At 37.4% G+C, this 72,089-nt stretch overlaps 2 protein-coding genes and 1 long non-coding RNA gene across 12 annotated transcripts; 2 read left to right on the forward strand and 1 right to left on the reverse strand.

Moving 5' to 3' along the window:
• The first annotated feature begins 3,467 nt into the window (after positions 1 to 3,467).
• On the forward strand, positions 3,468 to 4,979 carry LOC306641866. Its single transcript, XR_013758326.1, has 2 exons — positions 3,468 to 3,598; positions 3,723 to 4,979. It is a non-coding gene; the product is annotated as an uncharacterized lncRNA (long non-coding RNA).
• A 3,653-nt stretch (positions 4,980 to 8,632) lies between these two features.
• On the reverse strand, positions 8,633 to 27,929 carry TATDN3 (TatD DNase domain containing 3). 10 transcript variants are annotated; one of them, XM_079107138.1, is made up of 10 exons: positions 27,776 to 27,896; positions 24,666 to 24,698; positions 23,047 to 23,120; positions 22,754 to 22,838; positions 19,956 to 20,018; positions 18,965 to 19,074; positions 18,744 to 18,799; positions 16,812 to 16,924; positions 15,576 to 15,653; positions 8,633 to 9,615 (listed from the first exon to the last, which is right to left on the reverse strand). In XM_079107138.1, the coding sequence occupies exons 1-10, from the start codon at positions 27,839 to 27,841 to the stop codon at positions 9,472 to 9,474; spliced, it is 822 nt and encodes a 273-aa protein (XP_078963264.1). In that variant the 5' UTR covers positions 27,842 to 27,896; the 3' UTR covers positions 8,633 to 9,471. The 10 variants fall into 10 exon arrangements, with proteins under 10 accessions (XP_078963264.1, XP_078963263.1, XP_078963260.1 ...); XM_079107137.1 differs by having other exon boundaries at positions 15,576 to 15,656; positions 27,776 to 27,895; XM_079107134.1 differs by lacking the exon at positions 8,633 to 9,615 and adding an exon at positions 11,536 to 15,101 and having other exon boundaries at positions 27,776 to 27,929.
• On the forward strand, positions 27,929 to 52,616 carry NSL1 (NSL1 component of MIS12 kinetochore complex). The gene is made up of 6 exons (XM_079107181.1): positions 27,929 to 28,238; positions 30,973 to 31,051; positions 35,362 to 35,492; positions 37,130 to 37,184; positions 49,555 to 49,622; positions 51,033 to 52,616. Exons 1-6 carry the CDS (start codon positions 28,005 to 28,007, stop codon positions 51,306 to 51,308), a joined length of 843 nt encoding a protein of 280 aa, XP_078963307.1. The 5' UTR covers positions 27,929 to 28,004; the 3' UTR covers positions 51,309 to 52,616.
• The last annotated feature ends 19,473 nt before the right edge of the window (positions 52,617 to 72,089 follow it).

Consider the following 72,089-nt stretch of genomic DNA (forward strand, 5'->3'; position numbering starts at 1 on the left):
TAAAATCCATACTTTTGTAGCTTAAGGAAGATACAATAATCAAATATATATGATATGAATAACAAAAAATTCATTGATTGGCTTTTAAAAGGCATTTTGCTGGTTAATGGATGGAGCTGGAGAATATCATGCTAAGCGAAATAAGTCAATCTCCCCAAACCAAAGACCGAATGTTTTCTCTGATATGCAGATGCTAATTCACAATAAGGTGGGAGGGGGAAGAATAGAGGTACTTTAGGCAGAGGGGAGTGAAAGGGGGAAGAGGCATGGGGGTAGGAAGAATAACAGAATGAATCAGATATTATTATTACCCTATGTGCATACATGACAACATGACCAGTGTGATTCTACATCACGTATAACCAGAAGAATGAGAAATTATACTCCATTTATGTGTGATGTATCAAAATGCATTCTACTGTCATGTATAACTAATTAGAACAATTTTTTTGAAAAGGTTGATTCTTTGTTTTGGAGGTCACTGAGAACATTATTCTGTGAAGGTTTTTTTTAAAGGTTAGGGTAGGTATTTTCCTTTTGATAGAATAATTTTGGTTTTCTTCTTCCAGAGGTATTGGGATATACTGAGTGGACTTTAAATAGCCCACCACATTTGTAACCCAAAAATGTCTCTACTGAGTAACTTGGGCATAGCTATAAAACATTCCTCCATCTTCTACCTGTCTTTAATTTTATTTTTAACTTCCAATTCTATTCCTTTCCCCCTGTTTCTGGAAGTCCTAATTATGTACCCCTTGTAGAATCAGCAGAGGTTGTGAAGGGCCAGCATTATGTTAGGGCAGCAGTGATTTCTACACCTTCCTGGTCAGTATCAAATAAAACACAATGAAGAATTCTTCTATGTAGTAACTGTATTAGAGTTCTTCAGAGAAATAGAACCAATGGTGTATGTGTGTGTGTGTAGTTATTTTAAGGAGTGACTCACATAATTATAGAGCCTGCAAGCCCCAAATCTGCAGGGTATAGGTGGGCCAATAGGCTAGAGATCCAGAGACAAGAATTGCAGTTTCAGAGCAATGGTAGTCTGATGGAAGAATTCCTTCTTGCTTAGGTCAGTCTTTTTTCTGTTAAGGTTGAAGTTGAAGAATTAATTAGGTGAAGCCCACTTACCATGGGAAGTAATCTGCTTTATTCAGAGTCCACTGATTTAAATGTTAATCTAATTTAAAACATTTCTTCACCATACACATCTAGAATAATGTTTAAATATCTGGTTACTGTAGCCTAGCCAAGTTGACACATAAAATTAACTACCACAGATGCTGTCTTCTAAAGTAACCCTGCATCTTACCAGGATTCTCTGGCATTTGGACGACCCTGGCCTGTGTGCATGATTCCATTCCTCAGACACCAAATTCCACTAGAGTGGACATGGTGAACTGTAGCCACATGCCTTCAAGAACCAGGGAGGAGAATAGGGGACCTGGTATGAAACCCATTGTCCCTTGCTGTGATTTGGGAAATCCATAGGGAAGCATTGGTAGACTCCTAGAGATATTTAGTAAAGAGCAAGGCTGACTGGTGCTCTGGAGGAATTGGAAGAAATTTGCTATCTATTTTCATTAAGAATTTTAGATATTTCAATGATAGCTTTTAGACTTCTAAACTTATATTAATAATAAATGCTTCCAATGGGCCCAATATTAGAGTTAGCAGATTCAAGTGGTATTTGTGTAAGAATCCTTCTATAGAAAGCTGTTGATTTCAGAACTCTCTTAAAATGGATTTTACCTGACCATATGTGCTCACCAGTCTAGTAAATGTCTGTTTGGTGACAGTATTGTATTGACAAATTTTGTTGTGTTGTTGAGGGCAGCCATGTGAGGCACTCCAAGTCTGGAGAGGAATCTTGGCAAAGCAGGTGAATGGAAAGCTCCTAAGAATTTTGGGGATCAGGGAGTATTTCCCTTAGGACTCATTTTGTATGAGTTTTGGGGATACAATTTTATAGGCTTGATCCTTTGTCTGATTCCAACGTGTCTGTTCTTTCCGGCCAAATTAACTCCTGACTTTTCTTCTGAGTCCCCAACAAGAATTCTTTTAAATAAAAGGACTATTATACAGACAATGAATTGTGACTACTAATGAATTGTAAGGCATAACCACCCCTCAGGGCTAATGGCTCAAGACTATTTCTGGGTAGTGGCTAAACAATTCCTGGCAAATTCAATGTGCTTATTCTACATCCTGACATTTCAAAATCAGAGTATTACTCTCCAAAATACTCAAGTGGCAAAAATGGAAAGAAGTCACAAAATAAACACAAAAACTAGGAATGATAAGAGAAGATGATAAGTTCTGAACTGGGAGATGGTATTGTCTTGTGAAACCATTATTTGCCTATTATAGAAGGCAGAGTTCTTAGTTTCAAAAAACAGAAATAGACTGATTTCAGCAGAAAGGAATTTACTATATATCTTGGGTAGCTCGCAATCTCCAAGAAGCCTAGAAAACCAACTTTGTAGACTATAGAGCTAGAAACAGTAAATGATTCCTGAAGACTCACTGCCTTGGGACACTGGATACTGCTATTAGGATCAATTCTACCACTGCATCTGATGAGTGCTACCCCTACTTCCCACACTGGCCAAAGCCCACACAGTTTATTTCTTTACATTTATGACTTCTGATTTGAAACCTGGGATGGTCGCACTGACTGGTGTGACTTCAGTCATGTATTTGTCATAGTTATAAGAAAAGCTGGGAAATCAAGCGTTTGGCATTTTCAGTCTCATATAGTGGTAGATAGGCTCTTCCTCATAATGTGAGGGCATCCTCAAATATAGGAAAAGTGGAACAAAAAATGAAAAATGTTTATTGCATTGTACCCTCTGGGCTTCCCCTCAAGTCAATATACATCCTTCTAGCCATAAGAATGTCTTTAAACAAGGCACGGTGGCACATACATGTAATCCTAGTGACTCAGGAGGCCAAGGCAGGATGATTGCAAATTAGAGGACAGCCTGGACAACTTAGTTAGACCTGCCTCAGAATTAAAAAAAAAAAAAAAAAAAAAAAAAAAGGAAGGTTTTTCAAGATAGTTGAATAGAGGAGGTCACTTTCCTGGCTGCTCTGTGGACTGAAACCAAGTAAGTAGACAGGCAGCTTCTCAGCAAGGTGGATGAACAATAAAAGTGGAGGGACTTTATTGGAATTTAAAACTGGACAATCAAAGCAGATCAGGAACTCGGGGTTGGATTTAATAAAATAAGGAAGAAATCCCCAGGGGCACAGCCACTACCTTGGCCTGGTCAGAAGCACCAGCCAGAGCACACTTTCCATGAACATAGTGGAGGGATAAGGGAATAAAGGAGCCTGCAATTTTGGGAGACCTGAGGCATGTCTGGGTATGAAGCTTTTAGAGAGCAAGGACATGGCAAACCTGAAAGATGCACTGCATAATATCTGTATGTAGGGAAAGAAGCCCCCATCTCTCCAGGTGGCATGTGGAGGACAGAGGAAGGAACCAGTTTGTAGCTGCTATGTTGGGACCAGCAGCTGAGGGAGATGATTCCTGGCAAACCTGAGTTTGGCCTGAAATACAGACCCAGTAGACACACATTGCATGACACAGAGTGTGCTTAAGTGACCAGGAGAATATCAAATGTGGAGAAAGGCTTACACAGGGGACAACTGGTGATGGAAACCCACCCAGCTCAATTCCTCCTGCTCCAACCTGACTGCTTGCAGGACTGGCTGAGAGAGATGCATCTGGCCAGGGACTCAGAAGGGGTGGGGACAGGAGAGACTGGAAACTGAAACTGAGACCAGGAAACGGGTCTACAAGTGACATAGGGGACTAAGAATTGGCTTCTCCACCACACGAGTGGGACCCAGGGAGATCCCTGGGGTACAGTCTTCCAGTCTGGGCCAGCAAGTCTTGGGCACTGAGAGTGTGCTGATTTAAAATCTCTAAGCCAATGGGCATTCACCGAAGAGCCCAGAGCCCACCTAAGCCTAAACCCTGCCTTTATTTAGGTGTTCTACCTATGGGATTACCTCTCACTCCAGCATGCAGAAGGTGGAGCATCACAGTCCAGATGACCCACCTAAAACTGCTGAGAAGAGAATCTTTTGAACTCCAATGGAAAGAATTCTTTAATTTCATCAGGATTTTTTTTCATTCTTTTTCTCTGTTTAATTGTGACTGTAATGGTAGATGGACATTTTTACATATTCATATTTATTTTTTCTCATTTCTAGCATTTTTGAAGTCAGTTATTTTTCATGGATAAGTTCTTTGTGACCTAGGATGTTTGATTAGTATATTTTAGTTTTGTTTTATATTCTTTTATTTTTATTTTTAATTAAAAAATTTTGTTATACATATATTTTTTACTATTTCCCTTGAGTCGCTCTTTTCTTCTGCTAACAGCCAATCTCTAGTTTTCTCTTTCACTCTTCCTTTTATTTTTTACTTCTTCTCTCCTCTTCCCTCATAATCACCATATCCTATAACATTTCTATTCTCTCCCTGTCCACCATTTGAAATTATAAACCTTTTTGCAAACTTGCTGTTTTTATTATAGGCTATAACTGATCATATCATTTCTGTTTATTGTGATAATTAACATTGTAGAAATCATAGTAGGAACTATTTGGTTTAATGCTGTATATTGTTTGCAATGGTTGTTGTTATTATTTGTCTCCCCCTAAACAGTGAGGTACTGATAACCTTCAGAGACACCGTAAGTCACAGTATAGAAACTATACTGCCTCATATCCATACTGTTAGATGGGTAGACACACAAACAACATGAAAAGCAAGGGAACAAATCACCCCAAACAAACCAAGATATTTCAATAACAGAATCCACTGACACCACAGTGGAAGAAATGTCAGAGAAAGAGTTTAGAACATGCATAGTTAAAATGACCTCTGAAGAAAAGGACAGTATAAGAAATGAAATCAGAGAGAAAATACAGGAAGTGAAAGATCACTTCAATAAAAAGGCAGAGCTTCTGGGAAAAAAAAAAAAAAGGGATACACTTTCTTCTCAGCATCACAAATTCCTTCTCTAATATAGACCATGTAATATAAGCTACCACATATGTTGGCATGCAATTGTAATATTACCTTAATGTATTTTTAACATGAGGGTTATTTTGATAGCTCCCTTTCCTTTGACATTAATTTTTGTATTCTTGCTTTTTTTTGATTAAATCTTTTTAAAATAAAATTTCAGCTGTATTTTTTCTCTATTTCATGTATTTCTGCTCCTACTCTTACTTTTTCTATCCTATTACATAATTTGAAAACAATTTGTTATCCTGGCTTCTTTCCAATACAAGTACTTTAAGTTATAAATGTTCAACTGAGTACTGTTTCATCAAAGAGATCCTGATATTTTGAGCTTTTATTATTGCTTACTTCAAAGCATTTTTACTTTTCCTGTACTTTCTTCCTCGACCTCTGAGATATTTATAAGTGTGCCATTTAATTTTGAAAGAAGTGACTTACAGGTGTGGGGTTCTATATATCTTAAGGCAATTGATTTCTAATGTAAAAAATCATGCAGTAATCATAGTCTAAGATTTCATATGTAAAAAAAGTAATGGAAATGCTTTTTATATTGATTGTGTTGGTTACATACATGTCAAAACTGATCAAATTTCATACTTCAAGTATGTGCATTTTATTGTACTTCAATTTTACCTCAAAAAAGCTATGGAAAAAAAATTTATTAAATAAAAAGGGCCAGGGATGTAGATTGGTGGAAAAGTGCCCTGGGGTTTCATTTCTCAATACCAAAGAAAAGAGTCTTTTAAAAAGATTTTCCTAAGTTTGATTATAATGTTATGGACTTCCAGTGTCTTTCATTCTTTAAATTAATTGGTATTCTGATGACTTGGGGACTTATTCAGACTGTATAACCAGTCCTAAATCTTCTCTTTCATCCTTTATTCCTTCGCCTCCCTGAGGATCTCTTGATGACAACTGTCAGGGTACCAATCTTCTCATTAAACAGGGTTCTTTTTTTTTTTTTTTTGGTACTGGGGATTGAAACCAGGGGCACTTTACCACTGAGCCACTTCCCAAGCTATTTTGCTTTTTATTTTGAGACAGGGTCTCACTAAGTTGCTTTGGTTCTTGCTAAATTGCTGAGACTGGCCTTGAACTTGTGGTCCTTCTTTCTCAGCCTCCTTAGCTGCTGGGATAACAAGCATGCACCATGGTGCCCAACTTCAATCAGGATTCTTAAAGATGTAAACAACAGAAACTAAATTTTGACTGTTTTAAGCAGAAAAGGAATTTACTGAAGGATATTGGATTGCTCTTAAAATCTGCAGGAGGGGTGAAAATACAAACTCATGCCACTAAGCTAGAACCATAAAGAATTCACTGCCACATTCGCTAAGCCTAGACCAGGCAGCTAACACTGCCAGCCTTTCCCAGATGAACTTTACCATACTGCACACCCTCATTAGTATGGAATAATCACTAAGAAGTGAATTCATATGTGGGATGTCCTGGAAAAGACTATTTAACTTCTACTTTTTCCCCTCAGTTACTTCTTGTCCACTCACAAACCAGCTCTCCACCCTGCCAGCATCCACAGTTCTTGATATGTAATACTTTTAGGATGATTTTTGAAGGATATCCCTTAAGCCAATGGAGATATGGGGCTGGGAAGCATGCAAGATTTGGAAAAGAGTGCTGAGATGGAACTAATACACATCATGTATTAGTTGTGAGAATTGTATTATACAATTTATTTAAATTACTTGAGCCTCAGATGTAATCCATGGAAAAGTCCTGTATGCATGACTTTTAGGCTCAACGCTCCCTGCTCTTAGGGCCATAACCAGCTTTCAATATTCACTACAGCAAACTATTGAACTGGGAAACAAGTTATTTGTACCGTTTTTAAGACATAAGGTATAACTACTATTCAGACTGTTCACAAATTACAGGGATGCTTACAAAGGAAGTCATTTTTTTTTTTTTTTTTTAAGAGATCTGCTTCCTTTAGAAACAGGCAGAGAGAAAGGGGTTAGGAGTGCCCCTAGGATACTTTTGCTTGGAGCCCCATGTTTAAACTTGTAGCAAGATAATTCCTGAATTATTTCATTTCTTTGTTTTATCCTTTGACTTTCTAATCACTAGCATAGACTTTGTCACAATTTAAAAAGAACTTTAAAATTTGCTTATGCTTGAAAAGCTAGGTTCTAACAAGCATAGAACTGTCTCCAGAAATTACTAAGATCCTGTAAATGAGATGTCAATTCTACATTTGCTGCTTTGAAATATTCAGTCAAAAGACAAAAGGGAAAGAAAAGGCAAAGGCACCTCTTAAGTACGAATGAAGCTCAACCATAGAAGAAAGGAAGTGTTCTTTATGTCTAGTTCAGAAGGCAGGATCTGGGAGAGGGGAAGGAAACATGTGACAGAAAAGTAAGGATTATGATAGGAGAGGAGTGAGCAAGAGAAAGCAAGTAGCAAAGTGCATGATAATGAAAGAGCTGATATTAATTTCTTCTTATAAGAATGATATTTCATCTGATTATTACTAAAAAAAAAAAAAAAAAGATAAGAGCTAAAGAATATGGAAGACAACCCCCCAAAGATGTCTGACTTGGAAGAAGAGGGAGGAGGAAGGCAATCACTAATTTTCTCCCAGTAAATCCTTTTCCAGTAACAATGGGCCCCAAAGCAAAGAAAGCAAACTTTCATACTTTCCCAGGTTCATCGCCAGCATCTCCACCAAAATCAAACATTCATCCCTTCCCAACCACAATGGGTCCTGAAGATAGGCGGATACTGAAACTCTGGGCCCAGGATTTTTATCCTTTCCCATTGCTGATGAGTCCAAGAAGAAGAAAAGCAAATAGTGAAGCTCTGGGAAACAATCCCAGAGAAAGAAGACAAGCAGTGAACGCTGAGTTCTGAGCTTTTCCCAGAGACAATGAATTCTGGGCTTTTGACAACTTTCCTGTCTGTCCAAACTAGCACATTCTGCTTCAATCTCCAAAAATTAAATCACCCTTATTGTAAGCTGTAAAACTCAAAACTCCTTCTGTAACCAGTGGCCATTTTTCTACCCAGAATATGAGCCCTTCCAGTGCCTGACTGACTGACTTCACTGCAGAATAAAGGAAAGTTTGCTGATCTGTGCTGGTCTGCTTCCATCCGGTTACTTGTATTTTCACTATGGTTCCTCTTGGAGACTCAAAGATCTGAAAATTTGCTATGAAGAAGATGGAGACTCCAGATATGTGCATTGATATCAGGCTCAACAAAGATGTCTGAGCCAAAGGAATAGGGAATGTTCCATACCATATCCATATGCAGTTATCCAGAAAAGGTAATGAGATGAAGATTCACCACTCAAGCTCTATATACTCTGGTAACCTATGTCCCTATTAACACTTTCAAAAATCTGGAGATAATCAATGTCGGTGAGAACTAACCACTGATCAGCAAATAAATTTATAAAACTACCCCAAAATAAAATGGGTACATTCACTGTTATGTTACCAACATTACCACCGATTTACAGGACTGTTTTTACAGTTAAGATTTTTAAAATGTAATATTATTGCATACCTAAAAGGTCAGATACCTTTTTAATAAAGCCATTACATTTTAAATATGTCAAAATTCAGATTGAAACTTAAAATCAGTTTATTAACTCAACTTTTGTGCCAAAGGGTATAACTTTTAGGCTTGCTATTTAATAGTGACTGCAGAACATGGGCCTTGGAAGTCAAAATCTAATATCAGCATGAAACCTTGTACATTTTGCTCTTAAAGAGAAATAAGTCAAAGTACTAAGTACTACAAACTCAGAAAAGAGGTTTCTGATGGTATAAAAAATCAGACTCTCCCTTCACTCTTTAATTCTACTGAAGAAAAACAAGTAGTGAAGGATCAACCCCACTCCCTTCTCATTGCCTTGGTGCTGATGTCTTACCTGTAGGAGAACCCCTTCCTAGAAGTGATGGTTTTGGTTCAGATGGTGGTTCTATTTAGTGGGGCAAGGTAAGAAGAAGCAAGTAAGATTTCCCCAATTTTCTGCTAGGACTTGGCTAACTGAAAAGCAGCACAAGGCTAGAATCAGAACCAGGGTTTCAGGATCCAAGTCCAGTTATCCTTTTAAAGGAAATATTTCTCTAGAATATACATCTATAATCCTATGAAATGGTCTCTTCAGTTATTTTTTGTGTGTGCTGGGGATTGAACCAGGGGCACTTAGCCACTGACCACATCCCCAGCCATTTTTGATATTTTATTTTGAGACAGGCTGTTGCTAAATTGCATAGGGCCTTGCTAAGTTGCTGAGACTGGCTTTGAACTTGTAATCCTCCTGTCTCAGCCTCCTGAGCTGCTGGGATTACAGGTGTGTACCACTGCGCCTAGCCTCAGTTCAGATTCTTAATCTGTACATTTCTTTTTCAAAAATGTTGTCCCCGGCAGTTGATTTGATTACACAATGAATGGCTTTGAAGCTATTTCTGGAGCAGGTGTTGAAGCTTGGGAAAGAGTTTTAATGCATTCTGTGTTGTCACTTCTATCACTTCTTCCACTGAGATCCCTTTCACCTGGGCAATATATTCTGCTGAAATAGAAATGTTGCAGGGCTCATTCCGTATCTGAAACAGAACAAAACAGGCACTAATTCAAACATGACATTCAAGGGAAGCAGATCCTTGGAGACTGTAGATAAAACAGACGAAAATGAGTTGGTAAAAAAACAACTGATAAGCCCTTCAACAGATGAATGGATAAAGAAAATGTGGAATATATACACAATGGAATATTACCCAGCCATTTGCCAGTAAATGGATGGATCTGGAGACTATCATGCTAAGTAAAATAAGTCAATCCCCCCAAATCAAAGGCCAAATGTTCTCCCTGATATGCGGATGCTAACACACAATCAGGGGTTGGGAAAGGAAGAACAGAAGTTCAGTGGATTAGACTAAGGGGAACGAAGGGAGGGAGGGGGGATAGGAATTGGAAAGACAGTAGAATGAATCAGAAATAACTTTCCTATGTTTATATATGAATATGACCAGTGTAACCCCACATCATGTACAACCACAAGAATGGGACCCTAATTAGAATAAGTTATACTCCATGTATGCATAATGTCAAAATACACTCTACTGTTACATATATCTAAAAAGAACAAAAAAAACTGATAATATTTTTTTATCTGATGAGGTCATCTTGATTTTTCTTTTAAATCAATTTACTTTTTAAAATTAGTCTTTTTTTTTTTTTTTTTTTTTTTAGTAAGTAGATCAAGGCAGGAGAGGAAGGTATGTCTGCAATGTTGATTCTAAGTCTATGACACTCTTGCCTTGGGGTATTAACAATTGAAGTCCCAAGTTCCTAGCATATGAAGCAATATGTAAATAGTGAACACTTGGAGACTAGCTTGCTGATGGATTAACTGTTCTTCAGTTTGTTGCATAAGTGTGCTTGGCCCCTTACCTCACGGGTTATATGATAGTTTGACTAAAAGAAAAATACCAGGTGCATTGGAAAGACCAGATTGACCATGTACTGGAATTTCACTGATTCCAAGATGCATTCCTCCCCACCCCATCTTAACATCTCTGAAGTGGATATATATTCTCCTGACACTCAGTAGCATGTCTTAGAACAACAGGCAGTGTTTTTTCTTTCTTAAGATATTGTATCTGTAATCAGTAGCATCTAGATTTGATGAAATAAATAATTACTGTTGATTAATAAGCATCTACTCATGGTGGTAATATTCAGAAGCATAAAATTGTCAAGGTTAAAAAAACCCTTAGTAACTAATGTAGCCTAACAAAATGATACAAATTTTGCACAAATATTTATGTTCAAGTATGCTCACATTGTTTATAATACAATCTAAATGACCAATATTTAATTTTAACCCTGGAATATTATATAACTTAAATATGCTGAGGAAAGTATATTTATTAATATAGGCAGAGGTTCATCACATAAAAGGAAGTTATGAAATAATATGTTCAGGCTAATCCTATTTTTATGAAATATATGTGTATGTGCATACATGGACATAAAAAGTCTGGAAGGAAAGAGAACTTACATTTATTTAGTGCTTTTTTTATAGATGAGTCTCTGTTCTAAACTTTTCATGGAGTATTTCATTTAATCCTCAAAATAACTCCATGCAATAGGTACTATTACTAGTAGTGTATCTTTTATAGGTAAAAGGACTTCCTAAACAGCTAGCAAGAAGAACCCAAGCAATCTGACATTAGAGTTTATGCTTGTAACTATTGTACTATAGGGGTAACTTCTGTGTGGCAGATAGTTTTATTTTCTTGTTCACCCTCTTCTGTGTTTTTTAACTTTCTGGAACAAACATTTAGTGCTGGGGATACAGTTCAGTAGTAGAGCCCTGGCTAGAGAGACTGTGGGTTTGATATCCAGCAACACCAAAAAAATAGAAAAAAAATTTATACATGTGTGTGTGTATACACACACACACACACACACACATCTATATACACACACATACATACACAAATAACACATACGCACACAAATAGCATTTAGCTTAACAAAAAGCATATTTTAAAAATCTAGAAATTTTATTTATTGAAAAATATTTATTGAATATACAAGGCACTATATCACAAACTCAGTTTTTGTTAAATCACCTAAATACAAATAAAAAACTGAGTTATAATAGCATTCAAAATTTATTCTTGTTTAGGAGAAAAATGCTAGATCCTTTTCTTTCATTGAACACAAGTCAGGAGAGTAATTCTATACCATTCTGACCTATACCCAAATAGAAAAAAGAAATTATGGTCTTCTACTTTCTAATTCCTGGCTTTTATATTCTGATAAAAGATGACTTATAAAAATGTAGTTAACTGGACATTAATTAGCATAATTCACATTGCAATTACAAATAACTGTCATTTGTTAATAATTACATAATGATCTCTGCTGCTTCCAGACCTCCAAATTTTAAGGGTCAGTTCTCTGAATTTGGGAGATGTGGAGACACAGATCTGATGGGCATCACAAGCACTTATCAGATTGTACATTATGAGCTAACTCTAACAGACACTGTCTAAAGCAAATAAAGCAGATGCTGTGACTTCCTTTCAGAAAATAATTTAAAACAGTAGCAATATGAATGTATGAAATTTAAAAGATAATTGTGGCCTACAATAACAAAATGAGATACTAAAGCAAAGATCAGATACATACATCTATGAGTCTATCAATACTTGTAATGAAAGAAATACATTATAACATGTTAATTAAAAGGAGAAAAATGAATATTTATTCATCACCTACAATACACTAGCTGCTGTTAGGTGCTTTCACATACCTTCGTGTAGTCCTCACTATAATCCTTGAAGTATTTTATTATTTCACCCACATTTTATAAATGAAAAAGGTTTCAGAGAGATTAAAAAGTTTGCCCAAAGTCATCTAGTCAGTGACAGAGACAAAATTTGAATCAAATCTTGCTGACTCTAGACACTGAGTTGTTTTTTTTTTTTTGAGAGCAGTGGCAGAATTTATTAGAGCAACAGAAGTCAGGCAAGCGGTGTTCCTCACGTGGAGGGATCCCCAGAGGGGTCCCAGAGTGGCTGCTGTCCAGGGGTGTGCATGGACCCACAGGGTTACGAGAGCTGGCCCCTGCCCCATCCTGGGTATGGCACCCAGTGTCCTCCAGCTCTTCATGTGCTCTGTGCACACCCGCTTCTCATGGTGGGGTCTGGGTACCAGGCAGTGGATCTCTCGCTACCAGTTACTTTCTTCCCTCTGGTTGCGCAGGATTCGGCCTGGCCTGTGCCCAGATCCTCAGCCCTGTGGCAGAGACCTGACCCCGAAGGAGTCCAAGTTTCCTGTCTGCCCCTCTGAACACCTTTTCCTGCCTCACTGTGACAGATGGATTCCAGGAAATGGGAAGCTCAGGGTTTTCCTCCTGCCCATCTAGTGAGAAATGATGCCGAGGGAGGCAGGGAGGGGTGGAGGCCGAGAGCAGATTTCTTCCTCCTCCTTTCCCAACCTCTGTGCTTAAAGGGGCGATCTCTCGCCTGGGTTTCTAAGTTTGTTTTGTTCACTTAACAGAAAAGCTCCAGATGACATGTGTGAGCCTGGCGATCTCTGACATGACCATCTCCTACATTCTCCACAGTGAAAGTGTCCAAGTTTTAGAGGAATGGGCAGCACTGGCCGTTACTCACTGGTCATGAAGGGTTTTGTCACATTCTGATTATTGTTGTATATTCAGTATTTGCAAGAGTTTGTTACAAAAAATTGCCCTTAATAAATGTGTGCTGAGCGGCGGGTGTGGTGTGCACCCCTGTAATCTCAACAGCTCAGCAGGCTGAGGCAGGAGGATCAAGTTCAAGGCCAGCCTCAGCAACTTAGGCCCTGAGCAACCCACAGAGACCTCATCTCAAAATAAAATAGGGCCGGGAGTGTGGCTCAGTGGTTAAGTGCCCCTGGGTTAAATCCCCAGTACTAAATAAAATAAAACAAATAAACAAAAAACAACTAACAAGCAAAATCCACTGAATGCATAAGCCAGATGTGTTTCCAAGGAGAGGCAGATGTCCTCACTGCTCCCGCGGTGGCCTTCGGGCTGCGGGCCATCTGGGGCGAGCTTCCGGGTGCGGCCCCGGTGCCCTGCCTACCAGTGTGCTCACTGTGCCCCGGGCTCCGCCCCGGGCTGTGCCCTGGGGTGAACCCGCCTCTGGTGCTTCACGAGGTAGGAGGCGTCGGCGAAGGCCTTCCCGCACTGGGCGCACACGTGGGGCTTGCGCCTGGAGTGCGTCTTCCGGTGCAGGCGGAGGCCCAGCTTGCGGCTGAAGGCCTTCCCGCACTCTGCGCAGCGGAAGGCCTTCTCGCCGCTGTGGGTCTTCCTGTGCGTGAGGAGGTTGAACTTCTGCAGGAAGGCCTTCCCGCACCTGTCGCACTGGTGGGGCTTCTGCCCGGTGTGGATCCCCCGGTGCTGCAGGAGGTTCTTCTTCTGGTTGAAGGTGCTGCCACACTCCTTGCACGCGAAGGCCCGCGCTCCGGCGTGGATCCTCTCGTGGTCGACCACGTTGGACTTCTGGGCAAAGGCCCTGCCGCACACGCGGCACCGGTAGGGCTTCTCCCCGGTGTGCATCCGGCGGTGTCTCAGCAGGTCCGACCTGAACATGAAGGCCTTGGAGCAGTCCGTGCAGCTGTGGGGCCTCTGCCCCGTGTGGACCTTCTGGTGCTGGGCGAGGGCCGACTTGAGCTTGAAGGACTTGCCGCACTGGCCGCAGCCGTAGGCATTCTCGTCGCTGTGGATCTTCTCGTGATTGGTGCGGGCGGATTTCCAGGAGAAGGCCTTGCCACAGACCCTGCAGGCGTAGGGCTTCTCCTGGGCGTGCGTCCACTGGTGCTGGGCCAGGTTCGGCTTCTGCTTGTAGGCCTTGCCGCACTCGGAGCACTGGTGCGGCTTCTCCGGGGCGTGCATCTTCCCGTGCGTGCGCAGCCGGCGTCGCTCCCCGAACACTCTGCCACACTGGCTGCGCGCCAGGGACCCCTCCGCACCAGGCACCCCCAGGCGACCCTGAAGGCCCGACTTTGCGCTCAACGACTCTCTGCAGGCATTGCATTCAAAATGCTTCTCCACACCTTTGAAGGGTTTGTGGCCAATTGATTTCCCACATCTATTACATTTATGTGAACTATTCTCGTCTTTCCTATCTGAACAATGTTTTAAGTGCGTTCCACACGGGTCTCGGTCTCGGAGCCTGTATCGCGAGGGAACCTCCTCTAGGCTCAGTGCAACCATCTCCTGGTGTGGGGTGCCTCTCCGCCTGCTCCTGGTCAGCACTTGTGTGTCCACCGACGCAGCTTCTCTCTGGGGATTTCTCACCACGGCCCGTGGCCTCCAAACCTGCCCCTCAACGTTCCAGGCTTTTTCTGCGCTGGAGCTCTGCACCCCGGCCTCCGCCGGCCACGGCTCCTGGCCTCGCTCCAGCCTCAGGATCACGTCCGGTGGGGTCGTTTCTTCTCGGCCTGCCAGGAAGACCAGGTTGCTGTAGTTCTCCAGGGTCACCTCCTGGTACAGACGTCTCTGTTTGGGATTCAGACACTGCCACTCCTCCTGGGTGAAGGTCACAGCGACGTCCTCGAAGGTTAGCCCTCCCCGCGGCTGATTCCCCATCTGCATAAAGACGCCCGCGGGGTCCCGAGGCCTGGAAAGGCCAAGCGGAGACCACAGGGCCGCAGATGTGCGCCAGCCCAGCCTCCAGGCTGAGTCTGTAGGATGGCGGAGGCTCCAAGAGGGACGTGTCCTTCAGGGAGCCGCAGTCACCAGCCAGGGGATGCAACGCGGGCGCCTTTCCTGCCGACACTGAGTTTTAATACACCATTATAATTGCATAAAATAGGGCATTCTCCCTATCAAATAATATTCTTCGGAGTACAACAGTTTTATGTAGAAAAGAACTCAATACAAACCCTCAACCTATCATTAGGATTCCATTGTATTTACATTATACTGAGGATCACAGCTAAACTGAAGCAGCTAAAATGAAATATACAACCTAAATAATATAAAAATTGAAAAATCATTTACCTGTTTTTCGGGTCCTAGCACAGGTGAATCTGTTTCTAAGCAGATAGACGTTAAAGGCAACTGTTTCACAAGTTTCTGCTTCTTAGAGAAAAGAGAAAACCAATACAATTAAAACATGAGAAACACAGATAAAATAAGGAGCATTAAATCCACATGCCAATGCATCATTCTAGAAGAAACTAAAAGTCAGGCTTCAGTACTAAACTAATAAATACTACATGGATGCCTACTATGTTCGTATCATTCCATTATTAACAGTATTAAAATTATAAACATTGCAAACTTATCCCAAGCTTCTAATAATAACCATAGCAAAAATGAGGTATAGCCATCAAGAAATTCAAACATCTGATGCCTTCTGAAAGACCCAAAGAAGAGACTTCTGTCATTGATCCACTGTTGCCAGATTCAGTATTTCTTTCTATCTACCTTTAATTTTTTGAGAAACTACCAAACTGAGTGGGTGTGAAGTGGCACCTCACTGTGCCTTTGATTTGGATTAACACAATGGAGAAAAATGTTGAGCATTTTTATGCACGTATGGTCATTTGTATGTTTTCTTTAGAGAAGTATCTTTGTAAATCCTTTGCCAGTTTTTAAAATCAGGTTCTTTTAAAATTGTTGAGGTGTATTGGTATGTTACATATTCTAGATACTAGAACTTTATCAGATACATGACTTGCAAACATTTTTTTTCTTTATGTGGGTTGTCTTTCCACTTAATTGACAGTATGCTTTGAAGTATAAAAGTCTCTTTTTTTTAATTTCAGAAGTTTTGAATTTTGATAATGTCTAACATCTGTTTTTTTCTTTGGTTGCTTATGCTTTGTTGTAGCTAGGAAACCATTGCAAAATCCAGGTCAAAATATTTAGACCTGTTTTCTTCTGAGAGTTTTAAAAATTTTAGCTCTTATATTTAGGTATATAATCTAGTTATTTTAAAAAATATTTTTTTAGTTGTAGGTGGACACCTTTATTTTTATTTATTTATTTTTATGTGGTGCCCAGAATCAAACCTGGTGCCTCACAAACACTAGGTGAGCACTCTACCACTGAGCCATTACCCCAGCTCCTATAATCTAATTTTAAATTAATTTATATATATATGAGAGATAGAGACCTGAGATTAATTTTTGAAATGTGACTAGAATAGTATCATAAGTATGTTGTCAAAGCCTATATTTTAAAGTACCTTTCACAAAGTGTCAGATGATAAGTTTTAATGAAAGAACTTACCTGTCCACTTCTTATGATAGAAGGTGGAATGGAGAAGTACCACCCAGCTCTTACTCCTTCCATGGCTACAGATGGCCGACCATCAAATGCATGCAGCAGTACCTTGTCAGCACCTCCGAAAATTAAAGATAAATCAGAGTTCCATTTTGTTTCCTTAACAAGAGTTTTTCTCATTAATCAAACTGAACAACAGAAATTTGAAATTTTAAGTAAATCTTGGTCACTATGATATAAAGGCAAAATTCTATGACTTCAGAATAGATAAATATAATGTTCAATGAATAGATCCAAAAATATTCTTTAGCTGGGTGTGGTGGCACACACCTATAATCCTAGTGGCTTGGGAGGCTGAGACAGGAGGATTGCAAGTTCAAAGCTAGCCTCAGCAATGGTGAGGTGCTAAGCAACTCGGTGAGACCCTGTCCCTAAATAAAATACAAAATAGGGCTGGGGATGTGGCTCAGTGGTAAAGTGCCCCTGAGTTCAATCCCTAGTACCCCCCCAAAAAAAAAATTCTTTAAAATAAAATTAAAACATAATTTTAAAAACAATTATTTTAACTTCCTATACCATCAGATAGTTTTCCAGAAGTCTTCGTACTATCAAATTATTGTCCCTAATAGAAGATTTTTAGGCAAATTTATTTTCCTAAAAAAAATGCTAATGGAAGAAGAAATGGAGAGTTAGATGATTCACAAATTAAACAGTTGGAATGGCTTCATAAAATCGACTCTAGTTGTTAAAGGACAGTTGCTCAGCCAGCATAAAAATCATGTTTTCAGTGATTTCAGAAGGGTTCAGTATTCATCACTCAGAAATACAATGCTTTCTACTTGCAGGCAATTATATAGACTTCATTATTTGATGGTGTTTTCTCAAATGCTAAGTATGACTATTTATGGGTTATGACAATAAATGGGCTATGAAATCAATTTAGTAGGTGATAACAGACAAGCATGGGCTTGCATACACTTAAATATATTTACATACAAACACACGTATATGTGCTGCTTCTTAAACATATTAGTTTTTTAATGTGCATATGAGTTTCAAAATAAAGAAAATTTCTTACTGTGGATGACATTTTTTTGAAAAATAATGCTGTAAGATTTGTTTTTACTTTAGGGACAACTGTGAAGATGACAGTGCATTTTTTGTACGATGGCCACGATCTGTATAGTACAATTTTGTGAAGCAACAGCCAGAAAACATACAAAACACTGACCCAAGGTGATTGTTGTGTGATTGCCCTGCCTTGCCTTGTTTTCTTCTTTCATGTTACTCAAGGTGATTTAGAAATTGGAGCTGTTGACAGGTGTGGTGGTGCACACTGTAATCCCAGCAGCTTGGGAAGCTGAGGCAGGAGGACTGCAAGTTCAAATTCACCCTCAGCAACTTATCGAGGACCTAAGCAACTCAGTGGGACCCTGTCTCTAAATAAAATATACAAAAAGGGCTGGGGTTGTGGCTGGGTGGTTAAGCCCCACTGGATTCAATCCCTGGTATAAAAAAAAAAAAAGAATAAGAAATTGGAGCTGTTAATTTTTAAAAAATATATTTTTTCAGTTGTTGATGGGCCTTTATTTTTATGCGGTCCCGAGAATTGAACCCAGTGCCTCACACATGCCAGGCAAGCATTCTACCACTGAGCTACAACCCCAGCCTGGAGCTGCTAATTTTTAAAGTAAGGAATATAAATTACTTGATTCAAATTTTCATTTGCTCTATTCTGTCCTGATAAATATAATTGTGTGAAATGCTTGTAAAAAGCAGCCTGACTTGCAAAATCACCCTAGTTAATTTCTACCTTTGCTCTTGCCTCATTCCCTTCCCTTTAAGAAGTCAAATTAAAACATGGCTTGCTCTATGAGATTATAAACTAGAAATATCACACTTGAAGATTAGGTACATTTCTCTCAGGAACCTACATACCTTGTTCCTGTAAGAGGCTGATGGTTGGTCTTCCAGCTGAGCGTGAGTGAACGTTTCTGTTTAATAACGACAAAATTCTTTTTAATACTTGGAAATCTGAAAGTATTGTTTTTGTTCAATGATTCAGAAAAAAGAGTTGTAGAACTCCATTTAAGGAGGATTCTTTGGTCATTATTTAATTTGCTCTCTAGCTATTAATATAGAAAGAAAAGTAAACGTACAGAGGCAAATTTAGTCTTTTGGCTAATTGGACCTGTCTGATTAGGACTTGTCTTTGCTCTTCCTTCTGTTTATCAGTGTTAGCAAATCTGGGAGAGAAATCTAGTCCAACCTGTAACAGAAAAATAAAGATAATTACTTATTTATAGTTTAACAAATCTCCAAAGAGATTCTGTGAATCAGTGCTATGTAGCAGAAATACAACATGAGCCACATTTGGAATTCATATTTTATAGTAGTCACATTAAAAACATTAACAAAAAAAGTGAAATTAATTTTAATAATAAACTATTTAACCCAATAGATTCAAATATCATTTTAACATGTAAGAAAACCTGAGTTTTTTATATTCTTTTTTTGGGAGAGGGTACTAAAACTTTTAGATTCACTATGTGTTTTACACTTAGTGCACACCTCAATTTGGAGGAGTCAAATTGTTCAACAGCTACATGTGGTTATCACACTGGACAGCACAGATTATAGATGACTGTTTCTTTGGATACTATTTTGGCATGCATTCTATATTCTAAATTTGAGTGTTATTCTTATCTTCTACCTTTAATAAGAAATGAACTTTATTAATAGGTTTACCATTAAAATTTAAATAAAATAACTTAAATAAAAATGTTCTTCAATTATAAACTATAACCTATTTAAAGTTTGCTTTTAAATTACTTGTGAAGGGATACACACACACATTTTAACTGACCAAAGGAATGACCCACATTTAAGCAAAAGAGAAAAAAAAAAAAGCAAAGTGCTCCTCGTATAGTTTTTCTCATTAATATAAGCCTATGGTTTTCTATTCTTTCATCCCCATGCTCTCATACTTTCATTGAGGAACTATCAACAAACTCAGCAGAATGAAGTGAACATAATTATTCAAGTCAGTTATAATCACCAATATGAAACTAAGGATTATTGTCACATACTGTATGTATATCATTTGGAGGTGTACATTAGAAGTTGTCTGATCAGCCAATGGGTCTTTACCTCTCCAATTGCCAACAACCGATCCTTATAATTCTCAATGATAGGCAAAGCTAAATCCAAATCCTGGAAGAACAAAAAGCAAATTTGTTAAAATGGAAGAAAGGTACTAATATTTCATGAGCACCTACTGTGCGCTAGGATCTATGCTATGATGATACTTTACATATATTTAATGCACTTAATCAGTTAATGAACTAAGAATAGTAACCCTTCTATATTTTTGAGTACTTCTACCTATAAATCTGAGTAGAAACATGTCCCATACCTACTCAGGTTATACGAATATGTCTTTTCAATGAAGAGTCCCACTTAAACATTGCCTTCTGTTTACAGACATTTCCTGGCAGTTAGTTAGGAAGTCTAATTTTGTAAAATTTTGGATTTTCATAGCCAAATGGATCTTTTAAAAACATAAATCACATCTTGTCACTCCACACTTTACATCCTCTACTGCATGTAAACTAAAATTGAAAAAGGTCTTTATGAGATGTCTGTCCAATTCTTCTGATTGTATCATTATCACTTTCTCCCTCCCTCTAGCCATATCAGCCTTCTATTTCTTCAATTCCCAGTATTTCAAAAAACAAAAACAAACTAAACAAAACAACAGCAGCAAAACACCATCCACAATTCCTATCAAATAATCATTATTTTTTTTTTTTTCAAAGCACTTAGTGCTATCTAAAGTTTTCTGGTTTCTCTAATTGTTGATTGTATGACACATCTAAAATCTAGCTTCCATGAGGGGGATTTTATTCACTGTCAGGTCTCTAGGGCTCAGAACAGGGGCTGGCACATGTAGCTGCTCAGTAAACATTGGTTAACTAAATGAATGCTTGTGGGAATAGACCTCTATATAAATAGTAGAGATCTTACAGAGTGCTGTCCTGCTGTGGTTTCCCACATTTTGGGATTGTGATTCTCTGGCAATTTAGCTAATTGTATCATACTCAACAACTCAGGAGAATAAGAGGATAAGCATTTTTACCTGAAGTCAATTAAAAGCATTTTTTTTTTTTTTTTTTTTTTTTGGTACCAGGGATTGAACTCAGGGGTGCTTAATCACTGAATCACATTCCCAGTAATTTTTTTTTTTTTTTTTTTTTTTTTTTTTTTTTTGAGACAGGGTCTTACTAAGTTGCTCTGGGCCTCGATAAATTGCAGAGGCTAGCTCTGAACTCATGACCCTCCTGCCTCAGCCTCCAGAGGTGCTGGAATAACAGGCATGTGCCACCATGTCCTGCAAAGCAATTTTATTTTGCAATAAAAATATATGCTATTATGGTTTGGATATGAAGTATCCCTCAAAAGCTCCTGTTAATGCAGGAGTATTTAAATCTAAAATGATTAGATTATGAGACCTAATCAGTCTAACATGGCTAGAGGAGGTGAGTCACTGCAGGCATGCCCTGAAAGGGCTGATCTTCTTGCAGTCCCTCTTTCTCTCTCTACTTCCTGATCTCACCATGAGAGAAGCAGCTTTCCTGCACTGGGCCCTTCCCCCATGGTGTGCTGCCTCACTCAGAGCAATGGAGTTGGCCATCTGTGGATGGAAATTTCTGAAACTGTGAGTCCCAAATCAACTTTACCCCCTCTAAGTTGTTCCTGCCTGGTATTTTGGTCACAGTGATGAAAAGCTATCTAAAACATATGCAAAATTCATTCACTTCTCTACCTGCACTACTACCACTCTGGTTCAACCCATCATCATTTCTCGCATGGACCACTGCAATAGGCTTCTAATTATTCTCCCTTCTTCCTTTTTTGCTCTCTTCAAAATTCATTCTTCATACCATAGACAAGGGAACCTCTTTAAAATATAAATCACATCTTGTCACCATCTTTAATGTAAGAATATACTAAATACATTAGTATAAAAATCAATGGCCCTATAACATATTCATAGGTAACCAAAAGGTAATTACTTCTTTAAAATGGGTCTATCAACCCTCTCTCCCTCTCTCTCTCTCTCTCTCTCTCTTTTTTTTCCTTCCTTTGGTGGTGCTAGGAACTGAACCCAGGACCTTATGCATGCTAGGCAAGCATTCTACCAACTGAGCTACATCCCCAGCTCTATCAACTCTCTTATATAACAAAGAACTCAAGAAATTGTGCATCTTCAATGATGCTGAGTCAGGAGACAAGCATGAAATATAACATATTGATTACTGTGTGTCAGTGAGACCTTGCAGACAGGATGTTTTCAGAGAGAGTATAACATCAATGCAATTTAATAGATTGACAGCAATTCTGCAGAGATGTTTCCATATTCAAAGAATTCATCTGTTCCCTTATCACATTATACCTGTGAAACTTTCTTTATTTTTCTAAATATTCTATCACGTTTTTTGTCAAAGAAATATGAACACAAGACAAAAAAATATGGGAAAAATAATTGGTAATTCTACCAGATTGTCATAATTACTATCAATTCTATTTTTCTTTCCTGTCTTTTCTTTGTGGAATATATTTTTACATGATGTTACTAACAGTCAATAAACTTATTTGGTATAAACTTATTCTCTATAAATAATGTTGCAACAAATATCTTTGTGAAAGAATGGATTATTTTCATAGAGTATAAATTATAAAAAGAAAGATGACTGGATCAAAAGTTATCACCTGGAGCTGGGGTTGAGTTCAGTGGTACAGCACTTGCCTAGCATGTATGAGGCACTGGGTTTGATCCTCAGCACCACATAAAAATAAATAAATAAAATAAAGGTATGTCCATCTACAAATAAAAAAAAATTTTGTTATTACCATTTTTTATGGTTCTTATATTATAGGACTATTACCTTTAATGTAACACTTCTTTGGTCTTCTGGTGAAAGTCCTTGAACTGGGTGAACACCCAAGCATGGCAGGATGAATCCACTGTATCTAAAAATGTGGGATAAATTAAGAAAGCAGGAATATAGAGTAGGTGACTACAGTGTCACTCTAAAGAATAAGTAGAAAAGAATCTTACTTTAGGACTATGTTAATATGCTTTTTCCTCCCTGCTTTCTTTAAAAATAAATATTTGATGTTATATAACTGATATGTGTCCTTAATAAAAACTCTTAAAAATTTTAATTAGAAAAAGCACCTTTCTGAAAGTTGCATAATCTTTTCAAATTCTCCTGAATGTTCAGCAACTGCCACAAGGGCCATAACATTGGCCTGGGGGAAAAAAAAAAGAATAGTTAAGAGTCCCAAACAATACACACATTTAATTTAAATTCAAATTTAAAATTTAGTTATTTTTATTTATCCAGGTTTTTTTTTATTAATATAATAAAAATGGGTACCACTAAGTACTTACTGTTTCAGGCCCCAGATTCAGTGAATATAAATACTACTTCTCTTAATATATACAGACCTAGAAGGTACATATTGTTATAATCCATTGTATGGATCCGTAGACAGAGTTTTGGATACAGTCAAATAGCTTACATAGGTCAAACAGCTTACATAGGTCATTACGTCTATGGGATTCCAAAGCCCACTTACCTAATTAGGCCACCACAATGAAAGCTGGCTGTATGTAAAAAGATACTGGCAATCATTTCCAGTTCTACCACTCTCTTCCCCCAACCACCCAATAGTAAGGATCCAACCCAGGGTCTTGTGCATGCTAGGCAAGTGCTCTACCACTGAGCTGCATCCTTAGCCCTTTCTCTAAATCTTGTTTTGAGGCAGGATCTCACGTAGTAGCCCAAGATGGCCTCAAACTCATGATCCTCCTGTCTCAGCTTCCTGAGTAGTTGGGTGTTGAGGGCCGTCTTAGACAAGATGGCGCCTGGCAGTGAGCCAAGGGGCACTGGCTACCAAAATAAGGAAGTGCCCAAAAAGGCTGCTTGCTTACTAGTTCCTCGGAGACTTGTGACGTGTTAACGCCAGGCTCAAGGATTGGCTATCTAATATCATGCTGCACGTGGACAGCTCGTGATTTATATAGTGTTATGCTGGCATTCCTCTGCATGCTCTCCTGCGTGAGAGAAAGCTGGCTAATAAGTTAGGAGCCTGGGGGAGGAGAGAGGGAGAGAAGAGTAGAAGGGAGATAGGGAAGAACAAAGGAGACAGAAAAACAGGGAGGACGCAATAAATCTCGTCAACTAAAGATTAGTGGTGTCTCCTTTCTCTGTGCTGGTTCCGCTGGATGGAACAGTTGGGATCACAGGCATGAGTCACCACACCTAGACTCTACCACTTTCTGAGAAGACCAAATTATGATGGATTTCATAAACATTTCCCAAAATTAATAAGTTTTCTAGTAAATCAGAATGTTTCAAAAAACTTTTATAATACATCCCCAATCTCTAGAATAATGTGAATTTAAGAACTTACAGATGGACCAATTTGTTGTTCTATGGTGCTGGTAAGCAGGGTGGCTGAAAGAATATGTTTTGAATTCAGAGACTAACCTGTCTCTATCACTTCACTAGCATGTGTCTTTGGACACAAGGTCTCTGGGCCTTAATTGTCTCATCTATCAAATAGGAAAAGGTTGACTAAAAAATAGTAATTTCCTCAGAAGGTTACAAAACATTAAGTGAGATAAAATTCAGAAAAGGCTTAGAGTAAGCATTTGTACAAATGCCACTTATTATTAACAACTGAAAAAACATCAATATAGTATATCTAAATTTCAAACTGTTTCAGGTTGAAATTAGCAGGAAAGACAAAGAAAAAAAGGGGAAAGGACAATTATAAATATTGACTTACCTTTTTGGCTTTTTCCAATACATCATCCAGATCCTAAAATAAGCATAAATTATCACAATTAGATGAATAAGTAACAGGTCCTTGGCCTGTGTATGTCAACGCAGTTGAGGTCCATAAAAAATGACAATGTTAGCAAGGAACAGGATGGTGGAAAGTGAAGAGCCTGCACCGACTCACCTCCTATCTACTCTCAAGTTAAGTCTGGCTTCTTTTCCCATTGCACTAAAACAGAAAACTCTATTGTCAAACAGCAAGGATATTTCTCTGTTCTCTTCTTACTCTACCCTTTAGCAGCACTAAGAACCCCCCACTCAGGGGCACTCGGCCATTGAGCCACATCTCCAGCCCTATTTTGTATTTTATTTAGAGACAAGGTCTCACCAAGTTGCTTAGTGCCTCGCTTTTGCTGAGGTTGGCTTTGAACTCTTGATCTTCCTGCCTCAGCCTCCCAAGCTGCTGGGATTACAGGCATAGGCCACCAAGCCCGGCTTACTCTATCCTTCTTGAAAAGAGTTTCCACTCTTGCTTTCCACAGCCATTTTCTCACCGGCAGCTACTTACTAGTTTCTTGACTGGCTTTCCTCCCATTCCTGACTTAGGGCCCCTCTGCTCTTCCCTCTGTACTTGCATTAAGGGATCTCATCTGTTCTAGTTTTAAATAGAACAGATGGGGGTGGGGTTGTAGCTCAGTAGTAGAGAGCTTGCCTAGCATGTGTGAGGCACTGGCGTTCATCCTCAGCACCACATAAAAATAAATAAAGGCACTGTGTCCAACTACAACTAAAAAAACAATTTTAAAGATAATTTTGTTGAATCTCCAACTTTTATCTCTAGCTTGTAACTCTCTCCTAAATCCATGATTCACATTTAACAATGACTATATGACCTCTCCACTTGGATGGATCAGGCTTTCCAACATGTTCCCAGTATGAATATTTCTTTTCTCCCCACAAACCAATTTCTTCTGCTTACCTCCCCACCACATCCCAGTAAGTAACACCACTATCCTCCCCATAGCACAAGCTACAAATCTGAGACAACTTTGATTTTTCCCTTTCCTTTCCTCTCCCCATCCAATTCCTCAGCAAGTATTATGGGTTCTATCTCTAAAATATTTCTTGAATACATCTACTCCTTTCAGACTCCTCCACTATCATTATAGTACTGTTACCAAAAGCTCAGTCCTTGTCCCTGATGCCAATCCCATAACGAGGGCATGGTTTTGAGGAAAAAAAAAAAAAAAAAGAAGTTTCATTGCTTTGCTAGCGAAGGGGAAACACAGGGGACTCCTGTCACAGAGGCTGTGATTGTGCTCATAGGGGGCAGGGGTGTGTGTGTGTGTGTGTGTGTTTATTTATTTATTTATTGAGTGTTTTTTTCACACTTAAGCCAGAAAAATATTCTGATTAAGTAAAACAACAATATACCACAAAAATCCACTCCAATTATCCAGAATACTAAAGCCCTTACATAATACTACATATCTTAATATAAAACAGTAGAAACTCATCAGAAACCTCAAAATATTCAAAAATCAGTGTCAGGTACTCAGAAAAAGCTCAAGAATCCAAAATCTCAGAATCCACACATCAAGAGTTACCTTAAATTGCAATTAACCACCTATATATTTTGTCATAATTGACTTTTCAAAATTTACAGATAAATCAATACATCTATTTTAAAAGACTGCCCTACATAGTTAAGAACCTTACATTAACTTTTATATTCTACTCAGCACGATGTCTGTTTGAAATAGGGTGCTTTCGAAGAGGTGATTCAGGCGGCTGGGGTTGTAGCTAAGTGGCAGAGTGCTTGCCTAACACATGTGAAGCACTGGGTTTGGTCCTCAATAGCAGTACATAAAAATAAAGTTAAGAAAAAAAAAAAGGTGATTTAAAGGCTACATTCCAGATGTTTTCTGTCCAGAGTTGTAATTCACTTGTTAATTTGGGAGATAGTCATATCTTAGATTTCCCAACTCTGAATGACTTCTGTCCTGTTCCTGTGGTGGGTGTGTGTTCAGGGACAGATAACTTAGGATAACTTAGATGGCTTAGGATGGAAAAGATAGGTAATCCTGTTTCTTCTGAAATTAGGGAGGGGAAAACTATGGAGGCGGAGAGATTAGAGAAGGGAAAGGGGAGAGGAAGAGAAAGAAACATGTCCATTTAAAAATGAGCCTAAGTGGCAGAGCAGCAAGGCGTATATTCAATGCATAAAGTGGACCATTGTTACAGTACTAAGCATCATCTCTTGTCTAATACTGCAAAAGTCTCTTAACTGATCTACCTTCTATTCCTCATCTCCATCTATTTGCCACAGCAGCAAAATGATCTTAAGTGGAAATTAGATCTTGTCAGCTTTGTTAACTCCCCAGACCCACTTTTAATGGATCTGAATTGTGCATCTAATGCAATTCAAATTCCATACTGACTTACCTTACCCACCCTCAACAAACCTCTTCAGTCTAGCTTCATTCCTCCCTCTTTCTAGCTCATCAGGTTCATCCAGCCTTTTGGTAAATGGAATATGCTAAATTTTATCCGGGGGCCTGCAACCTGCCTGCTTTACTAACCACCATACACACAGCCTCTTGCCTTGGCTGGCTCTTTTATTTTCCCAGCCATAGGCATCACCTCCTAAGAAGTTTGCCCCCTGAAATAGACACCCGCTCTTCCTTCTGTTAGCAGTCTCGTTTCCAATGTAGTGGGTAAAACTATAAACTGATTGTGCGCATGTGCGCGTGCGTGTGTTATTCTTTTAGTTTTTATTTTATTCTTTTAGTTTTTTAGTTTGCCTTTCTCAGAACTGGAGCATGCGGTGTGTCATATGGGAGGCCGTTTTCTGGAGAAAATTAAATAAGCCCAGGGGAGGTAGGAGAAGGGACTCCAAGAACCAGAAACGGCAAACATCAACTTTGTGGAGAGTTTACTTTTATCCAGGATCAGGAAGATCTAGGGTCAAGCAGGAAACAGGGCAAGTCTCAAAGGGTCACAGACAAGGCCTGAGGACACTTGGGGGCTTCGTTCTAAGCGGGGAGAGAAATATAATCTGCGGGGAAAAGACGGGGACCTCCCCACTCCCGCGAGCCCCGCCTCGCTCTCACATACGCTGTCGAAGTCCGAAGCGGAAAGGTGGCAGTGACAATCCACCAGTCCCACGCCGACCGCCCGCATCGCCACTCGTGCAGCCGCAACTTCCCTAAACACGCCTACCAAGCAAAAGTCGGAACGCTCAGGCTGCGGCCCTTTGAGTTTCAGGCGGGACGTTTGCTCCTTCCACGATTTGGAACTCGGACTTCCGGTCCCAGGGTCCCCGCCTACAGTTCAAACTGGAAAAATGGCGGGGGCTTCTGAGTCAGTAACTGTTGCCCCTTCGCAGGAACAAGAGAGAGTGGCTGGGCCAGACAGCCAGGTCTCAGTCCCAGCCAACCCCCGAGAGGACTTTCGAGTGCGTTGCACTTCGAAGAGAGCTGTGACCGAGCTGGTAGAACTGTGCGGCCGCTTCGTGCAAAAGCTCGGAGACACGCTGCCAGAGGAGATTCGAGAGCTCGCGCTGCGAGATGCGCAGTGGGTACGGTCCCTGTTTGCCACTCATTTGTCACTCCCTTACTCTGCACCCTGGGTCTCAGGGCTAAGAAAGACCCTACTCCAGGCCTCAGCGGAGTTAATGCCGCCCAGGCTGCTGTAGAAGTGGCCTGCGAAAGGCAAGAGGAGAACGAAATAGATGCTAGTTTCAGCTGGGCGGGGTATTGTGATTTATTTGGACCAGTGCTGTCCGGTAGCAACGTAAGGCGAGCTGCGTATGTAATTATAAAAGAAGAAACAGGCGAAATTAGTTGAAATAAAATGGTTTCTTGAATGCAGTATATCCAAGGTACCGTTTTACCATCGACAGTAACGATATACGGATACACTGAACGCGATATTTTACATTCTTTTTCATATTAAGCCTTTTAAACTTGGTGTCTTATATACAGCCCATCTCCTTTAGGATTAGCAATGTATTTTCAGTTATCAGTAACTACGAAGTGGCTAGTGATTCCCCTGTTGGACGGCACGTTATATAATACGTTCTGAGGAATTCTCCAAGAAAGGGTAATCCTGGAAGTGAGTCACCTGGCTTTGGCCTTTTGCTGTTTTAGAATATCTTATAAATAGATCAAAACAGTTTCACTATAAGTCTAAAATAGATGAAGAGGATACATGTGTTGGTTATAAACTTCACTAATTTTATATGTTAGCCCTTATAACACATTTTCTTTTTCAAATATTTTGCAAATCCCTAAGGATGGTAGCTTGTGGAGAAAGAAAAGAAATTGAGGAATTGGTGCCTATCATAAGGAAACACAGAACCTATATGTAAGAAAAATGATTAAAATCTTATAATACAGCACATTGGTGAATATGAATGATCACAGTGCAGAGTAAAAATAGAGGTTAAAAGGAAGAAGAATGAAGAGTACTCTTTGTGTCCCAGAATGATGGTGCTTGCCTATAATCCCAGCTATTTGGGAGACTGAGACAGGAGGATCACAAATTCAAGGCTAACCTAGGCACTTAGTGGAGAACTTGTCTCAAAATAAAAAGGATGGGGATGTAGCTCAGTGGTAGAGTGCCCCTGAGCTCAATCTCCAGGATTGCCAGAAAGGAAAAAAAAAAAAAGAGAGAGAGAGAGAGAAAACTCCTTAGGTTGTAATTCTGTATTCCAATTTTGTCTGCAGTGGTTCATGTCATTTCCTCGTTGTAATAAAGGTAAGAATAGCGGTATACCTCAACACTTTTTTAGTAGTTTTTTTGGAAGAGAACTGCAATAATTAAATAGAGTTTCTTTGACCCTAGGAAATGTTAAGAGACTTTAAATATTTAAGTACCTTACATAAAAAGAATGTGGCTTAACATATTATATCCTCTTTAGTGAGATCTTAAAGTCAATTAACAGGATAAAGTTTTGAAAACTTAGACTAACTATCAAGGAAATTAACTTGTGTTTCATTTTAAGTAAGAGTGGATAAAAGAAGCTTTAATTATATTGATGTATCTGTCTAAAACTGTATAATGTAGTATATATTTTACAAAAATAGTATTGGTAGAACTGCAATGAGTATTACAAAGACAATTTGTATTCTATTATTTGATTTATGCTTATTTTTAATTATGAAAGTGGTACAAAATGCAGACATTTTAAAAAATTCAAACAATTGCAAAAAGCAAAATCTTCTTTGACTTTTTTTCCCTCATCCCTCTTCCAGTTTTCCAATAACTATTTTGGAGAGTACCTGGTAGGGAGTAAACCTTACCTTTTTATGGTTTTACTCCCCCTTCTATATTTGTTTGCTTGCTTGTTTACCTAAATAGTGTCATGCTGATGAACTGTTATTGACTTGTTTTTTTTTTTTTTTTAACTAAATAGGTCTTTGACTATTACCTGTCAATGTTATGTAGAGATGATAATTCTTTTTAAGTACCATCTGGTGTGGATACTTGTCCATTTTCCTAATTTTGAATTTAGATTTTATTTTTTCCTTATCTTTTTATTATTTTAAACAGTACTGAAATGAACATTCCCTACCATACAGTGTCCATCCTCTTTAATTTTTTTTTATGAAACTATTCCATTAGGATACATTGCTATAAGTGAAGTTGTTGAGTGATAGGGAATATGCATTAAAAATTTAACGTTGTTATCAAATTCCTTTAGTTTGTTATTTTGTATTGTGTTATGAACATGTTTAACTTTATAAAAAATTAATTACTAAATGGACACCCATTTATTCATTATCAAATCCAACAAATTATCAAAATTTATTATACTTGCTATTTTAAAGTAAATCTCAGGTTTTTCTGGTCATTCCATCCCTAAATACTTCAGTGTATACCTCTAAAAAAATTGTTCTTTATAAAATAGAATTAATTTTAGTTTCTTTTAAGGATGTTCATTTTCCCTCTTGTTGACAGTGGCATTCATTCTGCAGCACTAGTACCCCTGGGGTTCAATTGAGCCCAAATTTATTAGCCTTTATTTTTAATTTAATTTACATTGTGTTTGTTTGTTTACAAGAATATTCTAAAATTATGTGGCAAATTTTCTCACAGGTACTATAATGGCTGTCTTAGCTAAAATGGCTATCAGTCCATCTCAGTGACTAAAATGGAATTTTACTTCATTGAAAAGAAAAAATGCACTAATAGGCTAGTCTGCTACTTTTCTATATACCATATCACAAATCTGAAATTATATTGCCAAAATGTTTGGATTCAGTATTTAAAATTTTTTTAGTGACTTGACTACTGTGAATTTATTGCAGACCTTTGAATCAGCTGTGCAAGAGAATGTCAGCATTAATGGGCAAGCATGGCAGGAAGCTTCAGATAATTGTTTTATGGGTACGTGTCTTAACTTTTCCTTCTGTCATTAATTTCTGTGTTTTTGATAGCTAGTTTTATTTTGAATGTTTTTTTATAATCCCCATTTTCATTATCACTTGTTTTTAGTTCTTTATGTGAATTATAGGAATAAAAAGAGGAAACTAACATAAAAGACTATTGAAGTCATGATCTGGAGGAAACACAGTAGGTACCTTGATCTATCATATATGCTGTCTAGTATTATAAACAGAATTTCATCTGATTAATATTCAAAGTTTATTGGAAAATATTGTAGTATTATCCCTAGATGAAGAAACAGGCCCAGAGAATTCCTATAATTCCTTATAAAGCAAGGTTTATTTTTGCAAGTGATCCTTAGAGTGGATACTGAAGTACCCTTAGAAGTACTACACTAGTACCAAGTAAAGGATGAGGTCATATATTTGTAAAAGACTCCTTAAAAAGACAGAATATTTTCTTGGCCTAGCAAGTTAGGATTATATCCTAACAAATGATGATATGTCTAAAGATATCAAAGTTTTAAGAGAGAGAAGGTCAGTGTAGAAAGAAAAAAAAATAATAGAAAGGGAATTATCAGTTTAAGAAGAGAGGCAGAATTCCCCTTGCCAGGACAGCAATGTCCTGAGAAGGGCTACCTTGACAAGAGAGCCAGCATGTTTAGTATGTCCCCATGGTGCTATCACTCAGATCTGACTAGCATAGCTTGATGTCACTGCTTTATGTTCATATTATTGAGTTATACCCTTGAGCTGACTCTAGCTCCACCACATAACTAACTCTGTGGTTATAATTTTTCTTTTCAACATTGAGATAATACTTCACTCTGAAGACTTTACTGTCCAGTCCTTGGGATTATAATATTTATCTCTTCAAAGTCACCAAAATTCACTTTTTGGTTTACATATTAAAATGAAAAAAAAAAAAAAAAAAAAAAGATTGCTGAATGTAGTGGTGCATACCTGTGAGGAGAGGTAATTGAGGATACTACAGTATACTTTTACTTTCTTCCATGGGTACCTGTTAAATGCCAGGTCTCATACCAAATGCTGGAAAATTGAGGAACAGACATGGTCCTTACATTTAGGAACTAATCATTTGTGGAAGGAAATGGGATGTGGAAACGCTATGCTCTTTGGAAAGTGGGAGAATACCTAACAGTAGGTTGTTAAATAAATGCATTAATAAATGAGTGTGCTAGATAGGAAGTAACAAGGACATCTGAAACAAAACAGCATGTGCAAAAGCACACAAGAGAGATGTGTTTGGAAAATATCAGAAGTGCATTGGAAAAACTGATGGCAGATGTGGCCAGAAAGAGAAGTTGAGGTTAAATCCTAGGACCCTTGAAGGATATGCTAAGGAATTTGTACTTTATCATGTAGGCAATAGGAAATCAGTGAGGTTTTTGGTTTTTGTTTGTTTGGTTTTGTAGTGCTGGCCACCTAATCCAGAGCCTGGTCTGTGTCAGGAAAGCACTCTACCATTGAGCTACACCCCCAGCCCTCAATGAGGTTTTTAAAATAGAATTACATGCAAAGGCTTGTGTTTTAGAAAACTAACTGCTGGCTGTATAAAGGATGAATTGAAGAAGGGAGAAATTTGAGGCAGTCAGACCTTAGAGAGTTTATTGCAATAGTGCAGCAAAAGATGGTGAATATCTGCACTAAGACGTAGAAAAGGATAGGTTCAAAAGATATTTAGAGCTAAGTGTGGTGGTACACACTTATAATCCCAGTGGCTCAGGAGTTAGGCAGGATTTTGAATTCAGGGTGTCAGCAATTTATCAAGATCCTGTCTCAATATAGAGGGTTGAGGATATGTGTAGTTCAGTGGTAAAGTACCCCTGAGTTCAATTCCTAGTACCCTCCCCAAAAGAGAGATTTAGAAAATAGAATTCATAGAATTTGTTTTTGATGTAGTACATAGAAACAGTAAGTAAGCTTTACAAGGACAGAGGTTTTTTGACTATTTCATTTACTAAGATTTCTAAGAGCCTAGCACTTGAGATCCTTATGTAAATGAGTGAAAAAACAAAGAATGAATGAATGAATGAATATACAAGTGAAGCCAACCTCTTCTTCCCTTCCTCTGTAACTACCCTGAATGGACTTAGTTACAGGAGAGTCAAGTTTCAGATTTAGAACATAAGTTCCTTGAGAATAGGAACTGTGTTTTTCTCCTCACGTTTTCAATTCTTAACTTGGCACCTAATAGGTGCCTGTTAAGTGTTTGTTAAATTAATGAATAATTCATCTCTGTTCAGATTTGTTTATACATTTCAGTTTTGCAGCTTTTATCCTTAGGTGGCACTGAGAGACCATTTTCCTCCCTACAAAGATTTAGCTGGGAGACCTTTTTTTTAAAAACACTGGTTGTGGAATAGTACATTATTCTTTTCCAGCCAGTGTTTTAACTTTTTCTTAATGGATATATTAAAATTTAGAGCTGTTATTTATAAATAAGTATTCCAAATAAGAAATGTCTCTCATAACACCCTCTAATTTAGCCAGGATTGATGGCACATGCCTATAATCCTAGGAGCTCAAGAGGCTGAGACAGGAGGATCGAGAGTTCAAAGCCAGTCTCAGCAAAAGTGAGGTGCTAAGCAACTCAGTGAGACCTTGTCTCTAAATAAAATACAAAATAGGGCTGGGGATGTGGCTTAGTGGTTAAGTGCCCCAGTATCCCTCCCCGCAAAAAAGTAATTTAGTTGGATTCAACAGATATTTATTACATGAATGAAAGAGCATACCTGATGTACTTCATTAATCTTTACATATGCTGACATACATCATATGTTTCAAAAAAAATACATGTTTCAGACTTCAGACTTCCTAACAAAACTTCTACTCAATAAAATAAATAGATCCATTTCTAGCATAGACTTTGACACAACAGAACACATCTGATGTAAACCAGATAAGCTGGGAACCTAGTTTTTACTCTTCAAAATTATTTTCAGAATAAAGTTGATCAGATCACCTGTGTTCATTTCATCTAGTGTCATTTCTGGGCCCTGTCTAGACATACTGAATCAGAATTTTTGCACTCATAAAGAACCAGGTGATTATTTTTTTCTGCTAAAGTTTTTTTTAATACCTTTATTTTATTTATTTTATGTGGTGCTGAGGATCAAACCCAGTGCCTTGTATGTGCTAGGGAAGTGCTCTACTACTGAGCTACATAACCCCAGCCCTAGTCTAAAAACATAGGAAAGCATCTGAAAAAGTAATTTTACTGAAATGAAAGAAACTCTAAAGTCACCATGACTTTCATTTTTTTCCTTCCATCTATCCAATTGAGTATTTTTTAAGATTTAGCCACTCCATTCAATGCTACTGTCACAGCTTTGGTTTGGCATAGAATAAAGTCAAAACTTGTTAATACCTCCGATACTAAATGCCCTGTATGGTCTAGGGTTTTGTTTGTTTTTGTTTTTCTTTTCAGCGCTGGGGATTGAACCCAGCACCTCATGCACGCTAAGTACTTGCTATACTATTGGGCTATACCCCAGCCCTACAGTCTAGTTCTTAAATATTTTTTCATCCTTTTTACCTTTAGTTTATGTTGCAGGCATTTAGAACTTTTCTGTTTCTCAAAGACTCTGTGTTTTTACAAATACTGTTTTCCTCTGCCAAAAATGCTTTTTCCTATCATTTTTTCCCCTACCATTTTTTATCCAGTGGATTTACAGTTATATTTTGTTGCCTTCTTTTTTGATTTAGAATTGAGCCCAGAGGTATTCTACCTCTGAACTATATCCCCAATCCTTTTTATTTTTTATTTTGAGACAGGGTCTCACTAAGTTGCTGAGGTTGGCCTTGAACTCACAATCCTCCTGTTTTATAGTCTTTTGAGTTTCTGGGATTACAAAAATTTACCACTGAGCCAAGCTCAAATATTACTTCATTTTAGAAGTTTTAAACTCCAGGCACAGTTAATGTTTCATCATTCTGTCTCCTCATGACATTTTGTTCATACCTCTGTTATAGAATTACAGTTATCTGTTTCTTGGGATCCTATTAGGTTAATCTTTATATTTCTCTAGTTTAGGTCTCATTTCTTACTGGTGCTCAAAAATAGCAGCATGACTTTCATTTTTTTCCTTCCATCTATGCAATTGAGTATCATTGTTCAATGAGTAAATGAATTAATCACCAGAGTAGTGATATCTGTCACCTTGCCATATTTGTTTTCTTTAATTATTTGTGTTTTCTAAATTTAGTTTACTTGTATCAGTTTTCCATACTAATATATACAGTGAGTTTTAAGAAACTTTTTAGATATTATTTTTTTTTCTGAAATAGATTCTGACATCAAAGTACTTGAAGATCAGTTTGATGAAGTCATAGTAGATATAGCAACAAAACGTAAGCAGTATCCCAGAAAGATCCTTGAATGTGTCATCAAAACCTTAAAAGCACAACATGAAACTCTGGTAAGATGATTTACCTTTAATTTTTATGTATATTTACCACAACAAAAAAAATAAAGTATATGAACCACATGGAGACATTTTGTTCTCTCTCTCTTTCTTGCCTCAATCAGTACTATTTCTCTCTCTTAAGACTTATTCCTGATTTAAGTCATACTAAGTGTGACTTAAATATCATAATATCAGTGTAACACAACTGATATTAAAATTGAAATTGGAGATGGAAGACTGATGATGACTTTATGATTTTGAGACCAAAAAGGGAAAGGAAATTTATCTTTTACACTTTTCTTTTTCTCATTTGTGCTTGGAATATTATTTGTATATGTTGGTGTATTTTGGAAGACCCTTTAGTTAAATTGGTGGAGAAAATGGTTTGAGTACCTGTTTATATCACTGAAATTCAAAATTTGCTTTATGAATTGTATATAATTTTTTTGCTTTAAAAGTCAACCATCTAGGTCATAAGATCAAGAAGTCAGCTCCTTCAGGCTGAGTTCTTTAGACAGGCAGAATTATAGGGTTGCTTCTTCCAGTTCTGTAGATGTTAGTGACTGTGTTACACCCTTATCTTTTCAGATTAGGACTGGAATAAATAGAGTAGGTCCACAAAGCAAATTAGATCTAAATCTTCCCTTAGTGATTGTGGAGAAGGTTTGCTGGGAATGGCAGTGCCCCTTGAGTTAAGAAATCCATGCTGCTTTTATATTATTCTGTAATATTTTCCTTCAGTATTTGAAATTAGCATACTTTCATATGCAAGTCTTCTAGTCATCTCCCTTTCAGGAATTGTTCTAGGGCATTAAAGACTGGGTTTTATATTTTAAAACATTTTAGTCATCATTCTATGAAAAAAAAAATATAAGCAGATCATTTGTTTTTCTTCCATAGCAGTTATTCCTCAAATACCTACTCCATACCACTTTAAAGTTTCTTGAGGAAAAACATTCCAAGTGTATTTATTTTCTACTGTCTCCCTCCTTGCCTAGGTGAGGTACCACTGTCCTTGCTTTAAAAGTGAAGTAAAATGGAGTGAAGATACTAAAGTGTTCTTTCTTTTCTTTTTTTTCCCCTTCATTTTTGAAACTCTTTTTTTCTCCTTATGGCTTTGGGCAGGAGTAAGAAAGACTATTTTTTTCTTTCTTTTGGCTGGAATTGTGGAATCTGCCAGTAGTTCTAATATAGTTCAAGTGTTAACACGGGATATGTAGATTTTAGTGTGATGATGTGATAGCTTAGCCATCATTTAGAATTGCATTTCTGTGCAAACATGAATTTTGAGTTGTCCTAAGTGAACTTTTAAAATGCAGTTGTTCATAATTTGGAGACTGCCCTGTATTTTAACACAACATTTAGTCTCAGTGTTTTTAATTTGCTTTATTGGTTTTTCTGATTATATCTTTTTTATGGTGCTATTTCTTAGTGTATGCGGTAGGTGGCAGTACTATAAAAGATATAAATCGGACTTCCTGAACTCACACCTTTTTTCTTCCCTTTCCTACAGATTTTGGGATCTAAAGTGTATTTTTCCCCCTTAAAAAATGATACTATTGATTACTTAGTATATTTTCTTACATTAACTGAAAGCTAATATCAGACATTGTGTGATTAGATTGTCTATTTTATTTTTGCTATTGCAGAAGCAGTACCAACCTGCTGTGTATCCGTTGGACCTAAAATATGACCCTGATCCAGGTAAGGCAGTGTTTATTTATGATAAAAATGAAGCATGAGCTTGTGATTTTTATGACTTCTTGCTGTTCTTCTAAAGGTATTTATTGTGGCCTTTGAACCTAGTTCTGTTTTCTACTTAGATATATCCCTTAAAACACAGAAAAATAAAATTGATACAAATAAACATATAGAAATATAGCATGAGAATTGCCATTGCCTAAAATATGGGTCATACATATTTTTAAATGTTTCTGTTCTCACATTTTAAAACTTTATCAATTTTCCTAACAGACATTTTGAAATTTCCTTCGGTACTCAAAAATGCCATTTCTGAACTATTAGTAGGGGAAAAAGACTAGCTAAATCCTTGATTTATTTGTATGGAATATTTATGCTCATGGCTTTGAATACCCTATCTTTCTTGAATTCTGAACTCGGTTTTTTGTTTTTTTTTTTTTAACATATCTCCCTCCCCTGCCCCAACTTCCCAAATCTCCTAAACCAGTGGGGTAAACTGCAAAGGACAAGTACAAGCATCAAAAACTGCTCTGAAGTTGATTAAAATCACAAAACTTGCTACCTTTTAAAAACTGACCTAGGACTTAATGCTTAATTATTATGGTTCACCAAAAATGGGTAGTTTCCAAATGCAGTGGTTGACATGTATTTGTTTGATTTTTGCACAGCATAAAAACAGTGATTGAAATTTGTGTCATCAAAATGCTCAAGTATCCCTTTTTAGACGTAGTTAATTTTCATCTAAAGAAACAGGGTAACTTTTTATCTAGGAGGGAAAACAGACTTATTTAAATAATCCCAAAATTCTGGTTATGTAGCATTAGAATAAAAATCTTTTGTATCATATGATTCTAATCTCAAAGTAAGGAAAGGAATAATTAGTATATATCTTTGGAAAAATTTATTGTTTTTTCTTAATCATATAAATAATACATGCACATTTTGTGCTTTTAATAAACATAAAAATAAGCATAAAAAAGTTTAAATCACATGAAAGTACATACTCTAAGATAACCGCACTTAACATGTTTTAACATGTGACCAGAATTAGGATAAATTGTTTGATATCTACACCCTTAATCCATCAGCAGATCCTGCAGCCTTTATCTTGAAAACATTCCAAATCCAGCTGCCACTCACCAAATCTTTCTTTTAATACCTTGTTCTGTTCACCATAGGCTTTGTCTTTCTCTTTTTTAAAACAGTGCTGGGGATTGAACCCAAGGCTTTGAGTGTGCCAAGCAAATGCTCTACCACTGAACTACATCCTCAGTCCTCACCATAACCTCTTAGCAGGACTACCATGATAGCTTCCTTACTAGTCTCCTTTTAAGTCCTATTTTTTATACCATATCCAGAGAATTCCTTTTAAAGCAAAATCTGATTGTCACCTTTTACTTAAAGCCTTCCAATGATTATACTTCACCTATTCTAGGAGGTCCCCAATGATTTGGTCCCTGGCTGCTTCTGTGATATCATCTCTGACCCTGGAAATCTCACTGTCATCCTTGCTTACTGTGCTTCAGTCACAGTAGCATTCTTGCTGTTTCAGGATGTTCCAAGCACACAGTAGTCCTATGGCTTTCATGCTTGCTGCTTCCTCTATCTGAAACACATTTCTGTCTGAAACTACCTGACCAACTCTCATTCTTTCAATTCTCTGTTCAAACTCACCTCCTCAGAGGGATCTTCCCTGACAGCCTGTGTCAAATTCCCTTATGACCCTTGGTCATACTCTGTCCCCTTAACCTGCTTTATTTTTCTCTACCACTTACTGATACCATTTCTATTTATTATTTTTACCCTTTCCTCCCCTCCTCTTTCCCATATTTTAAGCTCCTTGTAGGCAAGGACTTTGTTTTATTCACTTCTGTACTTCCTAACTCTAAGGCATTACCTGACTTAGCACAGAAGTATTAATGCAAAAAATTGTGTAGATGAACTTATATTATATATTCTCTTTTTAAAATCAAGATTACCAGGCTCGGGGATATAGCTCAGTTGGTAGAGTGCTTGCCTCACATGTACAAGACCCTGGGTTCAATTCCCAGCACCACAAAAAAATATTATAAAATAAAATAAAATCAAGGTTACTGTTTTTTTTTTTTTTTTTTTTTTTAACTTTTTGTTTTGGTGTCCTCTCTCCCTTCCCCTGCTACTCCTTTAGATATTGAAAGTTAAGCTGATATGAATCCATTTATCCATTTTTCTTTGCACACGTAATTTTATAGGAGTATGTATAAACTGAAAAATTTGAGGGCATAATTTATTTTGCATAAAAGTGATTCATGTATTCATATTATTTGCAATTTACTCTTCTAACTTAATTTTGTGGTGGAAGTCCTCCAGTTGAACTGGCATAGATCTAATCTTGTTTTAAATTGTGGTTGTATTTTAAATTTTGTTATTTTTATAGTTAGGGATTTTTGTTTGTTTGTTTGTTTTTGTTTTTTGGTATTGGGGATTGAATCCAGGGGTACTTTACCACTGAGCTACATTCCCAGCCCTTTTTATTTTTTGAGACAGGTTCTCACTAACTGCTGAAGGCCCCGATAAGTTGCTAAGGCTGGCTCCAAAGGCAATCCTCCTGTCTCTGCCTCCAGAGTCACTAGGATTATAGGCATGTACCACCATGCCTAGCTCTATAGTTAAGTTTTTGTGCTTTTAATAAACATAAGCTTATTGTAAAAATTAACATAATTAGACATTTTAAATAATTAGAAATAATATAATAATATACCATAGCCTCTTTTCCTAAGCCTACCTGATTCCACACAAACCTTCAAATATGCAACTACTATTAGGAGTTTGGTATGTCCAATTTATGTTTTTATCAGTGCATTTGTACACAAGCAGATAGGCACAGGGGTTTTTAAGTTTCTTACTTATATAAATATCACACAATACATTATATTCTGTCATTTTTTTTTTTCACTCAACAATATAGTATACAGTTCAGCTCTATGGTTTTTATTGGTAATTTCTTCACCCATGGACAATTTTACTTATTTATTTAGGTTCCAGTTTTATTTCTAGATCTATGACCCATCAATTTTATTTAAATGGGATTACAAATACATAGTTCTTGGGTTTTGTGGAGAATTGATTTTGTTCCTTGTTTTCTCTTTCCTCCCATCTTCTGCTAACATCTCCCTATATGCTTTCACATCTTGTAGAAAATCTTTACCCTAGTCCTTCAATTTTGCTTATCAGTTTTCCTATTTTTATATTATTCTTGTTTTTAGTTTATAATTTATTTTTCTTTCATGATGTGTTTATGATTTCCTTTAGCTATTAGAGAATCCAGAACTTTTTTTTTTTGGTACTGGAGATTGAACCCAGAGGTACTTTTTGAGCCATATCCTCAGCCCTTTTTTATTTTTCATTTTGAGATGAAGTCTCACTAAGTTGCTTAGGGCCTTGCTAAGTTGCTGAGACTGGCTTCAAATTTGGGATTCTCCTGCCTCCGCCTCCCAAGTCTCTGGGATTAGAGGGGTGTACCACTGCACCTGGTGATCCCAAGCATTTTGAAGTCATCATCAGGTTGCTCAATTTTAATTTCATCTGCAGTAAGTTCTTCTCCCTGACATGTTATATCATCCATCTTTCATGTTTTTTAATTTCTTCACATACATCAGAATTTTGATTTGCCTGCTTTTCCTGAATAGAATTTTTCTTGTGCTTATTTACTTGTCTCTGCTTTCATCCCTCTGTTCAGTAGTTTTGTGGTTGCCTTCATTTGGCTTCAACAATTCCAGGTAAGAACCATATCTTAAATTGGCCCATGTCCCACTGTAAATACATGTGGCCTGGTCCAGGCCCAGACCTTGAAGCATTATTTGCTTCTCATTTTTTCTCTTATAGATTTAAGTTTCAGCTCCTGGCACTGATTGATAGCAGAATATTTTTCAGCCTCTTTTTCAAGGTGGGAAAACTCACCTCAGGCCTTGTTTCAAAAGTGTGGACACTTTCCATTTTTTTCTCTTTTGGAGCACATTGAACCCCTTTCATTTTTGCAGGAGACAAACTTCTGGCTACTTTTGTCTTGCATGGTCATGAGTGTGATCCACAGCTGTAATGTCTGCAGCTCAGGAAGCTGATGCAGGAGGATTACAAGTTTGAGGCCAGCCTCAGCAATTTAGCAGGATCCTGTCTCAAAATAAAAAGGATGGGGGTGTTGCTCAGTGGTAAAGCACCCCTGGATTCAATCCCCAGTGCTGATAGATATATTGATTGAGTCTTTTTTTTTTTTTTTTTTTTGTATCTAACATCATTTGGGGCAAAGATAGGGTGTTTTGTGAACTACCAAAACCAATTAAACTGAAAGTCTAGGATACTTTTTGAAAACACAAATCAATTTTTATTCCTCTACTTAAAATCCCTAAATATTCTGATTTAAAAATATACGTACATATATGTAATTAACTTTAAACTTCTCAGCATTCCCTTACATGATTTGACCCTTACCTACCTCTCTAAATCCATTTTGGGCACTTTCCTTTTGACTATAGCCCCCCCGCCCCCCATTGCTTACACTTCTTTCAGTTCATTGAAAGTGCCTCACTTTCACACATGCTTCCTCTCCTCTTTCCACATTTTCTTTCTCATTTAAATGCTACCTCCTTGGAGTTCTTTCCTAACCATCTTAATTAAAGTAAGACTCCCTAGATTTTTATCATAACATCTGTTATATTTCTTTAATAGTACTTGTTATAATTTGTGTGCTTCCTTGTTTATAGTCTCTTTTTCACACATGGACACAAAACTGAAAGTTCCATGAGTTTTTTTCCCAATATATTTACATTACATGTAGACAGTATAATAACACCATTCTTATAAATACTTAGGCATGACTATTGCTCATCTGTCCATTTACTCATACATGTTGAATGTCTACTGTGTGCCAGAACTGTTCCCAATTTGAAGGATATAATGGTGAGCAGTATACAAAGTCTTTGCTTTGTAGAGCTTACATTCTAGTGGAAGAAGAAAAGTAATAAATACAAAATAAGTAAGTGACATCAGTGCCAAGATAATGTATTTAGGTGATAGGAAACATATTTCTGTGGTAGTAATAGGAAGGAATTTTATCTGGTGACCATCAGGAGGAAGAACTGTCCAAGCAAAGGCAAGAGCTAGAACAAAGTTCCTAAGTCAGGAATGAGCTGGGTGTTTATGGAACAAAGTCCACTGAGAACAGTGAAGCGAACAGAGGTAAAGAACTTTACAAGGTAAGATCAGGAGTTTAGCTGAGGCCAGATAAAATGAGCGAGGGTAAGGGGTTTGACAATGTCTTAGAGAGACATCACAGCACAGCACTGAAGGAAGTGGCAAGGTGTGTGTGGGAAAGGGTGTAGAGGATTTTGTCTACCAAGCAGATCTGTTTAAGTTCTAGAAAATCATAAATCAGGGCTTAATTTTTGTTTTAATATTCGCCAGCGATGCTGTTTTCCTACTCATGGTTCTAATTCATAATTTTAGTATATTCTCAGAAACCAGTACAATCCAGTCATCCTGTGCTATGTGATCTTTCTTTTCATATGCATACCACACATTGGAAATAGAAAGGAAACACTCAGTTAATACGTTTTTGCTGAATTCCTGAATTCGTACTGCTTTGGAAGTTCATGTTTCCTACTTTAGTCATTGCAATAACCCAAAAGCAAAACTAGGCTGATTACTCAATCTTTCATTTCTACTTTTTCATTTCCCTGTGTTTTAGAAAGCAGGCAACTAGGGAAGGCAGCATTCTCAAGGGTGCTTAACTTCCACATTTTTAGGGGCAAACTTCTTTTTAATATCCTTGCAGTAATCTACTGATTAACTGTCTACCAATAAAATGTGGTTCTCATTTGTCAGTAACAGCCTATTATAATTCTGTTAGTATAATGAATAATTGCCTCTGTCTTTTCTCTATCTTTTCTTCTTTTTTAAAAGAAAGTCCTTGAAATTAATTTGAAGAGATACTCTCTCCTTTTTTTTCCCTTATCCTTCTTTAAATATGTGATAGGGAGCTATTTTAATTTTCGTACAGCAGCCTTAATGATACTTCAGTTCTTTACTAACTTTACAAGCAGAGGACTTAAAGGCATTTCCTCTTCTTTCTTAATAATGCTGTCTTTCTTAGGCCATTGCTACAATATTTATAGGTAGCTATGTACTTATAAGTAATTATGTTTCATAAGTTCAAACTCTGAGCTTTGGAATTAGAAATGCAATTTTTACAAAAATTTGTAAATTATTAGAAATGGATAAGTTTATAGGTTTCCCCAAAAGGCTTGTTGAACCTACAATGTAGCTGAAATACTACACATTTGTGATAAAAAATAATTAGGACTATTAGGTGCATAATTCTACTATGTGATGTTTAAGTAGGATTTCACAGGGCAAAGTTTGAATCCCTAAACTTTGGATCTCACCATTGTTTGTGGTGAAGAGGGTAAACAGTGGTGCCATGAAGATTTTGTTTTTTTTTTTGTTTTTTTGTTTTGGTACTAGGTATTGAACCCAGGGGCATTTTACCACTGAGCCACGTCCCCAACCCTTTTTATTTTTTTTATTTTGAGGCAGAGTCTTGCTAAGTTGGTTAGGGCCTAAGTTGCTGAGACTGGCCTTGAACTTGCTATCCTGTGTCAGCTGCTAGAATCACTGAAATGATAGGTTTGTGTAACTATTCTCAGCAAGATTGTCTTATCAAGGCTATTGAGAATGATTCTGTCTATTCTATCTTCTGTGTGGCCTGGACCAGACATCTATATGTGAGACATTCTTAAATTAGATTTTACATTGGGAGTACCTATATATTCTCACAGTTAGAAAATGTGAAAAATTCACTTAGCATAATCTTCAGTGAGGGAGTGAGAATTTTGTATATTTTGAAATTTTCTGAACAGATATTAATGTTGGAAAATTATTTATTATTGCTTTATCAAACAATGTATTCACATATGTAATGATTATTTTAAATTGTGTGTCCTCCCACCTTGTCTCTTTTTAAAAATCATTGGTTCTGTTCTTAAAATTATTGATACTGCTTATTTTTTTGAATGCAAAGGGTTTAATTTACTCAAAAACTATAAAATTAATAGTTAAAACATTTTCCTCCATAAGTTGCTCTATTTTAAGTCTTTACCAGGCATAATTATTTTTATTTTAAGGTATTTTCCATTATGTTGGAGCTAATTTTCTTTTCGCAGTGCTAGGGGTCAAATCCAGTGTCTTGTGCATGCTAGGCAATCTCTGTACCCTGAACTACATCCCCAGTCCTGTTGGAGCTAACTTCTAAACATTTCTTAACTTCTGTTCTTTGGAAGATAGTATAATTTCCGGCAAAGAGTATTTGGGAAAATTACATATGGAATGTGGAAGAGCACATGCTTTGGATTCTAGGAGACATAAAATCTAATTCTATTCAATTGTAGATTCATTTCTCAGCATCTTTTTTTTTTTTTTTTTTTTTTTTTTTTTTTAATCTATTAAAGGAGGCAAACAAAATCTGCTTGCCTTACAGGGTTACTAAAATTACTTAAGATTGATTGGTATGGCATCCCATACCTACTATAGGAATGGGCTAGCAGGAACTAGTAGAAAAAGCTTTTGTGTTGTATTTCTTTCCTGAAATCTTTCCTTTCATTGTCAAATTTCTTTTTTTGGTGGCAGGGGAGGTACCGGGGATTGAACCCAGGGGCACTCAACCACTGAACCACATCCCCAGCCCTATTTTGTATTTTATTTAGAGACAGGGTCTCACTGAATTGCTTCTTTGAACTCCCCTCTCTACCTCCTGAGCCGCTGGGATTCCAGGCATGGGCCACTACGCCGGGCCATTGTCATATTTCTTAATAAAATGATCTCACCAGAATTACTTTTAACCAAATCTGTCATTCTTGTAAATAATCAGTAGTATTTAGTATTTATATTGTTATGACTATGTAAATGTTCTTCAATCTGAATTAGGTAATTATTACTATGTATTTCTTTCTTGAACAGCTTTATACTCCCTTCTAGAATAATTGCTCTTTTGTTCTTTTTGGTTTATGTTCTCTTGTCTGTCACTGTTTTTTTCCCCAAACACTTCAGGTTATCAGTCAAATCCACTTTTAAATCCTTTTTCTTTTCTTGGAAATAGTCCTGTGGGAAACTTCCACCTTCCTTTTCCACTCTGAACTAGCAGCTCTCTAGGCCTGCTGAAGAGCTTTCATCCTAACTGTTCCTTTCATCATTATTCTGGGAATTTCCTTTACTTATCTCCTGTTTTGGATCACATTTCCTGGTTCCTGTTTTCTCCTATTTCTTGATTTATTTCCTTGTTTTGGTATAGCACATCCTCTACCACCCACCTCCTACCTCTACTCTCCCCAAGCACCAAATTCTCTTTTAAGGCAGCTCTCTTACAGTGCCTGTGATTTTCTTTTTCCTTCAATTTTCTTGTTGGATTGACCTCTCACTTTGGTGCCTTCATAGCACCCTCTATTATTAAGTTCTGGAAGGTAAAGGAATACTGGAGTTCTCCTTGGAGCAGGTACTGCCCCCTAGTGGTCCTTTTGAAAAAGTTGGGGGGCATTTTGGGTTACCACAGTAATGAGAAGGGTATAGCTGGCATTTTGTAGTCAGGTCAGGGATACTAAATTTCTTATATTTCCTATACAACTTTAGAATATCCCTTCAGACATTCATATGTGGCAGTCTATAATTATCCAAACTTAGGACCTAACTGTGTTTTATATACAAACCCAAACTACTTTTGCATTGCCTGGGCAACAGATGGAAAGTAGCTATTGTTCAGCTATATAAGTTTATAGACCAAAAAGTAATTAGGGGTTTTAGGAATTCTTTACATTAGTCTTTAATAGCACTTATTCTTTAAGAATCCTTCCAATTTTTTAGAGAATCCTAGTGAAACCTTCACAAATTGATGAACATAATCATTGGTACTAATAAATAAAACATTAAACAGAATCTCTCAGGTAATAGATCATTTTGTAAACCATGTAATAACAATGAAGAAGATAATTGCCTTACTATGTAAGTAAAAGTAAGATAACTTTCTACAGTAAGTGCTAAAATATATTTTATTCATTTTGTATGTATGTGTGTGGTGGGATAATGTGCAGTGCACAGCTTGATGAATTTATGCACACATACATATACGTATAACTGCCACCTTGATTTAGATATACAGTATCTGCATAGTTGGAAAGCAGGATAAACTTAGGTTTAAGCGCTGCATTTTCAAATAATGTGCCCATTATGTTTTTGTTTATACAACAAATATAATTTAAAATATCCAAAGAATCTGAAAATATAAGAAAAAGACTATTTATTGTTTTGTTTTTTTTTAGATTAACAATAGGGTCTATTGCTTTAAACTAAGTATTTTACCTGAAAAAGCATATTGAGGTTAAAGAAAAAGATATTGAGTATATTATTTGAAAATGGAACTAACACGTGTATCTGGTTTCCCAACTTTATAGAAACTCTGTATAACATTCCAGTGTTCCCCAAAGTTTCCTTATATCTCTTTTTAGTATTCTGCTTCCACCACAAGTGATCACTTTTCTGACTTTTATCTTTATAGATGTTTTATCTGTTCTTGAATTTCATATAAATGGAATTATACAGTTATGTATTCTTGTGTTGCCTTTAGCTCTGAGTTGTTTCTGTGAGATTTCATCTATGTTTTAGAGTAGTAAAGTTTTTTTTCATTGTTGTGTAGTGTTCTGTGTATTTATAGTTTATTTGTTCTTCCATTGATTGTCATTTGGATTGTTCAAAGATTTTGGCTATATGAATAGTGCAACTATGAACATTCATATGTTGTTTTTACACTCATTTCTTATGGGTATAAATCTAGAAATAGAGTTTTTCTGTCATATAATAGGCATATATTTTAATCTTTATAGCTACTGCAAAAAAGTTTTCCAAAGTGGTTGTTTACTCAGCTTTTTCACACCTGTGACTAAATGACCCCACCAGCACAACTGTAGAAGAGGAAAAGTTTATTTGAGGGCTCACGGCTTCAGAGGTCTTAGAAGGCCTGCTCCATTCCTCTGGGCTTGAGGTGAGGCAGAACATCATGACAGAAGAGTGTGTGGTTGAGGGAAGCTGCTCACATGGTGATCAGGAAGCAGAGAGTCCTCACTTGTCAGGTACAAATATATATCCCATAGCCACACCCCAGTGAATCACTTCTTCCAGCCACACCCCACCTACTTCCAGTTACCACACAGTTAATCCCATCAGAGATTAATCCACTGATTAGGTTAAGGCTATCACCCAATCATTTCTCCTCCAAACCTTGCATTGTCTCACATGTGAGATTTTGGGAGACACCACATCTTTTTTTTTTTTTTTTTTTTTTTTTTGAGTTGTAGATGGACAGCATGCTTTTATTTTATTTGTTTATTTTTATGCTGTGCTTAGGATTAAACCCAGTGTCTCACAGGTTCTAGGCAAGCACTCTGCCACTGAGCTATAGCCCCAGCCCAAGACACCACATCTTAAACCACAACAGTGGTTGTATCAGTTTATACTTCAGTCAGCAGGCATGGTAGGTAGTTCTATTTGCTTCACATCCTTACCAATACTTGATATTGTTAGTGTATCATATATTATTTGCTCAGTCAAAAATTGAAAATTTAACATGGTTTCATATCTTTAGATATATTTGAAATTTTAAATGAAGTCTGTTATAGTTACAAAGAAAATTATATAAGTTAGAGTAAAGTGAAAGGATTATAGTATTTATTGGCACATATTTAAAAACAAATCACTGTGTTACTCACCAATTACTAAAACAAATACCTGAAATAATCAACTTATAAAAAAAAAGTTTTCTGATATATGGATGCTAATTCACAATAAGGGGACAGATAGGGAAGAATAGAGGTACTTTATATTAGGTAGAAGGGAGTGAAGCAGGGGGAGGTGGGGGGTTAGGAAGGATAGTAGAGTGAAACAGACATTACCTCATTGCATGACAGATGCGATCCTACAATATGTATAATCAGAGAAATGAGAAATTACACTCCATTTATGTATTATCTATCAAAATGTATAAATGCATTTTGTCATGCAACAAATTAGAACAAATTTTAAAAAATTTAAAAACGGTTATTTCAACTCACAGTTTTAGAGGTATCAGTCCATGGTCAGTTGGCCTCATCATGGCACATCATGGCAGGAGCACGCAACAGAAGACTTCTCACCTAGTGGCTGGTACATGAAAGAGAGAAGAGGAAGGTTCTGGGGTTCGCAATCCCCAGTGACACCTCCTAATATTTTCACCATCTTCTAATAGTGCCAAGCTGGGGACTCAGCCATTTAACACATGGGTTTTAGGGAACATTAAAGATATGAATTATAGCACTTGCTGAGAATTTTAATTTCCACCTAGGATAGGCCTTAATATATTGATTTGAAAATTGCTCTCATGTTGTATTAGTATCAGATGCGACCTAACAAATTATCTAAAAAAAGGTAGTAATAGTGTACAGAAAAAACAAATAGTACACTACAAAAAAAATCAATTAAACAAAAAAGAAGGCGGTAACGAAGGAACTGAGGAACAAAAAAGGTTTAATAATATACAAAAAAAATTAGATACCAAAATGGTAAAAGTCCTTCATTATTGGTAATTGTCATAAATATAAATGGATTCAAAACTCTAAAGTTAGAAGTTGGCAGATGGACAAAAAAGACATGATTGAAGTGTATTCCATCTACAAGAAAATCATCTGAGATGCAAATGCATGAACAGGTTGAAATTGAAAGAATGAATTAAGATATTCCATGCAAACAATAAACAAAACAGAGTTCTTATTGGGTTATATGTAGTTTCTAATTGATAGATCTTCTGAATTGATTGACTTCCTTTTAGCAATATAGTCTTTTTGATAATAACTTTTGACTTAGAGTTTATTTTGTCTGATATTAGTATAACCACCATAGCCTCAATAAAATGTGATTGAATATCTAAGTTCAAAAATGTTTTGCTTAAGTTTAATCTGTATTTATTCTAAAATGTGATGACAGTGTTCAGAGATGTTACATATCATGGTAGATAATATATAGAACAAACATTGAATCTCTTTTAGGGGCACACACTATTAGGACTGCTCATAATAGAATTTTGTCTAATATCTTAGGCCTCTAACTTTTAGTTTTACTCTACTGTTTTAATGTTCTATATAGTCTTTTCATTTATCCAAATTAACTTACTAGGATATTCGTTTTAATAGATTACAAGGCAATCTAAGGAAGATTAAGCTAAGGCAAATGGTCCTAACAGATTTGTATCCAGGTAGCATCCGAATGCCTTTATGATTTGCTGTTTGATTAAAAAACCTAAAATATTGCTTTGATTTCTTTGCAGGTTCTCGCATGGAAGGTCTGAAATGCAGAGGGGTGACCATAGCTAAGGAGATCAGTGAAGCCATGAAGGTAAAAGCTGTGTGCATGCTAGTTATTTATTGTCAACATCCATATGTGTTTTAGTGTACTGTAACTGTAATTCTGAGACTTTTAAGTAGATGTTTAATAAACTTATGAAGCATCAGTAAAATTCAGAAAACCATTTATTAGGTACATACTATGCACCAGGTATTATGGTATATTAAAGGTTGTTTATACTTTTGGGTTCTGAGTATTAGCAGTCCATTAGATGATTCTGTATAATAGAACCAGCTAACATTTATTGTTACTTGGAATGAATCAGACATCATCTAGCTGCTTTACATTTATTACTTCATTTAATCCTTACACTAACCCTGTGTGATAGGTACTCCTTCCCCTATTTTATAGATGAGGAAACTAAGGCACCAAGATGCTAAGGATGCCCAGAGAAGTAGCTGGGCCAGGATTTAAACCTTGACTATTTGGCTCTAGAATTTATATTCTCTCTCTCTCTTTTTTTCTGTGGTGCTTAGCAGTTAAGCCCAGGGTCTTACATATGCTAAAAGGACATAGTCTACCACTGAGCTCCCCACCCCACACCTCACCCAGAATATATACTTTCAACCACTATATTATACTACTATATTATATTATATACTATTATGTTATATTATGTTATATTACTGTTATATTATACTACTTGTCCAACTGGGGATTCTTAATAGTACTATAATGAAAATGTTTATAGTTTGATATTTATTTTATCCAAACAGGAAAACATTTGGATTTCTAGTGTATGAAAATTAATTTTAAACTCCTTCAGAATCTCCCTTGTTCTAATGTTAATTTTCTGTAATATTCTTTTGAGGTTTGGATTGATTCTGTAATTTTCTAATAATTATTTCTCTCTCAGCATATTCTTGATAGGGTGTTGGCAAATTAGGGTAGGCCAATCTAAAATTCAACCTGCCCCATTTTTATAAATAAAATTTTACTAAAATAACATAGCCATGTCAATTCATTCACTTATTGCCTGTGGTTTCTTTCACATTACAACAACAAAGTTGAGTTCTTATGATACAGATGCAAAACCTCCAGAGCAAAACTATTTACTTTGTGGTCCTTTACAAAAAAAATGTGCTTATCCTTGTTCTTGTACTTTGTAAAGTACTTCTTGATCCTAAAATACAGAATTTCAGACATTAGATCCTTAGCTCTAATATTGTTATTCCTGTTCTATTGAATTTAATTTTAATACCAGGTATTGTAGGATAAGAATAAATTTTTCTAGTCTTAGCTTTCAGTAAAAATCCTTCAGCTTAAACAGTTATTTTGAAGATAAAAGATGACCCCAAGAAAAGAGGTCGCAAAAAAAAAAGCCTTGGCCTGAAGATAGTGCTGTGTCCATCTGTGTTTGTGTTCCAACCTGAGATTAATGTTGATTGTTAATTTTTTAAGGCACTGCCTGCATTGATTGAACAAGGAGATGGATTTTCCCAGGTTTTGAAGATGCAGCCTATCATTCAGCTCCAGAGGATCCACCAAGAAATCTTTTCCAGTTGTAGAAAACCAGATGCTAAACCTGAGAGCTTTGTAACACAGTTGGAAACCACACCAACAGAGACTGTTTCTAGGAAAACCTCTGATGTGGTACTAAAAAGAAAGCGATCCAAGGACTGCCCCCAGAGAAAATGGTATCCACTGCGGCCAAAGAGAATTAATCTGGATACATAAGGTCTTTTTATTTGAGAATACAGGTGCTGCCAGTGTTTAGATTACCATCTACTACCTTGATAGGACTTCATTTAAACAACAAATAACTCTTACTAGTGAGTCATTGATGCAAATATAGCAAGTCTGTGCTGGGATATGAGGTAATATTGTATTATCATTTCATTTCACCTATAGTAGGTGAAAAGTGTTTTTAGGTGTTTTTTATTTTTTTAAGTTGTCACAAAACACATCAGTGAACATTAAGAGTGAAGATTTTTATTTTCCTTAAATGCCATCAACTCGTGGCTACCTTGCAGCTCTTGTGGAATTGTGTAAGTAATGTATTCTGTTGGTTTCCTTGATGTGCATGTTCAGGGGAGCCTGTGTGATGATTCCTTAGGTGCTGAAAACAAACAAGTTCTGCACAGGAGCAGGTGCATTTTTTTTTAGATGTAGGATTTTGTTTATTTGCAGTGCTGTGGGTGGAACCCAAGGCCTTGTGCATGGCACACATGTGCTCTTCCACTCAGCTACAGCTCTAGCCCTAGCTGCAGTTTCATTTATCAACTTAATGTACAAATGACAAACTGGCTTTGAATTTGTTATTCTAAGGTCAGCTAATTTGTATTTGTGGGATTAATTTTGGGCTTTTTGGTTTTGTTTCAAAAGACATTATTTGTGCAAGAATTACTCTTCAGAAAAAACATTGGCAGGTAGCCAGTGTTTTTTGCCCATAATTTTGTTTTTCATGAGTATTTAACATAATTTGACTTGGAAACTAATAGTTTTTTTTTTTTTTGTTTTGTTTTGTTTTTAGGATTCCTCATTTATTTCTTTACACATAAATTCTTCAAAGCATATATCAGATTAACTGGCCAGTTGTCATTCTACAATAAATGTAATAATACTGAACTATTTTACGGTTAAGGATGTTTATATGTCAGATGTATAATCATTGATAGAAACCTAAGAAAAATGTATTACCTATATTTCTTAACATTTAACTACAGTTTCTTATAGCACTTATGGTGTCTCTTATAATATGCAGTGTAGGCAGGACCATATAACTTACCATGTTTCCCCTTTTGACGCCTATAATATTTTTCTGCATTCCCAGAGGAATTTACTAATCATGGCTTAGATAATTTATACATCTGTTGCTCATAATGTCTTAATAATCATAAATGTCCAGATTTGTGAGGCCTTTCTCAATGAAGAAAACTTATAAAGCCACTTTATTGCATTCTTGCATTCTGTGCTTTAATGTTACAGTTTGATATCTGTATATTTGTATATAGTGATGTTTTTAATTAAAATAATGTACAAAGACTAAGACCTTGATACTGTGTATTTTTAAGAGTTATCTTAGGTATTCTTGAGCTCAGTTTTAGTCAGTACCCTGCATGTCAGAAGATATTAAACTTCACTGTAAAATTGTTGTGAGGCTACAAAATATTGCTGTTTTTACAGTGCTATCCTTTTCATACTATTGTTGTAGGGCAGAGACCTATTGCAAAACTGAGGCAGCACACAGACCCTCCTTCTTGCAGTCATGCCAGAAAGATTTCAGAGAGTAACAGGCATGAGTTTATTAGAAGAGATAGAAAACTGGAAGAGGGGACACACTCAAGGGGGAGAGTAGAACTTCTCAGAAGAGGGATGACATGCCCCTCTGGCTCTCCAGTTTTATTGGAGGTTGGGTGGGGGGGGTCCCAGGGGAATTTTCAGAGAGTCATGCCTAGGTCCACCTCTTGACTTTTGACTGACAGTAGGATGATGTCAGACTTTCAAGTCCCCACTGCTATGACAACTCTAGGTCACTTTGGCCCATGCTGACCAGTTCTAATTAGAATCTTACAGATTTTATGGTTAGAATTATCCTGATCTCCCTGAGTTCTGGGATCTGGTCTGTGTAAGGGTCACAGAAGTCCTACCCCCTCCCCCCCCCCCCCCCCCCCCGCCTTGCAGGGGTTTGTATTCTTTTTATTGGCATTTCGGACCTGCATTTCTCCTGCAGATACAGGTTATTTGTTGAGGAATGCAACATATCCCATCAACTTAAGCCAGGCAGGGATGTAGGTAAATTGCTTCTTAAAAAGAAACATGGGGCTCAGCATAGTGGACCTCATTTATAGAATTATTTCCTTAACCTCATATACCTACCACTCACATTTGGCTATTCCCTATCAGTATTAAAATTCTGTATGATTGGTTCCACTTTGGAAGTGCCCAAACAAAATAAAAAATTGTTAACTCAGATGATATAACATAATTTCATTTTAATTTTATAAGAAAATGTTCCCACCTTTTAAGGGATGCATATTGAGATACATAGAGTTAAATGACATGATGTCTTAGATTTGCTCTGAAATTTTTCATTAAAGAAAGAAGGAATAGATTAAGCAAATGTGGTAAAAATCTTGATAATGCTGAATCTGTGTAATGGATGTTTAATTTTTCTAGTTTTGTTTCTGGAGATGTTTATAATTAAAAAATCTTTTTTCCTATCTAGTTCCTAGACAGACAGCTCAGGCTTGAAATCTTGAGAGCCCATGTTTAACTATACAGTAACAGCAGCATTTAATATAGAAATAACATTTGGAAAAGACAATATTTTAGATTATTAATTAAAATAAACATGACTCAATAATATTGAAGAAGTATACATTGTTAAGAAGAGAAATCAGCATACGAAATCAGCCTACAAAAGTAAATAGCTTTCTGCTGAGAAAGAAATCAGGTGGTTTCATTCACAATAGCCTCAAAAAAGAAAAACAAAACAAAAAGCAAAACAAAAACAAAAATCTCTAAAATACCTCAGAATAAATCTAACCAAGGAGGTGAAAGACCTCTATGGTAAAAACTATAGAACAATGAAGAAAGAAATTGAAGAATACCTCAAGATGGAAAGACCTCCCATGTTTATGGATAGGCAGAATTAATATTGTTAAAATGGCCATACTACCAAAAGCAATATACAGAGTCATTGCAAACTCCATCAAAATACCAATGACAATCTTCACAGAACTAGAAAAAAGAGTCCCAAAATTTACTTGGGGAGGTCAAAGATAGCGGACTAGAGGAAGGCTTCATTCCTTGTTGCTCAATAACTCAGAATTCAAGCAGAGGATTTACTGTTTCTCTGTGAGGCAGTCTTTGATGCTCACTGATCCCCTACTGTTTACCCCATTCATCCATTGCGATCACCTGCCATCTGGCCAGCATATTGCCTACTTTTTGAGTGCTAACTGTGGCCTATCATTCACCATTTGCCTGTTTGCCCACCTCTTGCCTGCCCATTGCCTGCCTTTCACCTACCCATCACCCACTGCCCAACATCCACTCACCGACCATCCACTGTTAGCCTGTAGACTGCCTGCAGACCATCAGAGGATCACCTGCCTGCGGTTGCCTGGAAGTCCATTGTCACAGTATCCACAGGTGAGGTACTGGAATCTTCAGGGACACTAGCAGACTACAGTGTAGAATCTGTACTGCCTCAACTTGGTACTGCTAGATGAGAAGACACAAACATGAAAAAACAAGGGAACAAAGTGCCTCAAACAAACCAAGATGTTCCAACAATAGAATCCATAGACAACACAATAGAAGAAATGTCAGAGATGGAGTTCAGAAAATACATAGTTAGATTGATCTTTGAAATAAAGGATGGTATTGGAGAGAAAATACAGGAAGGGAACGATCACTTCAATAAAGAGGTAGAGAGTATAAAAAGGAATCAAGCAGAAATCCTTGAAATCAAAGAAACAATAAGCCAAATTTAAAATTCAATGGAAAGTGTCACCAACAAACTAGACCACTTGGAAGACAGAACCTCAGACAATGAAAACAAAATATATACTCTTAAAAATAAAGTTGACCACACAGAGAAGATGATAAGAAACCATGAACTTCCAAGAAATATGGGATAACATGAAAAGACCAAATTTAAGATTGATCCGAATAGATGAAGGCATGGAGATACCACCAAAAGAATGTGCAATCTTTTCAATGACATAATATCAGAAAACTTCCCAAATCTAAGCAATGAAATGGAAAATCAAGTACCGCTTACAGGACCCCAAATGTACAAAATTACAGCAGACCCACATGAAGGCACATTATAATGAGAATGACTAACATACAGAATAAGGATAGAATTTTAAAGGCTACAAAAGAAAAAAATCAAATTACGTATCGGGGAAACCAGTTTGGATCTCAGTTGATTTCTCAACCCACACCCTCAACACCAGGAGATCCTAGAATAACATATATCAAGTTCTGAAAGAAAATGGATGCCAACTGAGAATTTTATATCCAGCAAAATTAAGATTCAGATTTGAAGATGAAACGAAAAACTTCCATGATAAACAGAAGTTAAAAGAATTCACAACTAGAAAGGCTGCACTACAGAACATTCTCAGCAAAATATTCTATGAGGAGGAAATTAAAAAAAAAAAAAAAAACCAGCAAAGGGAGGAACAACATTAAAGGAAAGGTCAATCAAAGCAGAAACTAAGTCAAGTCAAAAACCAAAAATAAACCACAATGACTGGGAATACAAATCATATCTCAATAATAACCCTGAATGTTAATGGTCTAAACTCATCAATCAAAAGACATAAACTGGCAGATTGGATTTAAAAAAAGACCCAACAAGAGAGACTCAGCTCCTAGGAAAAGACATCCACATACTTTAGGTTCACTCATATGAACTGCATAAACAAGCAGGGGTTTCCATCCTCATATCAGACAAAGTGGACTTCAAATGAAAGTCAGAAGGGATCAAGAAGAATATTTCATACTGCTTAAGGGAATCATACACCAAGACATAACAATCATGTCCCAAACAATGGAGCATCTACATCAAACGAACCCTTATCAATTTCAAGAACCAAATAGACCACAACACAATAATACTGGGTGATTTTAACACACCGCTCTTACCACTGGATAGATCTTCCAAACAAAAACTAAACAAAGTATAGAATTAAATGATACAATCAATTATTTAGACTTAATGGGCTTATATAGAGTATTTCATCCATCATTGAGCGAATACACTTTCTTCTCTAAAATATACCATATGTTATTCCACAAAAAACTCAGCAAATACAAAAAAATAGAAATCTTACCCTGCATTCTATCAGATCATAATGGAATGAAACTAGAAATCAATGGTAAAATAAAAAATAGAAGCTACTCCAATACCTGGAGACTAAATAGCATGCTATTCAATGATTAATGAATAAAAGAAGAAATCAAGGAGGAAATTAAAAAAAATACTTAGAAGTAAATGAGAATACTGATACAACATATCAAAATCTCTGTAATGCTGTGAAGGCAATGCTAAGAGGAAAGTACATTACATTAAGCTCAAACACTGAAAGAATAAAAAGCCAAATGATTTAACATTACATCTCAAAGGCTTGAAAAAGAAAAACAAATCAACATCAAAATCAGCAGAAGACAGGAAGTAATTAAAATCAGCTGAAATCAATGAAATTGAAACAAAAACATTTTAAAAATTGACAAAACAAAAAGTTGTTTCTTTGTAAAGACAAAAAAATTGATAACCCCTTAACCACACTAACAGAGAGAGAAAACTCAAATTACTAAAATTCATGATGAAAAAGGAAATATCACAACAGATAGTACTGAAATACAGAATAAAATTAGAAACTTTTGAAAATTTATACTCAAATAAAATAGAAAATATTGAAGACATTGACAAATTTCTAGAGACATATAATCTACCTAAACTGATGCAGGAGGACATACACAATTTAAACAAATCAATTTGAAACAAAGAAATAAAAGACATCATCAAAAGCTTACCAACCAAGAAAAGCCCAGGACCAGATGGATTCTCAGACAAGTTCTACAAGACCTTAAAAGAATTAACACCAATACTCCTCAAATTATTCCATGAAAGAGAGAAGTAGGGAACCCTTCCAAACTCATTCTATGAGGTTAGTATCACCCTTATACCAAAACCAAACAAAGACACATCAAGGAAAGAAAACTTCAGACCAATATCCCTCATGAACATAGACAAAAAAAAAATTCTCAACAAAATTCTGAAAATCCCATACAAAAATATATTAAAAAGATAATGCATCATGATCAAGTGGGCTTCATCCCTTGAATGCAAGTTTGGTTCAACATAAGGAATCAATAAACATAATACATCACATCAATAGATTTAAAGACAAGAATCATATGATTACCTCAATAGATGCAGAGAAAGCATTTTACAAAATACAGCACTTCTTTAAAATACTAGAAAAACTAGGGATAGTAGGAACATACCTCAACATTGTAAAAGCTATCTATGCTAATCCCATGGCCAACATCTTTCTAAATTGAGAAAAATTGAAAGCATTTCCCCTAAAAACTGGAACAAGACAAGGATGCCCTTTTTCATCACTTCTAGTCAACATCATCCTTGAAACACTAGCTAGAGCAATCAGACAGACAAAAGAAATTAAAGGGATACGAATAGGAAAAGAACTCAAACTATCACTATTTGCCAATGACATGATTCTACATTTAGAAGATCTGAAAAATTCCACCAGAAAACTACAACTCATAAATGAATTCAGCAAAGTAGCAGTATATAAAATCAATACCCATAAATCAAATTCATTTCTATACATAAGCGACAAATCCACTGCAAGAGAAATTAGGAAAACTACCCCATTCATAATAGCCTGGACAAAAATAAAATACTTGGGAATCAGACTAACAAAAGAGGTGAAAGACCTCTACAGTGAAAACTACAGAACACTAAGGAACAAAATTAAAGAACCTTAGAAGAGGGAAAAATCTCCCATGCTCTTAGATAGGCAGAATTAATATTATCAAAATGGCCATACTACCAAAAGTGTTATACAGATTCAATGAATTCCTTTTAAAATCCCAATGACATTCTTCATTGAAATAGAGAAAGCAATCATGAAATTTATTTGGAAAAATAAGAGACCTGGAATAGCCAAGGCAATCCTTAGCAAGAAGAGTGAAGCAGGAGGTATCACAATACCAGAACTTAAATTATACTACAGAGCTATAGTAACAAAGATGGCATGGTATTGGCACCAAAATAGACATCTAGACCAATGGTACAAAATAGAAGACACAGAGAGAAACCCACATAAATACAGTTATTTCATACTAGACAAAGGTGCCAAAATATACATTGGAGAAAAGATAGCCTATTCAACAAATGGTGCCAGGAAAACTGGAAATCCTTATGTAACAAAAATAAATCAATGAATAAACCTCTATCACCCTGCACAAAAATCAACTCAAAGTGGATCAAAGACTTAGGCACTAAAACAGAGACTCTGCACCTAAAACAAGAAAAATAGACCTAAATCTTCATCATGTCAGCTTGGGATCTGACTTCCTTAACAAGACTCCTAAGGCATAAGAAGTAAAATTAAGAACCAATAAATGGGATGGATTCAAACTAAAAAGCTTCTTCTCAGCAAAGGAAACAATCAACAATTTGAAGAGAGAGCCTAGAGAATGGGAAAAAAATCTTGACCACACCCACTTCAGATAGAGTCCTAATCTCCAAGATATATAAAGAACTCAAAAATCTTAACCCCAAAAATACCAACCCAATCAATAAATGGGCTAAGGAACTGAACAGATACTTCACAGAAGAAGAAATACAATCCATCAACAAATATATGAAAAAAAAGTTCATCATCTCTTGCAATTAGAGAAATGCAAATCAAAACTGCTGTAAGATTTCATCTCACTCCAGTCAGAATGGCAATTATCAAAAATACAAGCAATAATAAATGTTGACAAGGATGTGGGGAAAAAGGTACACTCATACATTGTTGGTGGGAGGGGTGGGGCAGGTGGGGATGGGAAGGACGCTAGATTGAGACAGACATTATACCCTATATATATGTATGAAAAAAAATTTTAAACATTTATCACTGTCAAATAAATAAAAGTTTAAAAAAAATTCACTTGAAAGAATAAAAGATCCAGAAGAACAAAAGCAATTGTCATCCAAAAAAGCAATGCTGGAGGCATCAGAATATAATACCTGACTGCAAACTATACTACAGAGCTCTAGTAACAAAAAGTGCATGATACTGGTATAAAAACAGACACATAGACTAGTGGTACAGAATAGAAGACACAGAGACAAAGCCACACATATACAATCATCTGATCCTTGACAAAGTTCTCAAAAATACACTGGAGAAAAGATAGCCTTTTAAATAAATTGTGCTGGAAAAAACTGGTTATCCATATGTGGAAGAATGAAAATAGGCCCTTATCTCTAACCCTGTGTAAAAATCAAACTCAAAAAAAAAAAAAAAAATCAAACTCTACGAAAGACCTAGGAATTAGAGCAGAAACTATGCAACTATGCAACTCCTAGAAGAAAACACAGGATCAACACACCAGTATATAGGCACAGGTGATCGCTTTCTCAACAGTACCCCTGAAGCTCAAGAAATAATGTCAAGAGTAGGTGGGCAAATGAACTAAACAGATACTTCTCAAAATAAAAAATGCAATGGCCAACAAATACATGAAAACATTTTCAGCATCATTAGCAATTAGGGAACAAATCAAAGCTACATTGAGATTTCATCTTGCACCAGTCAAAAATGGAAGTCATCAAGAATACAAATAATAAATGTTAGAGAGGAGGTGAAGAAAAAAGAATATTTTTACATTGTTGGTGGGATAGTAAAATAGCACAACCACTATAGAAATCAGTATAGAGGTTCCTCAAAAGACTAGGAAAGGAGGGCTAGACTCAATGGTAGAGCACTTGCCTAGTACATGTTAAGCACTGGGTTCAATCCTCAGCACCATAAAGAAGAAAGGTATTTTGTTCACCCACAACTAAAACAAACAAACACCCAACAACAACAACAACAAAAACATTAATGGGCTGGAGATATAGCTCTGTTGGTAGAGTGCTTGCTTTGCATACACAAGGCCCTGGGTTCAATCCCCAGCACCATAAATAAATAAATAAATAAATAAATAAATAAATAAAGACTAGGAATGGAAACACCATGTGACCCAGGTATACCACTCCTTGATATTTTTCCTGAAGAATTAAAGTCATCATACTACAGTGATACATGTATACCCATGTTTATAGCAGCACAATTCACAATAGCCAAACTTTGGAACCAGCTTAGGTGTCCATCAGTGGATGAATAGATAAAGAAAATGTGGTATAAATACACGATGGAGTTTTATTCAACCATAAAGAAAAATGAAATTATTATTTGCCAGAAAATGGATGGAACTAGAGACCATTATATTAAGTGAAGTAATTCAAATTCTGAAGGTCAAGGGCTATGTTTTTCTCTCATATGTGGAAGCTAGACAGGAAAAAGGAAAAGAAAGGTTGGGGTGGAGCTCCTAAAAGTCAAAGGGAGATCAGTAGAGGAAAGGGACCAAGGGATGAGAGACGGGAAAAGTGCTGGAAGTGATACTGGCCATATCATATTGTTATATTGTATGCACATAATAATATGTAACAAATCCCATCATTGTGCACAACTGTAATGCACCAATGAAAAAATGTGGGAGAAAAATAAAAGGTAACAAAGACTAGCAAGTCAAGAGGACTAAAAGCAAGAAATTCAGTAGTTATAGAAGTATTGGAAAGGTAGAAGGAAAACATTGAAAATTAAAATTTTTTCTCCATGTTGCAAAAAGTAGACTGGACTGAATAGTCTTAATATTCTCTTTCAGGACTAAGGCTGTGGCTTAGTGGTAGAGCACTTGCCTAACCTGCATAAGGCCCTGAATTCAATCCCTAGCACCACCACCATCCAAAAAAAAAAAAAATCAGCAAAAAAAAATAACACAAAAAGGTCAAATCTAGTCCTGAGAGAGAAGACTGTCAAAGAAGGTGATGGAAATGCTCTAAAATGATAGTGAGTGATGGTTGTTTGGTAATTATACTAAAAACCATTACACTTTTAAAAAGTAAATGGAATGACATGTAAAGGGTATCTCAAAAAAGATAATACAGAAATAGAACTGATGAAAGAAATATTCCCAGAACTGAGAAATATCAAGTGCTATAGTTTGGATGTGGTTTCTACCCATTGAAACTCATGTTGAGGCTTGATTCCCAACATAACTGCACTCAGAGATGGTGGGACAGGGATTAATGTAGTTCTGTTGAGAAGGGGTTGTTATTAAGAGAGTTTGACTTCCTTGGCTTGCTCTCTTGCTTCCTCTCTTGCCATGAGATTTGTTTACACAAACACACTTGTGCTTCCAATTTTACCACCATACATGGAGAAGCATGTTGCCCCCACCAGAAGCCAAGCAGACAGCAGTGCCATGCTCTTGGACCTCCAGAGCTGTGAGCCAAGGTAAACTTTGATAATCATTCAGCCTCAGGTATTTTGTTATAGCAATAGAAAACATTCTAAGACAGCATGTGTCCGGATGGAATGGCCCCTCAGTATTCAGAACCTGGAATGAAAAAAGACAAAATAATAATAATAAAATCACCCGACCCAGGCAAATCATTAAGAAATGTTAGAACACTAAGGATAGGCTGGGTGTGGTGGTGCACACCTGTAATCCCAACGGACTGGGAGGCTGTGGCAGGAGGGTAGTGAATTCAAAGCCAGTCTCAGCAATTCAGCAAAGCCCTAGGCAACTTAGCAAGACACTGTCTCTAAGTAAAATATACAAAGGGCTGCGGATGTGACTCAGTGGTTAAGTGCCCCTAGGTTCCATCCTGGGTACAAAACAAAACAAAACAAAACAACAACCTCAAAAAAACAAAACACGAAAACACTAGGGATAAAGAGAAGTTCCTCAAACTGCCAGTGCAGATGGGGGTGGGAGGAGATCATGAAGGAGAATTGAAATGGTATCAACTGAAGAACTATCTTAAAATCTAGAAGCCTTTGGAGCAATACAATCTGGAAGTTCTCGGCATAAATGATTTGTAACCTAATATTCTATACCCAACCACGCTAATAACCAAATGTGACTTATCGAATGTTCCAAAAATCATTCTCAGATGTGCAAAGTCTCAAAGGAAAAAAATTACTTCCAAATTCTCTTGTCTGGGGACACTACTGCAGGTTGTGGTCTACTACAAAGGGTAAACAGAAACAGCCATGGGATCTGGGAAATGGAGGCCCCAAAAGGGAGACACTAACTACTCAGCTGAACTGGAGAACAGTCATGAGAAGCCAGGTTGAAAGAAGAATCTATAGGACTCCAAAAGAGATTTTCAGAAGGAGAAAATATAACTAACTGACAACACAAAGTGATGGTCTTGGGCCCCTGAAAGATTGTATAAAGGAGATATTTTATAGTATTATTCAGATGCTCAAGGAAACAAAAAATCAGGAAATTTCTTTACTACAGTAAAGCCAGGAAGTTATACAAGAAAAGAAATGTAATCATAGTAACAGTTGGTTCCATGGTCAACAGTATTTATAAAGACATAATTAAAACCTTGAATCTGAAGTCAATAAAGAATTGGGAGAGTTATAATGGAAGACTGAGAAAATGGGTATTAGTAGTCAGTACAGCCCCGGGCCCCGGCACCAACAAGCACAAGTCAATGACTGAAGCTGGGTTTGGAGGCCTCTGTAGCTACTGAGTCTAGGGATCAACAGAGTGTCCCAGATGGGCTGGAGCAGCCCGGGGTAGGGGTAGGAGCACAGAGAAGCCTCCTTTACCAGCCAGTACATAATTCACATTTCAATGTTTGAACAGGTCATATGATTGTCCCAGTGTGACCATCAAATAGCAGCCCTGAAATTGGAATGTTGGAAGTGAAACCTTCATCCACCACCACTGGATGTCAGTGGATAATCTCTAAATAGCTGCTCAATATGGATCATTCAGTAAATAACAGAATAAAGACTAAGAATGGAAAGCGTTAACTGTACATGAACTTAGGTAGGGGGAAGTGGGCCAGTGTCGATCTCTCTCTCTCTCTCTCCCTGTCTCTCTCTTCTCTCGTATGTCTTACAGATTTGATTTTTGAAACTATGTGCAAATAATACTTGGATATAAATATTTGATTTTAAAAAATATCATAAATAAAAGTAAACATGAATTATCTTCTTTACTATCTTCTACGCATCATATTGTTAAGAAGAAATAAATCATTCTTCAGAGACTATTTCAGGGTTTCAGTTACATATCTCCTTATATTTCTGGTAATATTCATACTCTCTGTTAGTGGATGAGGTTTAATTTTGGTTTCTGTGGCGTGGTTTTTTTTTTTTTTCCCTGACCCCTGACTACTTGTTTTGCAAAAAGATTCTGTTATCAAGTCTTTATATGCAAAAGTGAAGGGGAAAAAAATCTTTCTAGAGAACCACTGAAACAATCTTGGGGATTTTATACAAAAGGATTTTGGAGAAATTAATATTCATTTGAAGTTTCAAGAGTGAAGAATCTTCCCGTAATTCATTGCTGTCTCTCTATATATTGCTTGCACCCCATGGGCCCTTCACTAATATTAGTTGAATGGATGGTTTCATATTGCCAATTTTTAACTTGTTGGTTTTCCTAGATCACAATCTCATATTCTTTTTTTTTTTTTTTTTTTTTTTTTTTGCGGTGCTGAGGATTGAACCCAGCACCTTGTGCTTGAAAGGCAAGCACTCTATCAACTGAGCTATCTCCCCAGCCATAAGCTCATATTCATTATTAATGGAGCCCAGAAGATGAGCTTGTTATCGCCAGGGAGGGAAGGGAGGTGTAAAGGACTGAGAGCAAATCTCTGGGAAACTCAAGTGGACTATTTTGGCTCCTAGAGCTGAAGTCTAGGTCCCGTCCCTGCAGGACATCAGAGCAGGGCACCCCTCAGATGACCCCATTGCACTAGAAGGTACATGTGCCTTCTGGTGCTGTTTTCCTTTGGCTATCTTCCCTTGACTTCTGGGAGGCCTGAGATAGCTGGGATAGCTGGAGACCTCCTCGTGGTCTCCTACTGCAGCTGCTTCCTCAGTCTTGAAGGATTAAGCATCTGTATCATCACCTTGACTACCTCATTCAGAGAATGACTCCAGTACCTTTGGGCACATGCCCAGTGGCAGATTTTAAGACTTCTCCTGCTGCCCACTCAGGTGGTTCACTGGCTCATACCTTCTGCTACAATGGCGTTGGAGTTCTCTGTCCCTTTTGGCCCCAGTGCCACTTTAACCTCCTCCATGCACCTCTTCACTGGGCCATGAGTGTCTGAGACTTGCGCAGTTGATTCTTCTTCCTTCGAAACTTTTGGAGGGTTGGTTCCTTCACTTAACAGCTCTGACTATCCTCCCACTTTGGTCCTTGCTGTCTGGACCTCCTCTCCAACACCTTAGTCCTCATATCTCTGCTCTTTGCAGCACCAGTTAAACCTGGTGCTTTTTTCCATAGTACAGCTCCTTTGTACCTATTTATAAAACTTTGATTTGAGCCATTTTAAAGCTAAGGGGCTCTGCCAGAAGCATGAGTAGGGAAAAGAGAAAAGGGGAATCTTTGACCTCAGATAAAAACTGGGTTAGCTGGAAAGGTTAAAATAAGGGTGGGTCTGAATCCTCTCTGATTTGTTGTATTCTCTGTATGGCCCATCTGCCCATTTCTGATCCTGTGAGGGGGTAGAAGGGACACTGGGACAATGATAAAAACTTGTAGGACACCTTTGTTCCAGGTCCTATATGTCCCAACTCTGGAGTCTCATGATCTTTCCCAACTACATTCCAAATAATATTTGAAAATCATTTTCCATCGCCTTGCCTTTTTTTTATTCCACAAATACTCAATGACTCCAAATAATGTGTGCTAACAGGTGTGAGGCTGTACTGGACACCTGCAAACCAAGGCACAGACCTTGCCCACAAACAATTTACCATCAGTCATGGGAGACCTCAGTGACAGTTGCTGTTGATCCCTTTGCTGGGGACACTTCAGAGACCAAGTGCTCTGAACTTTTGCTCCTAGGGGGAATGTGAGAGTGAAACTCAGGGTTTGGAGAGTTCTGTGGAATTAGCTGCTTGCAAGAAACGGTTTTGTCTGTTTGTGGAAACTGTGATGGAGCATGAAGAAATTCCTGTAATTTACAGGCAAATATTTACTGCAATTTCTTTTTGTTAAGTCCAACCCAACAATTCTTTTAAAAAAAAATTCAGATTCCGCAAATGATTGCTTCTTTAGAAATATCCCTTACTAAAATTACTTCTCATTTCTTTTGCCTTTTGTACTCAAAGGAGACAAAAGTTCTAAAAGGTAAACAAACACTACTCCCATCCTGGTAAGGGTTGATGGACTCTGTGACCCCAGCCCCAGCCCAGCCCCGCAGGACTGCCCTCCCTGAAACACTGGACTACATTTCTGAGGGGCTCTTCCCTGGAGGGCTCCGAGCTGAGTCAGACTGAGAGGAAACAGAGAGGGACACACTGAAATGTGGCTACAGAAAAGCAGAGATGGGAGGACAAGGGGTTTTCAGGTGTACCTGCTTGTTGGCTGTGAATAACAACCACCCTCCAGAGGGCTCAGCAGGTAGTGCCTGGGCAGGTCAACCTGTGGTTCCCTTCATTGTGTCATATATCAGAGCCTCTGAATTCTCAGAAACCATTTTTTTCCCCCTAACAAAACTCCTTTTCTTTTGCATATCTCTCTATAAATCTGACTTGAAAAAATTGTTGAAACAAACCCACAAGGTCAGATTTGTTCTAGCTACATGAGGTCATCATTCATTCCACACTTGGATGTTCAAGATAAAAGATTACCCAAAGAAAAGGAAGAGATTCAAAGCCACATCTGTAAGTGCAGCAAAACTAGGTGAAAAATCATTGATAAATAGTATGAATTATAGAACTGTGTAAAGCAGCATATATAACTCTCTATATTATATATTATAGATTAATATTTTATGAATATACATACATCCATATATGTGCGTGTAATTATTTATTTATTTATTGAGATGTAGTCTTGCTGTTGCCCAAGCAGACCTTGAACTTCTAGACTCAAGTGATCCTCCTGCCTCAGCCTCCTGAGTACCTGGGACTATAGCATGTACTCCTAGCTAGAGCAGCATATAGAATTGTACAAAAACTCTTTTTATAACTATTTAAGCATAATTTTACCAACAAGTTTGCTGAAGGTCATGGCAAATTCTAGTAGGTACCATGTGTTGAGTGCTAAGAGCTTCAATGAATCATCTCATTTGATCCTCAAAACAGCCCATGAAGTGTTGTCTCCATTGTCATGATGAAGAGATGGAGATGAGAGACTCCCCTTCCCAGCAGCCTGCAGACCACAAGAGAAGAACAAGGCCCTCTGGCTCACAGCGCAGGCTGAGTCCTCCCCATTATATCACAGCTACCTTGTTCTTTTTTTTTTTTTTCCCCCCCATTAACATGTACCATGAGTGGTAACAACAAACATTTCTAAATTTCCCAGGAATTCATGAATAACTAATATTTCAAAGTAATAGCAGCATCTAAGATAGTACCCAAAGTTGTTAAAACCAATTATCTCAGTGAGGTTAAATATGTACTTTTGCTATTAATTGCTTAGGAAATATCATCATCATTACTAATCATCCTTTATTAAGGGACACTTAACAGTCCTTACTGTTCAGGATTATAGTCATAAGAAATTGTCAATTGACAAACTGTGAATTCATAAGGTTTCAAAGCAACCACCAGACAACTGAGTCATAAAGTTTTTAAAAGTATGTGTCACACATTTGGTTCACTGTCCATGTTCACTGTCCTTTGGCAATATTAACATAAATTGTGAAAAAAGTTATTTTAGTGGATTACTGCTAGAAATTATATCAGTTTCCTAAATTTATGTGGCACCTGTTGTAAGGATGTTTTGAAAACATTAAACTTATGCGCACACACACACACACACACGTACACATGTATGGGGGAGGTCCTTGGGATTGAACCCAGGGGCACTTAACCACTGAGCCACATCCCAAGTTCTTTTTTGTATTTTATTTAGAGACAGGGTCTCACTGAGTTGCTTAGGGCCTCATTAAATTGCTGAGGCCAGCTTTGAACTCTCCTGCCTCAGCCTCCCAAGCCACTGGGATTACAGGTGAGCGTCACCAAGCCCAGAGAAACTGACATATTTATTTCTCCAGTTAAACTTTGCTCCACCGTGACTTCAGAGTGTGGAGGCCTATTGGCCCTCAGGAAGAGGGCATGGGCCCTGCTGGATCGAAGGGAATGGAACACCTGGGAGTCTCAGGGCATATCTTGAGAGCCATATATTGTTTATATCACAGCTACCTTGTTCTTTTTTTTTTTTTTTCCTAAGTTTATGTGGCACCTGTTGTAAGGATGTTTTGAAAACATCAAACTTATGCACACACACACACACACACACACACACACACTCTAAATTCCATTAACCCCATGTAGCACATTATGACCTAAGCTGCTGGACTAGCTCTAAGGACAGTATAGAAGAGAAGCGGGAATGTAAAACCTTTGTCCCTTCTGCTCCTGTTAACTATGGGAAGATGGTGAGGGTGAACCTGGTAGACTCAGAACCTGATCTCCTCTCTTTGGGGACTGGGGAGTAGACCAGAGGGACTCTGAGAGGACCCATTCAGAAAGCACACTTCCCAGTGATACATCCACCATGACAACACAGGACATGCTGGTGTTGGTCAGGGACGGGGGTAGCATCTGGCCTATGAAATCTGCCTGTTCAGAGATGACATTTAGAGCTCTTCACAGCCGGGGCAGGACTGTGGGAGGAGCCAATTGAGGTGACCAGCAGTCTTTCCAGGACATCAGGAACAGTGACAGAAGCACCCTGGTTCTGAGGGCTACAGAGTGGTCCATTCGTCTAGACATAGATTTAAGTCACAACCACTTTAAGGGTAATGCAGTGCCACTGGGAGCTTGGTTGAGCCAAGTGGTCAGTGGGGCCACAAGCCCAGATCAAATCCAGTACACCAGTCACATATCATCAGATATGTCCAAAGATCAGGTGGGCAGGGACTTCACTGTGGAAACCAGAGGGGCCAGAGAGGGCATAAGAACCTGCATAGATAGCCCCAACTCTCCTTCCGCTTATAATTGCTATCTTGGTGAGGCGCAAGGAATGCTGAAAAATATTGAGTCATTCAATAGAGCCAGAGTTCTCTCCCCAAAACTTGCTTAAATAATTGGATTGTCCCCACTGAGTTGAGATGCCAGAGTTTTCATCTAATAAAATTAATATATATTTGGGTCTGTTTGTATTCTATTTTCTATGCCCATACCATACCACTTTAATTTTTATAGCATCATGATATGTTTATTTTCTATTAAGACTATCTTTCTCCACTTGTTATTATTTTCCCACAAAATCCCTGGTTACTTTTTGCTCATTAATTTCCCCATGTAAACTCCAACAACAACTTGCCCAAGACGCCAAAAAATTCCTGTAGGTGATTTATTAGGATTACATTAATTTTATAGTTTACTTTAGGGAAGGCAAATGTAGTAATTCTTATATAAGAACATGATATGGGCTGTTTTTTGTTTTTTTTTTTTTAAGGCTAGTTTTTAAAAAGTGCTATTGCTACCATGACTCAGCTTCATTTTAGATTTCTAAACAGTTGGTCTACCAAAGTATCTTGAAGCCATTTTCAAAGATTGTATATTCCTCTCTTCTCTTCAGGAACAATGAGTTTGCTTTTGCTTTTGTTTTTCATTATTGCTATCAATTGCCATATAACAATGCATCCCCCAAATAGTGGCCATAAACAACAACCAAATGGTTGTTTGCACACAATTCTGCCATGTGAGTGGGCTTAGTTAGTCTTGTTTCCTTGTTTCTTGGTCTGTGGGACTTAATGGTGGTCAACCATGTGGCTTCATGCAGTTGAGGGGCTCAGAAGCTGGGTTCTGCAGTGATCGGGAGATGGCTGAGTTTCCCTTCCTTGCCCTCTGCCTCAGGGCCTCTCCCTTTCCAAGTGACCACTCCACATGATTTCTTCAGCAGAGTAGCTATGCTTCAGTACATGATAGCTCAGGGATTTTAAAACTGCAAAAGCAGAGACTGCCAGGCCTCCTGTCTTAAGCCTGGAATGGGTACATGGCTTCTATTAAACACTATTAATCAAGCAAGTTGCAGCCAGCTCAGATTCAAGCAGGGCTGAGACAGGGGACTATAAAGGATGTGAATACTTAGAGGAATTAGTTGATGGTCTACCACACTATTCCTAGGCCCTTTCAATGGGACTATATCCCCAGTAACTCATGGAGCTTGACTTATACAGGGCTCCCAATAAACATTTGTTGAATGAATACTACTGAAGCATCTGGCTAATGCTGCACATATAAGAAGCCCCAATGGAAATGTAGAAGTTCAGGTTCTGAAGTCAAAGTCAAAACAACTACTGTCAATGTCATACCTTGAGTGTCAGCCTTTGCTACTCTGATATGCTGGGGTCTTTCCATATCAAGGTAGATATACCATCCTACTTCTCAGAAGGCATCACCTACAATCTTTTTTTTTTTTTTTTTTTGAGAGTCTATTCAAAACACCTATTGAACCAATAAATTGTAGAATTCATAAGAAAATTCTCTAAGGGGAATGGTTAGTGTGGAGGGAGGCTATCAGAGAAGTCTTCCTCTTCCATAAGAGGTGATTTCAGGAAAAGTTTGAAAGATGGGAGAAGACAATGATTGACCGGGGGTACCATGGGCAAGCATTATGAACTTTAAAAGTGTTGGAGGTACAAAAGGCAGATGAATGAAAGAGAATGGTGAATAACCCATCTTTTTACAAAGAATGGAGGGTGAATCTGGGCCAGTGTTTGAAAGAGTAGCCTGAGCACTTCCTTCAAAAGTTTGGTAGTGCCTCTTTCTGCCAAGGTTGAGTGTTTGATGAGCCTGAGCTCAGAAGATTATTTTGGCACTGTCACTCCACACCTAGTGTTCCCTCCCCCTCTGAGGCTTTCTGGATAGGTTGAGTTTAAGGCACAGAAAGAACATGGCTGTATCTCTTAGGTTCCTGGGTATTCAGGTGCAGCAATGCATAGTTTCAATGCCTGCACATTTAAAAGTGACTTCCTTGGAAAGAAACAAAGAAATGGGTATCAATTTGGGTGATCCTTGGGCTAGGGATATAGCTCAGTTGGTAGAGTGCTTGCTTGCAAGCACAAGGACCTGGGTTTAATCCCCTGCACCGCCAAAAAAAAAAAAAAAATTGGATGATCCCCAACTACCTAGAGCTACCAAGTGGAGTAAAAGCAGTGCCTAAGAGCTGGAGTTTCTTGAAGAACACAGTCCCCAGGACATTCTGCCAGGGGCTCTGGCCCCTCTCAATATTCTTTGTGAACACTGCTTTCAAGATGTACGTGCAGAGAAGTGACTGGGAAATGGGCAGGAAGCCTCCATTCTTTTCCCTGCTTGATCCACCACCGCTGAGTAACTAGCAAATTCCTGGAACTGTCATTACTGTTTTTTGTGGCTCTTATTAGGAACCACACTCTTGAGTCATACAACCAGTAAAGTTCACTAAATATTTGCCAAGTGCAGAATCCTAAGCCAGGTCCAAAGAGAGGGAACATCAAGTTCAGAACTGAAAGGAAGTCCCCAAAGCCAATCTGACCCGGCTCCTGGCTTTCAGGGAGATGAACTTTAGATAACCAAGGAAACTAGTTATTAGAAAATATGTCTTGCTCTCAGCCTCAAGGGCTGCTGGAAAGGGATGAAACAATTGGAAAATGGAACTCAAATGCCAAGATAGACACTTGGTCGACCAGCCCCTGAGAGGAGAGGGTTAAGATGTAGTGGTTCTGTTCTGTGGAAGATTCTTAGGCGGAGGTGAGAGGCCACCCCTTCTTTGCCTCTGCTGGAGAGAGAATAAGAGGAAATGGGTTTGAAGAACAGCATGTGGAACCAAAAATAAACACAAAGAACTGCTGACCATCAGCACTAATAAGTCTGGAACACTAAAGGCAGTTCAGAATCTTTAACAAAAACAAAATAAAAGTATCAGGTATAGTTCTGCCAAAACACAACCGAAAAAGACTTAGAGCAATCTCTCCAAAGTCTTCCTGTAGGATCAGTAATTATCTCTGGGTGAAGAGATTATGGGTGGTAATGGTATATTTTAACTATTTGTTAATTGAATATATCATAAGTTGTTAATTATCAAGAATTATTATCATGGCCAGGCAGGATGGCACGTGCCTGTAATCCTAGCAGATTGGGAGGCTGAGGCAGTATGATTGCAAGTTCAAAGCCAGCCTCAGCGACTTATCAAGACCATGTCTCAAAATTTAAAAAAATAAAAATAAAAAGGGCTTGGGATTTGGCTCAGTGGTTAAGTGCCCCTGGGTTTAATCCCCAGTGCCCGCCCTCAAATGTATATTATCATGGCTATTTTCTATAGCTTCTAGTTTCCCTTAATGTGTTTCATTTTAATAGTAAGTTAAGAATATTTACTTTTTAAAAATCCCTCTAGTCTTCTGTGGCTTAAAAAGTGACAGCTCAGGTTTTAATCAAGCCATGCAGCCATCACAAGCAGATGCTTTAGGAGTTAAGGATAATCACTTCCAATGGGATGATCAAGAAAACCTCCACAGGGGTGGGGGTTGTAGCTCAGTGGTAGAGCGCTTGCCTGGCATGTGTGAGGCACTGGGTTCAAACCACATAAAAATAAATAAATTAAATAAAGGTAATATGTCCATCTACAACTAAAAAAAAAAAAAAAAAAAAAAAAAAAAAAAAAAAAAAAACCCACAAAGGGAGCATTTGAACCACATGCAGCACAAACAGGATTTTGGTTGACAAAGAGCATTTTAGGTAG

Source organism: Sciurus vulgaris (genome assembly GCF_902686455.1).
Source record: "Sciurus vulgaris genome assembly, chromosome: 12".
Lineage (NCBI taxonomy): Eukaryota > Metazoa > Chordata > Mammalia > Rodentia > Sciuridae > Sciurus > Sciurus vulgaris.

Excerpts from the sequence above, each read along its gene's own strand:
- NSL1 (XM_079107181.1), top strand. The coding sequence starts at position 28,005 with ATGGCGGGGGCTTCTGAGTCAGTAACTGTTGCCCCTTCGCAGGAACAA. Across the intron at positions 28,239-30,972 it reads CGCTGCGAGATGCGCAGTGG|ACCTTTGAATCAGCTGTGCA; the intron begins GTACGGTCCCTG and ends AATTTATTGCAG. Across the intron at positions 31,052-35,361 it reads TTCAGATAATTGTTTTATGG|ATTCTGACATCAAAGTACTT; the intron begins GTACGTGTCTTA and ends TTTCTGAAATAG.
- TATDN3 (XM_079107132.1), bottom strand. The coding sequence starts at position 27,841 with ATGCGGGCGGTCGGCGTGGGACTGGTGGATTGTCACTGCCACCTTTCC. Across the intron at positions 16,925-18,743 it reads CAGCCTCTTACAGGAACAAG|GTGCTGACAAGGTACTGCTG; the intron begins GTATGTAGGTTC and ends TAATTTTCGGAG. Across the intron at positions 15,657-16,811 it reads CTATCATAAGAAGTGGACAG|AAGCAGAAACTTGTGAAACA; the intron begins GTAAGTTCTTTC and ends CTTTTCTCTAAG.